The following is a 67,511-nucleotide window of genomic DNA, read 5'->3' on the forward strand; positions in this document are numbered from 1 at the left end:
TGGTGGCCCTCTGCTTTGGTTTTCCACCTGCCTGCTGTGTGCAACCACCCGTCAGTCATGGTCCATTTGCTTGGTGACTTCCCACCAGCAGTTTTTGGCCTGGGGCTCCTTAGCTCCTGTTTCGGTGCTCGAGCTTGGTTAGCAGCTGGGTTGGGTACGAGGCGTCATGTGTTGGGATGGCTGCTCCTCGGTTGGGTCGGCCAAAGCCAGCCGTGGGACGGGGCTTCGGGGATGCCTCTGCTCCCACCTTGCTGGGTGGCATCGCCGCTTTTCAGCCTTCCCAGCCCCGGGGGAGAATTCATCCTGCGGCCTGCGCAGATGTCTTCCCAGCACCCTGCTTTTCTCAGCTCCAGGGACGGAGCGGGGAGAAAACGCCCGGCTGTGATGGTGGTGAACATCTCACCCCCTTCCCTTCTGGCTCTGCGGAGGTGCCTCGGGGCCGGGGCCCTGGTCGCTCCCGCTCAGCGCAAACACGTCTGTGCAAAGTGCCGGGCGTTGCAGGAGTTGACGTGGGCGCGGGGGACCCGGAGGGCCCCGGCAGGTGGGATGACTTTGGGCGAGAAATACCAGGTGGAGCCGTTTTTCGTGGAGCATCGGGGAGCCTTCTCCTCCGGACCTGCATTGGGGCAGGGGACACGCGTTGCATTAAGGAGGGGAAAGCCCTGTCCCCGGGGCACCCTGCTCCCACCAGGGAGGAGGCAGTAGATGCTTCGTGCTGCTGAGAAGTTTTTTCCCCTAGGCAGCTGGGTTTCTTCTCCAGCATCCAAAGTCTGCTGGCCGATCCCGTTTGGAAGTGGTCAGAAGGGGGATGGTGGGAAGGAAATTCCCCAAAGCGAGGGCTAATCTGCATCTGGAATACAAATATGGTAGCGCTGAGCCTGTTGAGAAAAGGAAAAGAAAAAGGAGGAGAGAAAATGAAGGCTGCCTTCTCCGCCAGAGCGGTGAAACTTTTTATTCTGCGCTCCCCATCTCGGTGAGATGCTGCTTAGGGTCTTCTCCTCCTCCTCCTCCTCCCTTCCCTCGTGGCCGTGATGCCCCAACATGAGCGAGGTTCGGCGGGGCTCATGCCGCCCCGACGGGCACAGATGTTGGCCATTTATAAAGGAAAACCTCCAAATCGCCCCGGCTTCTCGTTTGGAAAACAAAAGGACCGGTCGCCTCCCGCCGGGCCGGTGAACCCGGGGCCGTGGTGGGGGGAGAGGAGGGCAGAGGCCGCTTTCAGGTGCTCCCGCGGTGGTGGGCTTGGCGGGAGGGTCGGGGCTGAGCCGCGGGAGGGCTCGAGCCAGGCTGGTCTGGAGCGGGCGAAGGAGAGCAAAGAGGTGGGTTTTGATACCCTGGGCCACATCCTGTGCTGGTGCGAGCTGGTGCTGGCTGGGAGGTGCTGGCAGAGGCAGCACAGCTTCGGCTGCGGACCTCGTAGAAATGCCTGAGACGGTTGCTGTATTAAGTGCTGCCGGGACCGGCCCCATCCTCCGAGTCGAGAGGGTGATGGTGCTTCTCAGGCCTTGGTACTTGGTAGCTTCTTCCCTCTAAGCTGATTTCGGCTGATTGCTGGGAAAAGGTCAAGATAGAGCACTCGCTTTCTAAATGCCTGGGAAACTCGAGTGGACCCTGTACGACATCAGTGCAGGGTTTCAGGCTGTGTTTTTGCGTGACGAAGCCTGCGGTTGCTGCAGGATTGCCTGGGAGGGCCGTGGGGCACGCAGAGGAAGAGGAGAGGTCCCCAGCCCGCACCTGCACAGCGGGAATTTGGATGAGCTTTGAGAGAGTCGGATCCTGCCCGGCAGCGAGGGGGCAGGAGCGGGAATTTCGGCTGGGATGCAGAGCCCTCGGAGGGCCCTCCCCAGGCACACGTGTCTGTGCATGGTGTGCGTGCGCGTGTGCACATGCTGTGTGTGTCCGTGCATGCGTGCCCGTCCGTGCATGCGTGCCTGTGCCCTCCTCGCCCCATAGGCAGCAGCAAAGGAGATCTGTCTTACCTCCCATCAAGGGAGGTGCTGGCCAGGGAAAGGCCCAGTTGATGTGCTCCTAAGGGAAGCAGCTAAAGAAAAGCATCCTAAAACTGGCCCCCCTTCCCCGGGGAGGTGCGAGTGCCCGAGGGTGCGGAGCAGCGTGGTGGAGAAACCCCCCGCTAAAGGATTTTTGGCCGAGCTCTGATTTCAGGCAGTGCCGCAAGGTCTAGTTGGCTCCTGCGTTTGCCGCGGCCGCAGGCTGGAGGCTTGTGCTTTAACGCTGCCGAAATTTAGGTCTGAGTTTTGCCTGTGTGTGTCTGATCACTGTGGCAGACGGCGACTTTTGATGCCACGGGGTCCAGCCTGTCTTGTTTTAATGGGGCTGGTAGCAGGGCTGGTTTCTGCCTGCCCCGAGGATGCTCGGGGACCTTTGCGTACGCAGCCCTGGCGCTGCGGGCAGGAGGGGACCGTCCTCGCTCGGCACGGCTCCGTTCGGCTTATTCGCTCTTCCCCTTTGAAACAGGCCATTTGATTTATACTTAACGTGGCTGATTCAGATTTTAGGGGCTGCTTCGGAGCCGTTTGAAGCCTTTCCCTTGATGCCGGCGGGCTTCAGCCCTGAACAAACGTCCTCTCTGCGGCCGGCGGAGCCGCCGCTCGGAATCTGGGTCAGGCTCGGGGGCTGCCGGAGCAGCCCCGTCCGCAGATCAAGCGCCGCGTCGTTCCCGCGTCTCGCAGGTGTCGCAAAGAGCGCCGAGACCGGCCGCGCCGGGCGGAGGCGAAGCGGCTCCCTCGCGCCTTCCCTCTGGCTTAGCGCGCCGGCGGGCTCAAAAGCCTTTTCCGATGAAAAGACCTGCAAACGGGAACGGAGCCCCCGATTTTCAGGTTTCAAAATCGTCGTCGGATGATTTGACCCGATTGCGGAGGAGCGGCCGCGGCCGGAGGAGCTTGCATTGCCGCAGCAGGCGCGTGCGCGGTGCTGCCCGTGGGATTTTCCCTGTTTTCCACGTGTGCGCACGCGCCCGGCTGGCGCTGGGCACCTTGGCGCATCCCAAGCCGACGTCCTGCCGCGCTCCTGCCCCGGCGCGGCGGACGGAGCCGAGGAGCCGAGCGCGCGTCCGCCCGCAGCCTCGAGAGCAGCGGGCCTGGGCGAAGCGCAGGCTGTTAGAGCTTGCACGCTGTGAATCACGAATTCATATTTTAAAGAATGTGATTTTTTTTTCCTCTCCACTTTTTTTTTTCTTTTTTTAAAGTGTTTTCCAGGTGTGTGCTGCACTGAGTTTGCAGCTCTATCAGGAACCGTTTGCGGGCCGCCGGCTGCGTCGTGCTGGGATGCAGGCGGTGCGCGTCCTGGCTCCCGCGCTTGCTCTTTCCCGGTGTCCGTCCTGGTTAGGGAAGCGGGGCGGCACTGCCCCGCTCCGGGGCGGACACCGGCACGTGCCGTGCGGGAAGGGGGATGCACTCGTGAGCTGCGTGCGGTCCAGAGGCGCCCGACGGAGCGACCGGCTTCTGGTGTCGGCCCTTCCCATCTCGAGCCGCCGAAGCGGCGGCAGCGGGATGCCGCGGGAAAAGAGGAAGCCCTGAGCCGGGCGCGGGGGGTGCAGCGTCGGCGGTGGGCGCTGGGCGCGCTCCGCTCCCCGGATCCGGGCGCTGCCCGCTCGGCACGCGGCCCCGGAGCGGAGGGGGCGCGGAGGTGGGAGGTGGCTCATCCTGGTCTCCCGGACGAGGATCTGCCCCCGCGGGCACCCCGGAGCTGCCGGCGGCTCCCGCCCTGTCCCCTCCCAGCCTGCCCGGGGGGCTGCTCCGGGCAAGGAGCCGCTTCCCAGCCAGAGGGGAGGATTTTGCATCTCCCTCTTCCCGAGCTCCCAGAAGTCTGAAGACGCCTTTCCTCCCCCGCGCCGCTTCCTTCCCGGGCTTGGCGGGGAACAGACTCCGCGGGAGCGTCGGGTGGGCGGCTCGGCGGTTTTTCTCCTCCACGTGATTTTTTTTTTTAATTTAATTATTTATTTATTTTGCCTATGACTCGCCAAAGACGTCGCGGGGAAGCGGCTCGCCACGGCGCGGCCGCCGGCGGTCCCGGCGCGGAGGCCTGGATGCGCCCTGGGCTCGTCCCCGCGACGGCCGTGCGGGCGCGCGCGGTGCGACCTTGCAGCCGCCCGCCGGGTTTGGGGGCTGCAAAACCCCGCGACGGCACGGCCGCCCCTCTGCAAAACGGGCCGGGCCGGTGCCGCCGCTCGCCGAGGCGGCGAACCGACGCGGATGCAAGAAAACGGGCTTCAGCTGGAGAGTGTGAAAATGCCCACGGATGGTGCTTCTCCCTCTTTTTCTTCTCCTCCTCCTCCTCTCTCCTCGTGAGCGGCGTAACTTCTGGATGAAAACCAGGCCTCTTTCCGCATAGAAATGGGATTTGCAGTAGGAAGCATCACCGCGCGGCTGCGTGGAAGGTGTTAAATACAGCGTTTTCAGGATGAGTTTTGCACGGACACGACTGAGCCTGGGAAAACTTGCAGCGTTTGAGCTCTTCCCTCCTATTTAGTAGGCACAGGGATGTTTTCTCCCCCCTCTGGTTTCTTTAAAGCCCAGAAGAAATCCTCAGCCCGCCCTAGGCTGGCGGGGTGCCCGGCTGCGTCCGGGGCCGCGTCCCGGGCACCTCGTGCCGCCGGCGCGCTCCTCGCCTCCTTCCCCGCTGGCATCTCCTCTGGCACTGGGCGCTTTGCCAGCGGATTTGGCACTCTGGCAGCCCCAGCCGTTGCCTTGTGACGTTAAAGCTTGTTTTTCCTTAAAAAAAAAAAAAAAAAAAAAAAAGGGGGGGGGGGGGTGGAAGTGGTTTAGCACAGTCCCAGATTCTGGCTTTCTGCAGCTCTTTCCTCGCCCCTTGGTCTTGCTTTTCCGTGATCTTGTTCGGTGTTTGCCTCCTTCCTCCCTGCTGCTTCTTCCTCCCTGGGTACATCCCGTCCGTCCGCAGCCTGCCGTGAAGGGGACGGGGCAGGAGGAAGCTTCCCCCTGCGGAGCCTTCCTCCGCCCCGGCCGCAGCCTCTCCAGGCCCGCGGGATGCTCCCAGCCCGGCTCCGGCCAGGATGCTTCCCGGTGCCCGGAGCGGGAGGAGCGCGGGGGAAGCGGCGCGGCGGAGGCAGGCAGGAGCCCTCCTCTTCCTCGGCGCCCGCGGGGCATCCCGTGGGGCGCAGGCTCCGCTCCGGCTGCAAGTGCTTCCTGCGAAACGCCGGCGATGGGAGGCGCTTTCTAATTATTATAACTCATTTTGGGGGGCGGGGGGTGCTGAAAATCCCCTTTATTTAAAACCATCTTCCCGCGTGGAAGCGCAGAGCGGATTTGGCAGCGGCCTTGGGCGTGTTGGGAAATGATACGGGGTTTTTTCCACTTTTTTTTTTCTCTCTCTCTAGGAGTTTGGATTATTCTTTTACTCCCTATGAATTTTTCCCCACCCTATTCATTATCATTTGTGTTAATTAGATTGTGATGGGAAATGGTCTCTATTCAAAAGGAAAACCTCCGAGATATGTTTTTACAAGTGTGTGCTTTTTGGCGTGGGGAGAGAGGGGGGAGCAAAGATGCTTGAAAGAAATCATTTTAAAAATAATTTCTTCATAAAGCTGTTTAAAAGAAAGCCCGGTTCCCCTTCCCCCAGCGTGGCCACCTCCCTCCGGCCCCCCCTAATTAAACGATTTGAATTTTCACGTTAACCGCTTGGTGCTTCCTCGGCGCCTCAGATGATTAGAAAGGGATATTCATTTATGCCTTTTAAACGCCGCCCCGATTAAAATCAGAGAGATTTTTTCCTTCATCAAAATCTAACATCCTTGAAAAATTAATTTGATGCCTCTTGTTATCAATTAATTGAATCTCGTTGGGAGAGAGGCTTGTACAGCGGGTGGTTAGAGCTGGCCCTTCTGTTCTTAGTTGCTTTCCCCCCCTCTTTCCCCTTCTGCTGCTGCTTCCAAACACTGTGACATTATAAAACTCTGCCTTTTTTTTTTATTATTTTACTCATCTCATAAAATAAAATAAATGAATAAAACTTGGTCTCTCTTCCCACCCTCCTCCCCCATTCCCTTGAGTTCCTCTTGTATGAAAGACCCTTTTTTCCCCCCCTTTCTTTCTGTCATCCCTCTTTCCTATAACTTAAGAGGCAGTGGGAGAGAAAGAAAAGTTAGTGCTTTAGCAATTTCTCGGCGTAGCAAGGCAGCCAGGGTCCGTCTTTCTTCCTTTCTTTAACTGGGGATATTGGATATTTCATTTGAATCTCCCTCTTTTCAATTAACAGTGCACAGCTCCTTCTCTTAAACGCGCTCTATTCTCCTCTTCTGTCTCTGCAGCCGGAGAAGCGATTTCCCTTTCTTTAATATTTCAGCTCTTCCCACGAGACGGGCTGCCTGCCTTTTTTTAATAGACTTTTTCTCCCTCTGTTAAACTTTTCCAATCTCCGTCCCCCCCCCCCCTTTTTTTCCTTCCCACCTCTTTAAACAAGAAAAAAAAAGTGGAAAAGTTATGAAACTTAAAGAACTGGGTCATTTGTGAGTTACTGAAATAATTTTAAAAAAATTAGGTGCTCGCTTCATTTCAGCTCTCCTTGAAATGAATCTGCCTGGTTGCTCTCTGCTCCGGCCTCGTCCCTGGTGTCTCCTGTATTTCTGGATTTCTCCTGAATTTGGGGCTGGAGGCGGGGTGATCCCTGCGGCTCCTCGCGCCTTCCCTGCGCCAAGCCCTCGGGGGGACGACGACGACCATCCCGGGCGCGTCGTGTTGCCTTCCCCTCCGCGAGCGACTTTCTGGGGGGAGTTTGGGGGTGGCTTTTGCGGCAGAATAAATCTGTGCGTGGCGCTTGGATAGATCTGTGCGCGGCGCTGAGCCGCGCGCCGGGGCCGGCAGCCAGGCGAGCCGCCCCCAGCCCTGCACCGCGGCGCGTTGTCGCGGTCCCCGGTTTCCCTCGGGCCGCCTTCGAGCCGGGGGTGCTGGGGCGGGAGGTGCCCGTGCTGCTCGCCGGCTCTGCCCGGCCTCCTCGCTTCTGTGCGCGCGTCCTGCTTCCCGGCGGGTCGCTGCGTTCGTGCCGTGCAGGCAGCGGGGTCGCGTCCTGCGAACCCTGATTTTTTTTTTTTTTTTTTTTTGGCAAGAGAAGGAGGCAGGCGGCTATTTTGGAGGATAAAAATCGGAGGCTGCCGAGGACCAGCGCGGGGATGGTGGGGCACCTTGCCTTGCCCCGAGCGTTGCTCATCTCGGCGCTTCTCCATCCCTCCTGGCTCCGGATCCGTGGCCGAGGGAGGAGCGCGGGTGCCGGACCCGAAAGGGGCCGCGGCGACGCGCAGCCCCCGGCTGCGGCCGTCCCCGTCCATCCCCGTCCGTCTGTCCGCCCCACCGAGAGACACGGGAGCCCCCGTGCCCCACGTCACTATTTAATTAGACGGCCCTGATTAACAAAACTTGGCGTTCGCCTTCCTCCTGCCCTCATCTTTCCTGGCTCCGAATCAATGGCTTTGATATGCTAATTAGGGAGTAATTTAATTTCAAAAGGCCGCAATTAACAAGGGTGTTGTGGACATGCTGTAGTTAAGCGGCGTAATCTAATTTGCATTAGTAACAAGCAGGGACTAATTAGAAGCTTAATTAGACACTTAGACGGCTCTCATGTTTACTTTCTTAATGAGATGGAGTGGGGCTCTTTTTTTAATCTTTTCAAGAGCGCAGCGGAGGGAAGCGGAGGATGGAGGCGCCCGGCGCGCGCCTGGCACCGGCCCCAGCGGCCGCCGCTCCGGGCATCCCGCCGCCACTCCGGGCACCCCGCGGCATCCGTGCCGCAAGGGTTTGTCCTCGGGGCTGGGCAGGGAGCAGGCGAATATTTAGCAATTCTTTTTTTTCCCCCCTCCGAGAGCACCCTTGCTCCGGTTCGGGGGCTGGCGGAGGTCCCGTGGGCTCCCGGAGGAGGGTCGTCCATGGGGTTTGCTGCGGTCGGAGCATCCTCACCGCTGCTCCGGAGCAAGCTCTGGAGAGCGAAGCCTCGCCGGCGCGTTTCGGAGGGAGGCAGGACCTGGCTGGCGTTGCCCGGGACCCGAGCGCGAGAACCGGCCGTTCCTGGGGGACGCGACAGCCGCCCGTCCGGATGCGCGCCCGGCTCGGCCGAAACGGGACGACCCGGCTTTTCGGGGTGGGGGGGAACCGCTGTGCCGCTGTTCCCGCGAGGGCTCGCCAAGCTCGTCCCCGGCGGAGCTGCCGGGACATCGCTCCCGGCCAGCGCTCCGGTCCGGCGGGAGGCTGGCGCGGGAGCCGCAGGTGGCAGAGGTCTGCCCGCCGGGGAGGAGGAGGAGCAGGGCCCGAAGAAGTAGCTGGGAGGAAGATGAAAGTGGGAGATGAAAGTGCCCGGAGGTGTGATCCCATTAAAGTGGTGCCTGGGCTTAGCCAATCCTTGGTTCCTTAAATCTCTTCTAATTTACTGTAATGCTTTAAATTCGTTTTAGCTCCCCTAGACTTTTATTTTAATCCCCTTTCCACATTTCCATGTGTTTGTGTGTTAATTAAAGGGTAAAAAGCCACTCTCTGAGCAATCCCGGCTGCAGCTTCTCCTCTTCAAGCTGGAGCCTTTTAAGATTAGCAAACCACTTCCTAAAGGCTTTGCAGCGCCGGACCGGGGCGGGCAGGTTGCTCAACTTTCCGCGGCTCGGAGCAGATCCGGTGCCCGCGATTGAGCTTCCCCAAACCTCATGCGTGCGCAGGACTGCTTAAGGCCTCGGGTTCTCCGCTTGCTCCGTTGGATTTACGGCAGTCGGCGCCTCTCCGCAGCCGTCGCGGGATTTGCTCCGCTCGTTTTGCTCGGGTAGGTTGCTGCAACGCGTCCGGGCATCCTGCCTGCTGCCCGTTTGTCCTGCTGTTCATCCTTGTCCCTTCTGGGCTGCGGTTTCTGGGTGCTTCCTATTGCACCTGGGGAAACCGAGGCAAGGGGCAGCGGGATGCAGGCCGACGCTGCCGGCACGGGGAGGAGGCGAGTGCGGCACCCAGGCCTGGTTCATCTCCGCGTCGGATCCTCCGGAGGCGACCGGCTTCGGCACCGCCGTTCCCGGGCTCGCGTGCATCCCGCCCGCGCCGTTCGCCGGGCTGCGCGGCGGCCGGCAGCAGCAAAGCCGCAGAGCCCCCGCGGGCCGTCCGCGTAGGGGTATTTTAAAAAACAGGAGAGGCAAAGCGTCCGTAACGCAAAGCCTCCGCGTTGCGCCGGCCGCCGGCGCTCCGGGCTGCGGGAAGGCGGAATGGCCGCGCCAGGACGGACGCCGGGACGGACGCCGGGACGGACGCCGGCGCGTGCAGCACGGCCGGCTGAGCCGCCCGCGCTCTCCCGGGGAAAGCGCCGCGCATCCATCAGCCCGTTAATTGCGCTAATTAGGGAGCGCGGAGGTGTTAATTGGGAAGCGCTGGTATCGCGCCCGCTCGGAGGGCGGCGGGAGGTTGGGAAACGCCGCCGAAAACGAACCGAGGAGTTGGCCTGGCGCGGGCGCTTCGCGGGTGAGCGGCGAGCCGGAGGATGCCGAGGAAACGTCACCGCTCAGATTAAGCAGTTGTTAATTAAAAGGCAACGGTAATTAACGTGCTCTCCTTGCCGTACAGTGCTGCTGAAGGCAGGGGGAGTCTCCTCCCGCCGTCCGCGGCTCGGCGATTCTCCGTCCCGCGCGGTCGAGCCGAGGAGCGAAGCGAAGGAGCGCTCGCGCGGCCGAGCGGTCTGCGTTCTGCCCTCGGAGAAACGGTACCGAGCAAGGCGGGCGCTCGGCGCCGTTGGAGCGGCGCCCTCCCCTTCTCGGCAAAACCAGGGCTTTGCGCCGGTCCCGGTGTTGCGTGCGGCGCCGGCGGGGAGAGCCGGCCGCCACCCTCCTCGCGACCCTCCCGTCCGCGGGCGGCTTCGGCGCGGACCCGACGGGCGCTCGATCCCGACTGACGTCGACGCTGTAACGTGGGAGACGCTAGCGAGCTGCTTTTTTTTCTTCTTCTTCTTCTTTCAAGGTTTTATAAAACTTTTATGCGCGTGGAAATATTTTCATTATTATTATTACGTTCTTTTATTGCCTCCCTTGCAGCGGCGGGAGCCCGAACGCGCCGGCATCCCCGTAGGCTTTGAAAACGGGAAGTCAAATTTACTAGACTTGGAGAGCGAACCGGACTGGCCCGCTGTCACCGGCGGGAGGAATTACCCAACTGGAGCCGCGCGCCGGGTCAGCTGCTCCAGCATCCTGTCCCTGGCCGGGGCCAGGCTCTGATGCTTTTTGGGGGAAGGTAAAGAAAACCCACGGTTACAGCTCGTCTACAAGAAGAGATTTCCTCCTAATTCCCAATAGTTAGCCTTCAATTTATGCCCCGAAGCCAGGAAAGTTTATATCCTTTCCAAAACTTTTTTTTTCTTTTTTTTTTTTTGCCTTTTTTTTTAATACTTCCTGTTGTAACTCTGGATATTCTTGTTCTCCGTATAAAAGTCAAATCCCCTTTTGAATCCTGCTGAGTTTTTGGCCGTGGTGATACCTTGTGACCCGTGGATGCAGACAGACCCCGCGGGGCCGCTCGCGTGGTGGATACGCGGGGCTGCCTGCCGCGATTTCCGACGGAAAACGAGAAAAGCAACTAAAAACTCTGCGTTTTTCTAAAAGCCTCTCGTCTGACGCCGCCGAGGGGCAGCAGATCGTGTTTTCGAGGGCGAAGCGGGGGCGAGGGTTTGGGGCAGCACGGGGCGGTGCTGCGGGGCGCGTGGCGGAGCCGGCGGCGAGCGGCTCTGCGCGGAGCCGGGGCCACCTTTCCTCCCGTTTCTCTCTCTTTTGGCTTTCTTTTTTTTTGTTGTTGTTGTTTCTAATGCGGCAGCTGTAGGCAAACACGCGCTTCCTTTTCTGGTAATCTGTGATCCCTTCTCGGAAGGCTGCTCCGCTCCCCGCGCGGCCCGCGCCGATCTCGCCCCGCTGCCCCGGCACCCCCGCTCGCGACTTCTGCATTTTAAGTAAAAATAAAACGCAGTAATCCTTTTAACCTTGAATTCTCCTGTAGCCACCAGCGTGTCACTGTGTGCGTGCGTGCGCGCGCGCCCGGGTGTGTTTTTGATAGTGCGAGGACTGCAGGAGGGAGCCAGCAACTCCACATGGGAATTAATGTCAGTCATATACCCTGCGGAAATGACTTTTGAAATGCATATAATCTCAAACATGCAAATGAGAAGCTTGCTTCACCCTGTTTAATATGAATGATCAGCTTCTGAATAGCTATTATTACACGCCACATTTCAGCAATTATGTTGTTCGCGGTTTGTCTTTCTATCTTTTTTTTTGGGGGGGGGGGAGAGAAGAAAGGGGAAGAAGCAGTATTTCTTCTCGCCGTCCCTCTGTCTTTTTCTCCTCTCCGGTTCCAAACTTGCTGACGGGCTCTGATCGGCGGTGGGCGAATGCTCTTCCCACTTCAGCCCCTCCGCGGCCTCCCCGCTCCCTTAGCAGCCGGGTGCTCCCGCGGGTGAAAACACAGCACGTCTCGGCCCAAAATCCCGCGGTATCGCGGCGTTCGTGGCCAGCGGCACGGAGAGGAGGCGGAAGAGCTTTGCCTCGGGTCCCCTGGAGGAAACGAAACCCGGCGTAAGCTCCGTTCCCGGTTATCCCTCCGGCGGCCAAGAGCGCCCGCGGCTGCAGAGTTGGGGCGTGCGTGCCCCGCGGCGACGAGGGGGCAGCGCCCCGCCGCTGCGGACCGCGACCCTCGCTTTTGCAGCTAGCAAGTTGCCCCCTGATAAAACCCAACTGAGGAAGGATGTTCCGTCCCATCTCTTTGAAACCGGTCGCTCCAGCCCTCCCGGCTCTCGTGCGGAGTTCGGTGGTGCTGCAGCACGGCCGCGTTTCCCAGCCCGTGGCCTGTTTGCACGCCTAAAGGTGCTGCCTTTGCTTCCCGGCGCCGGGACCCTCGGCAAAGCGTTGTGCTCTCGCCTGAGAGGGACCAGCGGTGCTTGTCACTGGATAAAACGAAGCCAGCGAGTGCAAAACTTTGCAGTGGACTCGTGCAAAGCTAAAGCGCGGGAGAAAGCGCAACGCGCGTCGCAGCGCTCGCTGCCTGCGCCGTGGGGTCGGCGATGCTCCCGGGCCGGTCCCTCCGGGGGCAGCGGCTGTCCGAGCAGCGGATGCCCGGGAGGAGGGCAGAGTTTTCCAGCTGCTGTTTCCCAAGAGCCGCCGTGCTCTGCTGCTGCGAGCTCTGCTCCCCGTCGTCATGCCGGTGACTCTCTGAGCCAGGCGCTGGTGCTCGCTTGCCGTTTCGCATCCCGGCTACGTGGTCCCGGTCTGTTTATTAGGAGCGATGAGGAACTTCCAGGCGGGATGCGTTTTCCTGCTGGAAGAGGCTGATCTGCCGGAAGTTGAAACGCTTTGTGGAAACGCGTCAACTTTGTTGAAATTTTCAAGTGAAATGTGTAGCGCGGGCTCCACGTGGTTCGCTCTCCGTCGTCTGAAAACTCGTCCGCTTTGCTGTCTCAGGCTTCTCGGGGGAAGGATTTTGGACGTTCTAGTTCTGTGCAAAAATCCACAATTTCTGTTTGTTTTTCCCTCTTTCCTCAGTCCAGGAAAGAGCTGAAAAAGATGGTAATTTCCCGCGTTTACTTTGCCCCGGTGCTGCATTTGCTGCAAGCTGCGGGTGCGTCCAGGATGCTGGTCCAGCTGCCCGCGCTTGCTGCAGCCTCCCGCGGCAGGTCGCGGAGCCCATTTTGGGGAGCAAAGCGGGCGTAGCTAAAGCCTCGTGCAGCAGCAGGTTCGAGATCCCGTCCTGGCATCTCCCCGCGCGGGAGCCGCTGCCGGGCTCCGGAGGGGGACACGGGCAGGGCGAGCGGAGGGGCTGCCGCGCTCATCTCAGCTTCGGCTCTCTCCTTCCCCTCGCTGCCGCAGGTCCCGCTAGCGAGTCATGATGGTTGAATCCGCCTCGGAGACGATACGGTCCACTCCCTCCAGCCAAAACGGGGTCAGCAGCCTCGCGAACCAGCCCGATGGCGGCGGGGGGCGGCGGCGGCGGGGGCGGCGGACGAGAAGGAGCGGCGAGCGGCGAGCCCAACGGCGAGATGAGCCCCGTGGAGCTCCTGCACTTCCAGCAGCAGCAGGTAGGAGAGACGCCGGCTTCCTCCCTTCACCCTCCTCCCCTTGCTCGCACGAGGCAGCCCGGGACCGGGCCTCCGAGCGGCCGGGTTTGCAGCCGAGGGGGCTCGGAAGACCCGCCGGCGGTCGAACCAGGAGCAGTCCTTTCGGCTGAACCCGCCTTCGGTCCTCCGGACGGGTGAACAGAGTCGGTCTCCCTCGCGCTGCGCCTCGATGCGCGGAGGAGCCACGCGCGCGGGCCGGCTCTGTGCTTGCACGCCCGTCCCTGCGCACGTGCGTACGTGCGCACACGCGTGCTGGCGCCCGCCCGGGGCCCCGGCCGCGCTCGCGTGTGGCTGTGCACGCGTGCCTGCAGGTTACCTTTCAAAACAAACTTTGGAGAAAACATAAATTTTCCTCCTCGGATACTAAATAAGGCAATGATCCCTGCCTCGGATGGAGATCGCCTCCCCGAGCCATAAATTCCAGCGTGAAAGCTGTAAAAAATTGCTGTGTCTGATACTTTAGTAGTGAGTGCTGTAAATCCATTACCTGAATAACAGCCGTTTCGCACGCAGTTAAGCCCCCGTTCCCCTGATCTGGAGGGTAATCATGCGTGTAATGCTTCTGCAAGTCACCCCTGCCGAAGGAGCCGCCGCTCGCCGCCGCCCCGCGTCCCGCTCGGCAGCGGGATGCGGCTGGGCGCCGGGACGCCCCGGCGCTTTCTCGGCGCGTGCCGCTGGGGCGGAAGCGGGGCTCTCGTCACCGAGAAGTCGGCGCTTTGCGGCGAGCGGAGCGGCCCCGAGCGCTCCCGCGGCGCGGGGAGGCCCGGGCAAGAGGAGCCCGGTAGGGCAGGGCCAGCCGCCACCGCCTCCTGCTCCCCAGATGCAGGGACGAGGTTTAATTCCACCCTTTCGTATTTCTTCTTCTTGACTCCCTGTGTAATTACTCTAGGAAACTCGCTGGCGCACAGAATTATTAAGGCAGAGGGTTTGGTAAACTTCCAAAAGCAAATGACATCTGCAATGATAGTACCTTGGGGAGGAAAGGGGAAAAAAGGAAAGAAAAAAGCATCATCTCAAGGACTATCAATCTTCATGCTTCGGGGAACAGGCTGAGCACCAGCTGGGGTCAAGAATAAATGTCCCCATCTAGAGAGTTTTGCGCAATTAGGTGCTTTATGGAGGCTTTACACCATCCCGAGAAGCATCCAGCCTTCACCCTGCAGGCAGGTTCCTGCACCGTCGGGCTGCTCCTGTCTGACAGTTCTCCTGTCCCGACTCTTGCTGCTGCTCCTCAGATGTTGGCTGTTGCTCCCTTTTTTTCTATTTAACGGCACAAAATCCCAAGAAACGCTAGGAAGCCCGGGGCTGTAAAGCCACCGCTAGATCTCCCTGCTGAAGTCCAAGTTGAAGAGCCACTGGTGGCTTCCAGGGGCGAGTGTGACCATTAGTGGCCAAGGTCTTCCCAGGCCTGTAGGTGCCTGTGTTCAATGGGCGTTTGTGGGAGCTAAACTCCCTTGGTAGGTTTGGACCAAAACACCTCAAAGTGCCCTGTGGCTCCCGCCGCTGGGCCGGGTTTCCGCCTGCAAGGTGGACGGACGGCAGGTCGCGGGGAAGGTCTCGCGCCATGAGGCTGGGCGCGGGAGTCGGGCTCGCTCCGGCGCTGCTCGGTGGTGGTGTCCCGCGGTGTCGGGCTGCGGGGGTTTCTCGGGTGAAAACGCGTCTCCAGGGACGCGGAGAGCTCGCTCCTGAGGACGGGAGACTTCTGGCAGCCCAGCCTGGGCGCGGACGTCCAGGATGGGAGCTCGAGGAGGAAACCGTTTCCTTGCCCGCTCAGGGACCCGGCTCCTCTCCGCCTTGCCCGGCCAACGCTGGGGTTAAATCCCTGGATTTCAGTGGTGGGGCCCGGCTCCGGGCTTGAATAGCGCGCGCTGCACATTGTGCCGGGGTTGCCGGAGGGGAGAGGTCGCCCGGGGGCACCGGAGGGTTGCCTAGCGGCCGGGATCCCCCACCGCGGTTGCTGTGGGAACGCCGGGAGACCTCCGGCGCCGTTCCCTGGCATCCTGCAAGGAGGCTCCGGAGGGGGGCTGCCGCCTTTGCGCGTTAATGAGCTTTTAACACGCGGGGTGGGGGGCTGGTCCCCGCGCCTCGCTCCTGCCCCGCTGGGGCTCTGCAGCTCCCCGCTGCACCGGGGCGCCCGGTTCCCCGTGAATTGGGTCTCTCCGTTTTTTTTTTTTTTTTTTTTTTTTTCTTTCCCCTGCCTGCACGCTTTGGAAAGGGTGCAAGCCCCGCGTTGCTCCTCTCCCTCCCCAAACTCCAAAGCCTTATCCCGGAGCCGGGGTTTTAAAGCCTCCCGGGAGCGCGGGCTTTGCCTGAAGGACGAAGCCCGAAGGTCCCTCCGCGCGCCGGGCCGGCACCGCCGGCACCGCTGCTCTTGGCACCCTCCCGGCGGGCGGCGCGAGCGGGGGGCGAGGACGGAGGTCCCCGGCGCCGAGGTTCGGGGAGATGCGGCGCACGGGCAGGGGGGCTTGGAGCGGGACGCCCCCGGGGCAGCGTGAGCAAAGCCTGCGTTCGGCTCAGTATGGCATGATTTCCCCTGGATTTGGGGTTTTTTTTCCTCCCGCCCCAGAACCCGAACCCATCCCGGCAGTAATGCCGGCCGGCAGCAGTCTGAGCACCAGCAGCGCGGCACCCGCGGGCTCCGGAGGCCTGGGGATCGCGGCAGCCCTGATTCCCAAGGGAATAGCCCCAAATCCGCAGCCTTGCCGGGGCTCCCGTGTCGTGCCTCTTGGGCAGACCTTGCTCCTCGGGGTGCTTCTCGCCCTAGCCGCTGCCTTCGCCCCGTCTCCAAGCCCGGAGGCTCGTACGGTAGCTCCTTCCAAATTGCAATCCTGTAGAAAAGGAGCCATCTGGAAAACCCATCCAACCAGGCGCTCTAACGTCGCGCTGTGTTTTTTTTATTATTATTATCCAAAAAAAAAAAAAAAAACTTGCAACGTATTGCAGACACATGTAAAATGAATGTTCAGTTATTAAACAAAAATAAGGCTTTTAAGGGAGGAGCAAATCCGACTTTTTCTCTATTTGAAGAAGGGTGTGGATGGGGGAGGAAGGGCACTTCCCTATGGTAGGAAAGATGCCATTCCATAAAACATGTGATTGCAGTTCAAATATATTGTGTAATACGCTATTATTAGAGTATTTAAGATAAAAATGCGACCAGAGCACTTAAGTGAAACTCATCTCTCTATTAGGTTCCGTGATTTATATTTCATATTTCACTGAGTGCGAATGCAGGGGAGGTTTTTTTTTTTTTTTTCCCCTTTTATTCTGTTTTCCCGGGGAGGAGGGAGCTTGTTCCTTGTGTTCTTCATTAGTGGAAATGGGTTTAACCCCTCGCCCGTGAGGCTTGAAGAGGCGAAGGTGGAGGAATAAAGTCCAGCAGCATTCGAGTGTGTGCAGCGAAAGGGAGACCGGCTGGGGCCGAGAGGGAATGAGGCACAGAGTTAGTTGTAAAAGAGCTCTCTCTTTTTTTTTTTTTTTTTTTTTTTTAACTTGCAAAGAATTGTGTCATTTTTGTTAATTTTGATCTCGGTGGAGCCATTTGGTTCTGGTTAAGCCGGCCTGGGCTGGGTGGAAGTGCTTTTCAATATGGCATCATTTACGGTTAATATCCATCTAAAAATATCTGCGAGCGTGTGTGTTGTTTTAATAGCTCTAATTCTGGAATGCGACGATGTCATTTTTATGAGGCTAGTGTAAAAAACTTTTTCTTTTGGTTAACTTTTTCTCCCTTCCCAACTCCACCACCAGAAACGGCTTTTTTGGGCAAAAGGAGTGGAGGGAAAGCAGACGATAGAAAATCTCTTTAGAGCTGCTGTCTGCCTCCTTCCCTACAAAATTCTTGGTTTCATATAAATTTTTATGATTTTCTTGCTTTGCTTTGCTTTGCTTTAACTCACTGGAGGCTAACCCCCCCCTCAAAGCTTTGCTCCCATCCAGGTGGAAATTCCCTCGGCTATTTTTGGGCAGCGGTTCCCGGCTGGGGCTGCCCGGGCGGCCGCGTTCCCTGGCACGGCACGGAGCTGCTGCGGGGATGCTTTTGGCTTCGGCTGCTGGAGCGTCTGGGCATCGCTGGTAATAATTAAAAAGCATGCTGTTTCAAAAATAAAATACCTTGTAGAATAAGGTACTTTAAAAATACTCTGGCCACGTTTTTCCATTGCGTTGCTTCATTTTTTGGGGGGAGGCTCATTACTCCTTTGGAAAGACCCACGGATGTCTCTGTCCTTGCCCAGAAACCTTTGAACTTTTTAACCTACTTCTTTCAAGTTGACCAGGTAATTCAAGGCCTTGGGAGGTTCAGTTCTGGCAAGTTTTAGGGGAGGGAAGAAAAGTGGCCTACCAAAAGCGAGAGGTTAACTTCGGGGCTGACGTGCGAGTCGGACTCCGTCTGCTCCGCTCTTGTGTTTGGTGTGTGCGAGCCGCTGTCTCCTCCGTCGGGGCTTCTCCCTCGCCTGGGCCTGATGTGCCCCGTTTCCCCCCCGGGAGAAAATGAGTTTTGTGATATTTGCTTGGGGCAGGCAGCCAAAAGCTGCTTAACCTGCCGTTCGGGGAGTCTCCGTCTCTCTGCGAAGCAAGTGTGGTCCCGGCGCGCGTCCCCTCCTCTTGGCTCGCTGAAGCATCTTGGCCGCGTACGAGGAGGCATCAGCTCCGGGGCGCCGGGAGAGGTCCCCCCGGCTGGGCTGCCGGGAGCTGGGGCTGAGGCCCACCAAACTCATCGCACCCGAGAGGAGAACCTTGCTGCCAGGTGGATGCGTTCCTTGGCTCGCCTGCTTGGCTCTGCCAGAGGATGTGGAATCCAGCCTGGAAGAACATGAGAGCCTTTTGGGGAAGAGCTTACGGATTAATCTCCAGGTATGTCGGGTGGAAACCCGGATAACGGGCTGTTTCCCCTCTGGGATCCGCACGCCCTGGCTGGGCGATGAGCCGCTTTCCTCCAAAAGACGGCTGAGGAGCCACCGGCTCCGACGCAGAGGGTCCGGGGTCGCCAGCGCAGCCTGGCCCGGCTCGTTGCCCGCGAGCCCGGCGCCCGGGAGCTGCTCCCGGCTCGGCCTTCCTGTCCTCTGGACCTCGTGTTCGGCCACACCTGGCATTCGTCCGAGGCGTGTTTTATTTGCTGCCCCCCAAATGCTTTTTAGCGTTTCTTGGTGCTCTGGTGTTTTTGCAGCCTAGCTGCCAAAAAACCAAAAACAAACGAAAAAAAAGTGCAGAAGTCAAGCAAGGAACGTACTTAGCGAGCGGCAGGTGAGGGAGCGGGAGGGGGGAATGCTGAAGTTCGGGGAGCCTTTTCCTCCACCGTGCTAAGAACTTGTCTAGGTCTAGGCATTTAAGTTTTTTGGTTGTCTTCAGAAATACTTGCTTAAAAGTCAGTGTATTTATAGAGTGTTTTCCCTCTGTCGCGGACCCTGTATCGTGCTGTAGCGCTGCCTAATTAGAGAAGTACTGTGAAACGCACCAGGACGCTGCTGAAACCTCGGCTATATTTTTCTGATTTAATTCTAGTGGTTAAAAGAAAGGTGGGGGGGGGATCTAAGTTAATTAAACGAGCGCAATCCTACTGCGAAGAGCAAGTTACAACGCAGCTGCTCCAGACGTGGAGTTACCAGGGCGGGGGACTCTGGGCTGTGCCCCGGCGGGTAGCGAACGCGCTCGTACGCGGCCGGGGGCAGAGTGGGAGTTACCGTCCTCTCCAAGCCCCCAGGGCTTCGGCTCCGGACGTAAGCGTCCCTTGCAGCCTTTTTTTTTTTTTTTTTTTAATGGGATAATTTGCTGATCAAAGGGAGCCATCGAGGAGCGTGATGAATTTGACACAACCCGTTCGTTCCTAATTACGGGTAACGTGCTAATGACTCTTGAATAACACCAAGCGGCAGGATACAAGTTTTTTTAAAAAAAAAAAAAAAAAAAATCGTCTCGCTCCGCTTCGGCGGCTGGGGCGGTGAAAGCGCGGCCGGCGTTAAGGGGGAGGCTTTCTTCCTCCCGCTGCCGGGCGGCTTCGGAAGCAAGGCGAGATTGCGGGCGATGCGCTGCGTGCTTCTCCCTCCGGAAAGGCTTCATCCCGCCGGCGTCTAGAGCTGCTCGAGATCTCCAGCCTTCCGGAGTGCGGCTAGGAAAAGCGGCTTTTTCCTCCAATTTCTGCCCAGCGAGTTTTGCCTCTGCTCTTCCGCCCAGCAGCCTCGAGCCAGGCTCGCGTCTCGTCCGACGCCTGTCCCGTCGCCTCCTGCCCCGCTGCCCGCGGCCGCTCCGGGGCTCTCGGCGGGGAGGCCCCCGCGTGCAATTGTAGGGCCGTGTCATTTTTTCCTGTAAATCTTGTAATTTCGTGCTTCAGAGCACAACAAAGTGAGCGAGGCAGCAGGGAGTGAATTAAATCCCTCTCCCCCCCCCCCCCAGCCTCCGTCCTCCCGCCGGGAGGCGGCGCGGGCCGGGCGCCGCGGTGCAGCCGTGCCGCCGGCCGCCCTCGCTCCCGCCGCCCGCTCCCGGGCCGCCCGGCCCCGGCCTGGCCCGCCGCCCTCCGCGCGCCGAGCCCAGCGCTGGCACGAGCCGCCTTGCGTCTCGCCGGAGTCGTTTGCCAGCTTGCCAAACTCGTGCAGCCTTTACCGGGACCGCGAAGCCTTGGAAAAACCCTGCAATTCACCGTGCGTCTCCCCGCCGCCGCCGCCGCCCGGGGAAGCGGCGCGGCCTTTGGCAGGCAGGAGAGCGGCTCTCGCCGCCGGCTGCCCCGCGGGTCGGCTCCCGGGGAGCGGTGGGGCTTGGAAGGAGAGCTGCCGGGAGCATCCTGCCTGGCGGCTGGAGCGAGCCCCGCGAAGCCGCCGACCCGACGGCAGCTCTCGAAACCCGCCCCGGCGCTGAGCGAAGCACCCCGAAAGCAGAGCCGAAACCTCGCCGCGGGAGCGACGCGACGGGAAGCGGCAGCTTTTCCCTGCCGCTACCGGAGGGGTTTCCCGTGGTGCAGACGGAGAAGCCGAACCCGGGCGGGCCCCCGTGCAAGGCACCGTGCGAACACGTGGAGAAACGGCGAGAGCTCGGGCAGCCGGCACGCGCGCGCGAGCTGCGCCCGGTGATCTGGCACCCGTCCTCCGGCGGGCGCCCGGCACCTGCTCGCGCGCGAGAAGAGGCGGCGGTGGCACGGCGCAGCCTGGGCTTGCCGCCTTGCTGCAATTCGTGTTTTCGTGTTTTGAGCGGTATTTAAAAAAAATCGGAGCTTTAGCTGCCGCGTGGCTTTGCGCTCGCGTTGCCCGCGCGCGTCCCCTCCTGCCGCGGATGGGGAAGCAGTGCGTCCGCGGGGAAGCGGGGCCCGCGGTGCGGCGGGTCGCGGCTCTGCCAGCCGGACGGGAGATGGGCGGGCGACTTCAGCCGGGCTCGCTGGGCGCAGCGGTTCCCGGCAGCCCGCGCTGCTCCTCGGGGGCTGCGTTGCGACGAGGTCGTGCAATTTGGGAGCAGCCCGCGCGGGGCCGCCTCGGCCGCAGGGCGCTTTCTTCCAGCTGCCTTCCCCGGGGTTTGCGTTGACAGCATGCAGCGCGGCGCTCGCGCGCGGCGGGCGCTGCTCCTTGGTTTGCTTTGCTTTCCTTCCCGCGGGCTGCGCGTCCAACAGGCCCCGTCAACTCATCGTCGGAGCGTAGCGTCGGGATCCCGTGCGGCTTTGGAATTCCTGGGCTTCTGGCTTTCGCGGGGCTGTTTGATGGTTCACGGACGCACTCAAAACACGCTTTGCTTCCTGCCTGCTCTGCGCTGCATTTGGGGCGCAGCTGCTGCGTTTGGGTCCCTCAATAGGAAATTAATTTTTTAATAAAGTAGGCAGGGCCGCATGCACCTTGCGGAGGGACGTGCCGTACGCTTGTATTTGCAGCAGAACCGCAGCCAGACCCTTCCCTGGCTGAAACCGGCGCTCGCAGCCACCGGCTTCGGCAGCAACTTTAAAGCTGCCTCTCGCTTCACGAGTGCATTTCTCATTCCCTGTCCACCTGCAAGAAGGGGGTCAGAGAGCTTCTACCCAAACAGAGCGGAGTTGCGGCGCAACTCGGAAATGCTTTGCTCCAAATTTGCCGCATAGGCTATTACTGAGCAGCTCCCCCATGGAGACGGTGCTAAATTGGACCTTCTGATTAAATAGTTGGTAATGAGTCGTCCTGGATGCTCCATTGAGTGACTGTTTAAGGGGGGACAAGGCCGCTCTCTGATTAGCAGAGGTTAAATAAATAGCGGAGCTGCGTGCGGATACGCGCCGGCAATGCTGCGTTCACCTGCAAACGTTGGCGAGGGGGTTCGCAAGGGAGGGCAGAGGCGGGAGAGCCCCGGCGCGCATCGGGAGCACGCACGGCGGCGGGAGAGCCCCGGCCGCTCCGCCGCGGAGCCACCCTGCTCCTCCGAGTTGCAAAGGCGGAAGATTTCCCGAGCGGCCCTTTCCCGCACCCCGGGAGCGGCGGGGCCGCGCGCCGCCGCCTGGAAGCCGGCGCGGTGATTTACGGCCGGGGTGTTGACAGCTCGGGGGAACCCACATGCTGTTTGCAGCACCGCCAAGCTGGGCTCTGACCCGCCGACCTCCCCCCCGCCGCTCCCCCCGCCTGTCTCCGCGTGGTAATAAAAACCTGTCTTGCAGGCAGGACTACAATGACTTTGTTGTTCAGAAAACCCCCCCCCCCCCAAAAAAAAAAAAAAAAGGAGGAGAGAGAATTTCTTTAAAAGCAAAAATAAGGAACGTATGAGGAAGCGGGCTGGGGAGCAGCAGCCGGGGCGCCGCAGGGTTGTTTCTGCTCCTGAACGAAGCCCCTCTCTGCACCGGGCTTGGGTGCGCGCCGCTGCCCGCAGCGCGTGCACCCCATCGCGCGTGCACTCCGCCGCATGTGTGCACCCCGCCATGCATGCAGCCCGCCGCGCGTGCACCCCATCGCACGTGCACCCCGCCGCACGTGCACCCCGCCGCATGTGTGCACCCCGCCGCGCGTGCACCGCGCAGCGCCCGCTCCCTGCCCGCCCGCTCCTGTTGCGCTCTCCTCGGCGTCTCTTTGCAGGTTTTGCTCGGCGCGCGGAGCTTTCCAGAAGCGCTCTTCTAACCGTTTGCGTCGTTTTTCACCTTTCTGCAAACAAATCGCGTGACTGCTACGTCCTTCAGGCAAGACCCTTAGCAAACTCGCGCGCGTTGAGGAAACTAATCACCCCTTCTAGGCAAACACTCGTAAAAGGCAGCAGGTTCCATCTTGGGTCACTTGTGAGCGTTGCTGAGCTCCGGCGCCGCCGCGGTGAGCTGTCAGCCGCGCGGGCCCGTTCGCAGGTCGTTAATTCAGGGTGGAAACCGCGCGCCGCGACCGAATCCCGGCTGGGGACTGTGACTCCGGGTGCTACGGCGCGGCAGGCAGCTGCGTAATTAAATACGTGCCGCGTCTTCGGACGCGCGGGTTCTCGGCTCCGGGAGGAGCCCCGAGCGCTGTGCGGCGGCGGCGGCTCGCCCGGAGCGCGGCACCGCGCGCGAGGAGGATTCGCGCCGGCAGCACGCTGCCGGAGGCCGCGTTCGCTGGGAGCGGTGCTTGCAAGGGGCTCGCCCGAGACGGAGGTGATACAGGTGGAGAAAGCGCCAAAAGCCTGAAAAACCGGGCCGCCGAGCGCTTTGGGGGGAGGTCGCGCGCGGGTCTTGGGCGCAGCGGGAGTCGCAGCGCCGGCCGGCCGGTGCTCGCCTGCCGCTCGGTCTCACCCGATGAACCCAAAGGGCTTCGGAGGAGCAGCCCGGCGGGCGACGCGGGGGGCCGGGGCCGGCTCCTCTGCCCCCTGCCCACCCTGCTGTGTCTCTCTTGCAGGCTCTCCAGGTGGCACGACAGTTCCTGCTGCAGCAGGCCACGGGGCTCAGCTCGCCCGGCGGCAACGACGCCAAGCAGCCGGCGGTGCAGGTGAGGCCGGGACGCTCGCCCTGCCCGGGCAGCCCGCGGCTGCAAGCCGACGCCGTCGCGGGGGGCCCCGGGCACGCGCGCAGACCCTCCTCTGGGACGGCCCCGGGCCCCCAGCGAGGGGACTCCCCCTCTCAACCTCCAGGAGCTTTTTTTTTTTTTGCGTCCCCAGCTAAATTCGCTTTAGCTTTCCTCCAGCAGGCTGCCAGGGAAGAGGCTGTTGGGCTCGGGGTGATGATTTGGGCAGGCGGTCCCCACTGTCCCCTCCTCGGCCGAGTGCGGCGTCCCGGGGAACGACGGTGCCGGGAGGCTCTGCCGCGACGCCCCAACGCTGCCAGTGCCCGTGCCGGTGCGGGATTTGCACCGTGCACCGGCGTTTCCTGCAGTGGACACGGGGCTCGGGTGGTGGGAGCGAGTATCCCGGGAGTCGTCCCGGGATGCTGGAGGGCTGCAAAGGGACCATCCCCGGGATGGAGCAAGGGTCCAGCTGTGGCTCAGCGTGGCGCTGGCTGCTGCGGGTGGTAAAATCACTGCCGGGAAGCCCGGCTCTGGGTGCAGCACACCCTACTCCCGTGGCAGGGTCCTTCCCTTTGCTCCCCAGCCACGCGCTTCCGCCGGAGGGAGGGGGGAGACGGGGTGGAAGAGGGAAAGAAGAGGGGCCTAAACCCAGAGAGCGCAGGAGCAAGGAGCGGAGGAAGCAAGAAGCAAAGCCCAAGCGAATGGGAAGTGACAATTTAAATAGCTGTGCGGAGGGGCTCTCCCTTCAGGCTAATTAAATTTATCGGAGAACAGCAGGTTACCTTATTAGAGCCACGTGGGCTTAATTAACAAAGGAAAGTAATTAGCACAAGCTCTCTCCGAACTGGAGGTCCTGCCTGCAGCAGGCGGCGAGGGAGCGGAGCCTGGCCGGGGCTGCTCCGCCGTTCGGTCCCGAGCCGCGGGATCGCGTCCGCCTTTGCAAGCAAAGGCGCTTTCTGTCCGCCGCCGGGTCCGTTGTTCCCCTCTGGCGGCTTTACGTCCCGCCTTGGGGGTGGGCGCAGAGCGTGGGGTGCCCCCTGCACCCGCGCGCTCCTGCGGCCGCCTCGGAGCGGGCCGTTGGGTGCTGGAGCGCCGGGAGCGCTCCTTCGGGACTCGGGGATGCTGCGCGGGGCCGCGGGCGGGCGCCCGCTGCGGCGCTTTTCCAATAGCGTTTTCAGGAAGGAAATGCAGTCACTGCATGGAAAAAATCTCTCGGAAGAACAAAGGCAGAAAGAGTGAAGTCAGATTCCGGTAATGGGCGTCCCGCTCGCCTTCGGCGCCGCGCGCCGCTGCCGCCGCGCGCTTTCCTGCTCCCCGTTTCTCTGCCCGGTTGCAAGCGCGCGGGTGCGTGCGCCGTGCTAGCCGCTGCGCCCCGCGTCCCTCCGCGCCTCCCCGCTCGCCCTCTTCCTGTCCGCCTGGCCGGCTCTTCCAGAGTTAACTCAAGCCTCCCCTGTCTCTCCTCCTCCTCCTCCTCCTCCCTTTTGTGTTGCGGAGGAACTTGTGAAAGTGGTAGACGTGAGTCAGAAATAGCTCATAACTCAGCTGCCTCCCCCGCCCCCCCCCCCCCCCCCGGCCGGCCTGCCCCTGGCCGGCAGCTGGAGCGGGATCCCGCCGAGGGGAGATAGGGGATTAAGCAGGCTCCTTTGAAAGGAAGTTTATCTAACGGCGGAGTGGTGTGGATGAGACTGGCCAGGACGGCTGCTGCGCCGCGGGGGGAGGAGGAGGAGGAGGAGGAGGAAGGCTGCATCCCCAGGCTCCTGGAGGCAGATCGCGGCCGGGGAAGGGGGACGAGCACGGCGCGCTCACGGGGAACGCGGCGTTGCCGAAACCCGGCAAACGCGGCCCTCGCAGCCTTGCCCTGCAGAGACGCAGGTGCGCGGCAGCCCGCCGGGGTCTGGCAGCGGCGGCTCTGGCCTGGCTGCAAAGGCAAAATTCAAGGATTTTTGTAGGAGCAAGAGCTTGCCGCCGGCGCGGAAAGCCGGCGGCCGAAGCGCGCGGGCCGGGTGCGCTTCTGCTTTCCCCTCCTGCTCGACTTCCCCGCCTGTGGCATCGCTGGGGTGTTTTGGGGGAGAAACTGTTCCCGTAGCCTCCTCCCGGTCCTTTGCTAGCCTGCTGCTTGCCTGCAGCCCCGGGCGAAGCTTGCGGGAGGACTGGGGTCCCGGCACGCTCCGAGCAGCCAGATGTCCCGTGTCAAAGCCCAGAAGCACTGCAAAGTCCCCGCTGTTCCTGGGGCCGTCAGCTCGTGACCGGCCCGAGCAGCACCCTGCTACCTCGCTGACGGGGACGGGACGTGTACGGGGCACCGCGCCAGCTGGAATATTAACGACGGTCGGCGACGGCGTGCTCCTAAAAAACAAACAGGGAGCTGCTGAGCGCGATAGCGATCTCGGCGTCGAGCGCGAACCCTCTCTCCCGCCGGACGCCTGGAGGTGTAGTTGCGTGTGATTAGCCTCGCAGCTGACACTCGAATTACAGCTGCGTTTTGGGGGGGGGGGGGGGGAAGCCCAAAACATTTTAAAATGGATTGGTTTCTTTGCAACTTTAAAGCAATTAGAAACTTGGCAGAGACGGACGAAACGCTGTATCGGAGGCTTTTCCGTGCAGATGGTTTGCACAGCGCTCGTCCCTGCCGATGAGCCTGGCACGGCCGGGAAGGGCTGATCCGGCCCCGATCCGTGTTTTCGGTGCCGGGCCGCTTTGGGAGGTGTTTGGGAGTTGGGTGGCCTCTCCCGGGGTCCGTCCCCCGCCGCGCTCGGTTTCGCGCCCGACCCGGGGCAAACGTTCCTCCTTCGCTTCGTCCCGTCGCGGTGAAGGCCGGGCGGTGGGTTCGGGGCCTCGGGGTGTTCCCACGCTGCAGGCCGGAGTGTGTAACCGTGGCTCTGCCCGGTGCGGCCCCGGCCTCCGGCACCCTGCCCGCTCCGGGATTCCCGGGAAAAGCAGCGAAAACGCGTTTTCTGTTGTTTCCATTTGGGAGCTAAACCTGTGGGTTAGATCGGAGCTGGTGATGTGTGGCGCCTCGGGCTTCGCGGGCAGCATCCCGGCCCCGGCGGAGCATCCCGCCGGCTCCCACGAGGAGCGCGCCGGCGGCGTCCCCGCGCTGCTCCGTGGAGCCGAGATACACCGGAGGGATAGCAAGAGAGTTTGGGAATCCTGTCTGCACCCTGGAGTGGCCGGCCGGCGTGTTCGCCCGGGAAGAGGGGATGGCGCGTTCCCTGGAATCTGGTTCCCGTTAAAAGGAAAAGCAAAAAAAGAAGAAGAAGAAAAAAAAACCCCAGCGTCACTCCGCAGCCCTGCTGCGTTACGCCCGGCCAAATCCTGTTCCGCTCAGCCGGCTTTGGCAGAGTCGCTCCGTGCTTACAGCGAGCGCCGAGTTTCCCCTTTAATACCCGGCTTGTTTTCACCCACCGCCTGCTTATCCGCCCCCTCCCCGACCGCTCCATTCTCTGGCACGGAGGGATTACAACCAAGACAGCCTGGAAAATCACCCCCTCGAGATTCGGTTCGCAAATCAGAGATACAGCGTCAAGGCTTTTTGTTCGACAGCCAAAGCTGTTAGTAAGCAGTTTTGCGGAGTGGCAGGAGGCCAAGCAGTGAGTCAAGCCCGGCTTTAACTCGCTATCTGGCAGATGCCAGCTCATGACACACGGCACGGGCCGTTCCTGGAGAGACGCAGCCCGCGGTCCCGGCCGCCGGCGACAGACCCGAGTCGGGGCCAAGGAGGATGCTGCAGAGTCGCTTTGCAGAGCGAGGGGGAAAGAAATATGTAAAAAAAAAAAAAATGCCAGCCGTCGTGGCAGCGGCGTATCCCCTTCCGCGGGTGTCCCCTCTCGCAGCGAGAGCTGCAGGTCCGCCGGGAGCCGCCGCCGTCTCCCCGGTGTCGGCTCGGCGTCTTAGCCCGTGCGCGCGCGCACGCGGGGGGAAAAGCCGTTTAACGCAGACAAAGGTTGTATGAAAATATAATTCCGCTTCTGTTAGCAGCCATCAAACTCTAAAAAGCGTCGCTTTTGTTTTCTTGTAACGTTGTGAAAACCTCGCGTCGGATCGAGAGCTGGGGCCCTCTCGACTAATCGCCTCTCCTTTGTGTTCTTAGATTATAGGGGCAATTAGCGTTGTCAAAACCCCTGGCAATTCTCTTTGCTCTTGACAGGGTGTCAGTCCGCTGGGCGCGAAATGGAAGGTGTTATAACTCTCCGGTAATTAGAGTGCCTCCGATTCGAAAACGCCGGCAAGCGCGTAGGAGCGGCCGCGCGTGGGGGATGCGGCCGAGCAATTAGGCGGGGGCTCTCGTGCCCCGCGCGCCGCCGGCGCGTGGGTCGGCGAAGGGAGATGCGCCGGGTGCTCGGCTCCCGGCGCGCGGAGCGTGCCGCGCCGGTGCCGCCGCGCGGGTTTGCGCCCGCGGGAGCCATCGCAGATGTTTCTGCCGCGTGCGCGCCCGCCAGGCGCAGCCGCCGGCACAGCCTGCCTCGCAAACGGCAACGTCCTCCTGGGACGTTTGCCCCGCCGCCGCCAAGCCTGTTGGAGCTGAAGGCCTCGGGTGCGAACGCGCCGCAATTAATAAATGCTTCTGACGAGGAGGCAGCTGTGCTGGCGCACGGCGGAGCGCGTTGGTGGTGCCGGCGAGGCCCCCCGCGCCACGGGCTCGCTCCCGCGCCGGGAGGCGCCCGTGGCTTCTCGGCTCGCTCAGCCAAAGCCGGGCTCTGCCCCCGGCCCGGCCGCCTCCGGCGCGGGACGTCTCCCTGGAAGCCCTGCGAGCGTGGGGGGTGCGGGCAGGCTCGGGAGGCTCCTGGTGACCGGCCGGGTTTTGGTTCTGGACCGGCCAAAGTCACCTGCTTTCCAAGGCGGAGGGAGCATCCGGGAAGGGCTGTTAGCGCGTTGCGGGGCTGGAGGCGCGGAAACGCTGCCGGGCTGACGCCGTGGCCTCCGCGGGGGCTCTCGGAGCCTGCGGGCCGGAGGGCGGCTCGGCCTCCCCTGCCCCACCTGGGCAGGACCCGTTTGCCAACCAGAGCCGGCCTGGGATCCGTCACCCGACACGTTCCCCGGCCCCCCCACAGGGCGATAGCCCGTGCCGGGGGTTGGCAGGTCTTCCTCGCCCTCCCTACCCGCGGCGAGGCGGTTGTGCGCGGTGCCGGTGTCCGCCGGAGAGGCAGCTCCGGTGGGTCTGCGGAGAGCCCGGTAACCTCTTCCTCCGCGCTCCGCTTTTCAAAGCGCTGGGGCGACGGGTCTCTCCCCGGCCGCCCGTGGCATTGCCCTCCCCTCGGCGGGTGCCGTGAGCCCGGGGTGCCCGGCGCCTGCGCTCCGGGCGCCTTTCCCCTTGCTTCTCCGGGGGCGAAGCGGGGCTGGTGGCTGGGAGCTGGCCGCCCGTGTGCCGCCGGCTCCTCTCTCTCCGTGGCTAGTCCCTACAGCGGAATTGCGTTTCAAGCGGAGCCGGACGGGGAAAGCGGTGGCTGGAGGGAGGAGACCCTGCGGGCAGCGAGCTCCCGGCCCGTGCGGGGGCAAAGGCGCCTTGTTTTCACCCCCGGGCGCAGGGGAGCTGCGCCGCAGGGCATCCCCGGCAGCTCGGTGTCGAGCCTTCCTCCGTCGTCCCGTTGCATCCCCGGTCGCGGTCCGCTTGCAGGGTGGCGGAGGGGTGCAAAGACCGACCTCCTCGCCTTTCCTGTGCCACGCTCCCGCCTCTTCTCCTGGCGCCCCGGGCCGGCGGGTGCGTGGCGGGTTTGGGACCCTAGCGCTGCGCCCGTGCGATGACGTGTCGCTCCGCTCCGCAGGTGCCCGTGTCCGTGGCCATGATGTCCCCGCAGATGATCACGCCGCAGCAGATGCAGCAGATCCTCTCTCCGCCCCAGCTCCAGGCCCTCCTGCAGCAGCAGCAGGCCATAATGCTGCAACAGGTAAAGCTGCCGCGGCGCCCGGGGCGTCTCCGCGCGTTGGCTCACCGGCGTCTGCCGGGAAACGTGCAATTTGCCTGGGGCAGGCTGGACCTTTTCCTCCCATTTCCTTGGGGACTGGGGATTCCCAGCCCGTCCAGCACCGAGGGATGCAAAGCGTTGCACATACTAACAGCACCGGCAGAGCCCGAGCTGCTGCCCTGGGTCGAGATCTCAAAGCAGAGCAGGCTCCGGCACGACGGCCGCTTTGGGACCGGCGCTTTTAGCGGGGAGAGCTGGGAGCCGGGGGCGTTCGGGCCGGGCTCGCGCTCCGGCGGGCCCTGAGCGGAGCCGGCAGCTCCCAGCCCGCCTGGCTCGCGGGGCAGGTGCCTGGGTGCGGATCCCGCCTTGGGCACCTGGCTTCGTTTCTCAGGGCTCAGCCCCGCTTTCCAGAAGGCTCTGTCAAGAGGAAGAGGAGCGGGGAGGGAGGGAAAAAAGGGAGGAGAGGGAAAAAAAACAAACCCTAAACTCCGAAGAAAAACAGACCTGCTTAGGTAAACACCTCCCGCCGGCGGGAGCGAGGGAAGGAGAAATCCCGCCAGCATCCTCCCCACCCTTCCTCCTGCCTCCAGTACCTGTTTACTCCAAACAGGCCGATAAGGACTCAAGGTTGGCCCCGGGGAAAGAACAAAGGGTAAACACCACCCTGGGTGGGTCCTCCGCCGAGCCGCTTTGGAGCCGGATGGAGAAACACGTTTGACTGCAAATTAAACAACCCAGGCCGGAATAGCTCGCATTCTCCACCAGAAGAAAACCAAACATCACACCTCTCACCCCTGACCCAATGTTCCCGCAGCCGCGTTCCGCTGAGTTGCAGGGACCCGGCTTTGATTGGCTTTCGGGTAAACACCGAGGCTTTCCAAACCTGTCCGCCGACCAAAAAAGCAAAGTTGCTGCTGTCAGCGCTGTCAGCCCCGAGCTGATAAAGGCTTCCCGGCATCCGCAGGGGCATTCCGGAGGAGCCGGCGGCTCCCCGCGCCCCGGGGAGGGAGGGAGGGAGGCCGCAGGGTTTCGCTGACCTCCCCGCGGCTCCGGCCCCCTCCCGCACGCGGCACATCCATCACTAACAGTTTACTTAGCGGCCGGGGCCGGGGCCAGGGCGGGAGCTGGCGTCGCCCCGGCAGGTCCCGGCGCTACCTCCGGCCGCCTTTGGGGGATCTCGGAGCCGCTTTTGGGTCGAGCTGCCCGCGGGGCTCGTTCGCCTCCCAAAGGCGGGATTACGTGCCGGGGCCGCCGGCTCCGCTGCTCCTGCAGCGCTCCCACCTCGACCTGCGGGGAGTTGCCGCTTCCTGGTGTTGCGTTGGTCCCACTTCATCCGACAAAACGTCCCGCGCAGCCCGAGAGCCCCCGGCGCCGGTCAGTGAGCTGGGGGGTCGGGAGCCGCCGCGGGGCCGGGCCGGGCAGGGGCTCCCCGGCCCTGCAGCTGGCCGCTGGCACGAGCTCCAGGGTCATTAAAATCCAACTGCAGGTTCTGGGCTGTTTGGTTTGGGTTTTCTTTTTTTTTTTTTTTTAATTTGCCATGGGGATCCTGAGCCCTTAGGCACCTCTAAGAGCACGCTCCCGAGTTTCTCTCTGCAACCATAAAGGCTTCAGGGAGATGTTTTTCCTCTCAACTCAAAGCCAAGTGTCTCCCGGGATCCTGGGGCTCCCGGAGCTGGCGTAACTCCTAGCACGAGGCTTGCAGCAAAGCCAGCGCTGGGCACGGGGTAACGTAAGGCAACGAGACCTGAGCCGGATATTTCCGCTGCTAACCTGGCCTGCTTTCTCCCTCCCAGTTGCAGGAATATTACAAGAAGCAACAGGAGCAGCTTCACCTGCAGCTATTGACACAACAGCAAGCCGGAAAGCAGCAACCCAAAGAGGTGAGCTCATCCTGCCGGGTTCTGGGCCCGGCCTGCGGGCTGCGATCAGATCTGGCTCGCGGTGAAAGCGGCACCAGTGCAAAACAAGGTGTGTGCGAGTCCCGGCATCCCGCGAGCCGGCGGGGAGCCAGCGGCGGCGGGGATTTGGGAGGGTGGGAAGAGAGGGGCACGCGGCGGGTGCCCAGCCGCCGGGAAGGCGTCCTCCCGCTGTGGGCAGTGGGACCTGCGCTCCGAGCTCCCAGCGCCGCAGCGTCGTGGGTGCATCCAGAAACCGCGCGCGGGGTGTGAGAAGCGGTGAAGTCGGTGGGCGCGAGATGGGCGCACCGGCAGGTCCCCGCGCGGCTACCTCCTCCGGGGAGAGGGGTCCCCGCTTCCGCCGAGCGCGGACGGCGCCGGGCTGCTCGGCCCCGTGCGTGCACACGCGGGCGGGATACGTGCAGGCGCTTGCAGGGTCAGAGCTTTGCAGCGGGTTCAGGAGGATGGAAAAGCCCCTTTGCCCTTGCTGCAGGCAGATAATCCTTAAGGAAAAGCCCTTTGGGGCAGAGAGGGGGATTCCCAAGTCCGCCCGACACGCAGCAGCAAAACGCTTGCCCGTGGCCTGGCGGCATGAAGCAGCTCCAGGTCAGCCCTGACCTGCAGCAGGGAAAGGGGCAGCAGTCGGGCATCACCCTTTGCTCCCTTTGGTTTTGCTATTTTTCTTTCTTTTTTTTTTTGTTGATATACTTGTGCCCATCCCTGCCGAAGGGGAGCGCTTGTCGCTGCAGGCGCGTTTCCTGAAACGCCTCTGCGAACGGCTCCCGGCTTCGGGCTCGTCCGGTGGTGTCGCCGCACTCAGCAATTGGCGTTCGTTTGGAGGAGGAAGGCGTTCGGGCGCGTGCTTCGCTTCGACCGCAGCCCCGTGCCCCGGAGCCAGCGCCCGCTCAGGCCTTCGACGGGCTTTGACCCGGGCTTTCGTTGCGGGACGTCGCCGTATTTACCCGGAGCGCCCGGGGTCGGGCTTTGTCGGAGCCATCTCCGGGAGCTGGAGGAGCCGCGTGTGCTCGAGCAGCCGGGGAGGCATAAATCTGAGCTTCCTCAAGGACTTCCCTCTTGGCTGCGGATATGGTGTGTTGCAGCGACTAACTCTGATATAATTAAGCTCTAACAAAGAGCTTTCTTAGCACGCTTCCAGTTTAAAAAGTGCGTATTAACTTTTAATGAAATGCTACAGAGGAAACAAGCGATTGATCCCCAAAGGAGGCTTTAATGGCTTGTCGGGGGAGGAAGGGAGATCCGTTAGTGGATGTTGATAAGCGGGTGCGCGGCCAGCTCCGGGGTTGCTGCAGCCCGGCCCGGAAACCCGCTCGCTCGTGGGGCTTTGCACGGCAGGCTTTGCGCGTGTCAGCGCGGGGCTTCCCGGAGAGCGGCTCCCGCAGCATTTCCCCTCCCGGAAACCACGTCGGGGGCAGCACCGGCATCTCCAGGCGGCCCCGGATCGCCCGGGGGTGAAGGGGAGCGAAGCGAGGGAGCCCCGTTGGAGGCTCGGCACCGGCGGGCTGCAAATGCGCGGCCAGCGCAGGCTGCGCCCACCTGCTCCGGGTGGCCCTGGGAAGCGGCATCGGTTTTCCCCCAGGAAATTACGGCGGCTGCTATTAATACAGCGTCCGCTGGCCAGCGGTACATGCCTGCTGGGAGCGGCGATGCCGTCGTTTCCCCCAGCAGAGCCGGGAATAACTGGAGCGTCTCGGATGCCGCCGCGGAGCTGTTCCCGGCCGGCGTCGGCTCCTCCTCGGGAACGCGCGGCGGTATTGAATTATGGGCCGCGGTGGCATTTGCAAACAGAGCCGCCGATTTCCAGGAGCAGCGTGGGAGCGATCGCGGGGGCACCGGCGGGATCAGCAGGTGGGCAGCGCCGCCGGGCCGGGAGCCCCGTGCCGAGCGGGAGCAGCGCTCAGGCCTCCGCGGAGCCGCTGGGGACCCCCTGGAGGGGAAGAGCATGAAAAGCGGGAGAGAGGAGGATGGAAACGTGTCGGGAGCGCCGGAGCGCGTCCTGTCCAAGAGGATGCCGGGATGGGTTTTGCATACATCCCAGCGAGGAGCCGCAGCCCGCCGGGTCCGGGGGTGGTTCCCACACCGGCACCAGGCTGCACCTTCCAGCCCTCCCTAAAGGATTTTTACTTTATTTTGCAAGGGCGAAACCGCAGCGAAGCAAAGGCCGGCCGAGCCGCCGCGTGCCGGCAGAGCGCGACGCTTCGTTGCCGGTGGGATCGCGCAGCGGGCGGCTGCGGCCCGTCCCGCCGGCCGTGATTTGCGCCCGGCTGCCCGTCCTCCTCCGGGGAAGCCGCCGGGAGCGGCGCGGGGGCCGGTGCGGGCTCTGCTCTCTTTGTGCTGGTGGAGAGGAGCCGCCGGGGCCTTTCCTCCTCCCCGAGGCGGCGGGGCCGGGGAGGGGGGCAGCGCGCGGGGCCCTGCCTGGCGAGCAGCCTCGGCGTCAGCTTAATGAACTGCTCCTGTCAGTCCGGAGTGTCACGCCGAAACTCCTCTTGATGTGCTCATAAATCAAAGTGACGGCGCCTCTTACCCCGGTAGCTGCACCCAGTCATCTGCGGCTAATGTAAACGGAGCGCAGACAAAATGCGTTAAGGGACCGAATCTCCCCCCCACCTTTTGCTGGGATCAAAGGGGGCCCGTGGGGCGGGGGTGCGAGGACCGAATCCGGGATCCGTCCCCTCCGGAGGAGCGCTCGCCGCGTCGCGGTCGGGAGAGGATCCGTAATTACTTTCTTGGCGTTTGAAGATTTTTATCCGCGCGCGGATAAGCTTCGTACTTCACCGCTTCTGCCCGCGCCCTCGGAGCGCCGAGGGGTCCGGAGAAGCTCGGGCTGGAGATGCCGGGAAGGAGCGGCGGGGCGCGATGGGGGGACGGCAGCCGGGCTCGGCTGAGCCGCGCGCCGCGGCTGGGACCTGCTCCCGCTGCCCCGGCGGGCTGTGTCCGCGTGCCGACGGGCCCTTCCGTCCGCTGCCGCACAGCCGTAGGTCTCTAGAGACCTGCAGAGCGCCTCCCCCCTCCGAAACGGTGGCCCGCGATTAGGACTCGCAGCCGGGGTGCATTTACACCCGCGGAGCGCAGCGCCGAGTGCCGGGTCCGGAGCTGAGCCCCCGCGGGGCCGGGGCCGGGGCCGTCCCGCCAGCCCCACGCGCTCCTGCACACGCCTGGTGCATCTCGTGGCTAAAGAGCGAGGGGAAGTGCGAGGCTTTCTTCTCCGAACGGAAATAGCTCTGACCAGTGCCTTTATTCTCCAGCGTCCGAGGTCCGAGCTTGGGCGAAGGCAGAGAGGCTCTGTCCCCGGCGGTGGCTGCCGTAGGGGCAGTTCTGCGGCGGCCGGGAGGCAGACAGGGTGGGGAGGAGGCAGAGCATCGCTCTGGGGCTGAGAAACCGGATCTGAACGTGCTCCGCGCGCTAGGGAAGAGCGAAAACGGTGCCTTAGGCTGCAGAGCGCAGCGATTTTGCAGGGTGGTGCCTGGAGCCTCTGTTCCTGCCCGGGGCTGAGGGAGGAGGGGGAGAGCGGGAGCACCGGGGGCATCCGCGGGAGGATCCCCCTGTGCCCGGGTGACCGCGTGCTCGCTGAGCACCAGGCCACGCTGCTTTCGGGTTGCAAGTCCACGTGCAAATCCCCGAATAAGCTGGGTTTGTCAAGGAGAGTCTTGTGTTGCCTGTTGAGCAGAGTCCGAGGCGGGCGCGGGTACGCTCGGTGGGAGCGGGCCAGCCGGGACCCCCACGCACGGCCCCCGCGCGCCAGGCCGGCAGCTCGGGGCCCGAATCCCCGCGATGCTGCCCCCAAACCGGGAGAAAAAGGGCCGTTCCCCTCCGCAAAGCTTTTGCGTTCCAATTCGGAGCGCAGACTTTGGAAACGCTTTTCCCGGGGCCAAGCAACGGGACTGCGGAGCGCCCGTCCCCGGGAGAGGTCTGTGCGCCACGGGAGCCCGCGATGCGGGGAAACGCGTGCGCGCGAGCGTGGCCGGTCCGCTCAGCAAAGGCAAGGGGCGGGGAGGGGGGGGGGATTCGCCTCTCCCGAGCGGGACCCAGCCTCGTTTCCTTCCCCAGGTTAACGAGAAAGCGGAATCGGAGAAAACGGGACGGTGGGAGCGCGGCTTCTCCCGGGCTTCGCCGGCTCCTCGCGACCTGCAGACCGCGTCCGAGCGAGCGGGAGCTTCGGGGGGTGGCGGAGACGGCCGCGGCGCTAATGAGAGCGGGCAGGCGCGGGGCGGCCCCCCCTCCGCGCCCGGCTCGCGTTAGCAGCTGCCTTTCCCCACCCCTAATTGAATTCTCTCCCCTTCGCTTAATTCTCACGGATTTCTCGGTGCCTCCCCGGAGATGGGTCCTGCCTAACGAGTTTAGGGCCGGTTATGCCGGCGGCTCCTGGGAAGGCTGGCGGAGCGGCCTGCCCGGGCGGGTGGGCGCTGGGGGGCAGCGGGACCCCCACCCCCCACCCCGTCCGAGGGCACCGGCCGTCCCCGGGCTGCGGAGAGGCCGGGCGCATCCCGGGGCGCGATTCCCATGCGACGTCCCCGTAGCGCCTGGCTGCGGACAAGGTCCTGGTCGCTCCAGGCAAGCTGGAGCTCGCTGTGCTCTGAGCAAGCACCCGGCTCCGCTCGCTCCTTCCCTTCCCTTTTTTCTATTTTTTCCTCCCCTCTTTTCCTCCCTCGTTTCCCCTCCTCTTCCGACAGATCAAAGCCTCCGTCTGGCGCGGCCGCGAGCGGAGCAGGCCCCGGACGGAGGCGCGCGACGCCGGACGCCCACTCCGCTCCGCCACGCCGGGCCCCTGCCCTCCCCGCACGGCTTCTGCTGCGGTGTTGCAAACAGTAACGTGCCCTGTTTTTTCCCTTCGCAGCAGCCGCTAGGGAATAAGCAGCTGGCCTTCCAGCAGCAGCTCCTGCAGATGCAGCAGCTCCAGCAGCAGCACCTGCTGAACCTCCAGCGGCAGGGGCTGGTGAGCCTCCAGCCGGGCCAGGGCACCGTCCCGCTGCAGAGCCTCCCGCAAGGTAAGGCACCGCGGTGCCGCGGGGCGGTGCGGGCTGCAGCCGCCCTCCGGAGCGGCGGCGGTGCTGCGAGGGGCTCCTAAAACAGCGAGCCTGGCGATTGCTCCTGGGGACGGGCTGGCTGCGTTTTCTTAAGGCGCAGTGGCTAAAGTTCGGGGGCCAGCGGGGCAAGGGGCTCCTCTCGCAGGGCAGGAGGGCCGCGGAGCCGGGCGCAGTGGCGCTCACCGCCGGGCGTTTTGCCTCCCTCGCCGCAGCCGTGTGCCCCTCGGACCTGCAGCAGCTCTGGAAGGAGGTCACCGCCAGCCAGCCCGTCGAAGACGGCATCAAGCAAGAGGGCCTCGACCTCACCACCAACACCTCCAACTCTACCTCGTTTTCGGCCGCCAAGGTCTCGCCTCCCATTTCTCATCACTCTCTGCCCAACGGACAGAGCGCCATGCACACGCCGCGAAGGGACAGGTAGAGCTGCGTCGGGCCCTGGCCCTTTTGCTTCCCCCCGCCCCGCCGGAGGAAGAGGTCCATCCCGTGGATCCGCTGGGAGCGGGGCTGGGAGCAGGGCTGGGAGCGGGCCGCAGCTGGCCGGGCTCCGGGCTGGCGGCTCTGAGCCCGCCACCGCCGCCGCGCTCCTCACCGGCCTCTTTCCCTGCTTTGCAGCTCTTCCCACGAAGACAACCCCGGCTCCCACCCCCTCTACGGCCACGGTGAGTGCAAGTGGCCCGGCTGCGAAACCCTCTGCGAGGACTTGGGACAGTTTGTCAAGTAAGCGCCCGGCGGGCTCGGGGGGACGGGAGCGCGCGGGCAGCGGCGGAGACAGATGGCAGCGCGGCAGCCCGCTGACACCGCTCGTGGGCTCCGGCGCTGACTGATTAACTCCGCTGTCTGCGAGCCCTCCGCTAGCGTCAGGGTCAAACAAATTGTTTTCACGCTTCGTCAGAGGTTTACTTAATTAGTTCATTTGCAATTAGATCTCTTTGTAGCCGGGATTTTTAGCAAAGACATCAGAAGGAGCTGACGGGCTTCCTTTTCTTTCCTGGCTTTCCCCCCTTGCTCTCCGCGTGTCTGCTCCGAGCGGCTGCTGGGGGGGGTCGGGGCCGCGACGCGCCGGGTGCCACGCGCTTCGGTCTGCCCGCGTCGAATCGGGCGGCAGCTGGCGCCCTCGGCAGCCTTCATCCTCGGCAGCCTTCATCCTCGGCAACCCTCATCCTCAGCAGAGGCGAAGGGCAGAGCCGGTTACGGCGGCCGCGGGTGCAGGACGCGCTCGGGCTATAGGAGTGGGTTTATCCCAAGGGAGAAGCCGTGCTGGAGCCATGGCTGGGCGTTGCACGCCCCGCTGGGGAGGAGGAGGAGGAGGAGGAGGAGGAGGAGGTGCCGAAGGGAGGGTTGCGAGGCCGGAGGAGCGATGCCTGGTGGCTATCAAACGCGCTAATGAGTCAGGCTGCTGCCGTCTCCTTTCTCTGCCTCTGACTCACTGGTGAGCTTGGGTGAGGCATCTCCTGGCGGGCACGTGTGCGTGGCACGGCGCAGACCGGCACGCCCGGGTTTGGAAAGCGGCGCTGCCCCGCGTGCAGACCTCGGTCCCCGCTTAAAACTCCCCCAGCGTTTCCCCGACACGCAGCTCCGGGCACCGGGCTTCGAGCAGAGGAGGGTGAAAACCGAACTTCCCCACGCCCGCCCTCGCCTGGAAGCGCTTGCGAAGCGTTTCTGCCCCCGCTCAGCGAGCGCTTGTGCCTCTCTGGGCGTGGGAGGGACGGTCAGAAACTTCCAGCTCCAAAACGCTTACCCAGCTGCGGCACGGACCTTGCTTTGCATCCCAGGGAGCAGCATCAAGCCGCCCCCAGGAATTGCAAAGCGGGCTGCGCAGCACGGTGCAGCCGTTTGGAAAACCTCGGAGGAGGAGGAGGAGGAGGAAGTCAGTTGAGCATAGATTTATAAAAGCCTGCGAGGGCCCGCGTGAGACATCTCTTTTCCCGCTTCAGCACGGCGTCGTGTCTCTCAGTATTTTTTTTTCCCTTGGAGAAGCGGCCGTGCCTTCGCCCCGCCAGGCACGGCGCGAGGAGCAAGCGCCTCGGTCCAGCCCCAGCGCCGCAGAGCCTGGGGATGGAGCCGCCGGGGCGGCTTGCGCGGAGGCAGGCTTGGCAGCCGGTCCCAGTTACCTAACTTGTTTTTGCAAGTCGGGGCTGGAAGTTTCTCACAAACAGGCCGGCTGCAGAGCCTCCTGGTGCCTTCCGCGTCCGGAATGAGGGTAGATGTTCTTCGGACAACTTCTGGGATGTCTCTGCAAAAACATCTCGGGCTTGGCCCTGCTTGGGAGCTGAGGGCATCCGGAGGCACCCGGACGGTTGCTCTTCCCACCTCACTCCGGTCCTGGGTTTCCGTGCTCGGCAGAGGCGTTGCCTTCACCCTCGAGGAGTTGGGCTGCACCCGGTGCCAGGCTGAGAACTTGCAAACAGCGCACGCGCGTGCTTCGGTGCCGGGGCCTCCCCCGGGCACGCTCACGCCGGCGGGGACACGTGCTGCCCCGTTGCTCTGCCAGGGTCCCCCTTCCCATCCCCGCCGCCGGCTCCAGCAGCGGAGGCGCCGCAGCCCAGGGCAGCGCCCGCTGCCCCGACGGCGCCTTGCGCCCAGCCCTGTGCTCAGGCTAAGGGCGGCAGGGAGGAGCCGCAGTCTGCCGGGAAATCGTTAGGACATGGTCGCCGGCGTTAGGGGTTTGCTCCTGCGGCTCCGCGGGGCAGCGAGACGGTCGAGCGCGGGGCAGGCGGGTCGGGGGCCCTGCACAAGAAGGTGCGACGGGTGCCGCTGGCTCTGCTGCGAGCTGAGTTGCATCCCCTGGCGCTCCGCTCTGCTCCGCTCTGCTCCGCTCTGGCCTGGAGCTTTTCCCTCCCGGAGAAGGAAGGGGCTTGTGTTTCTAAGGCGCCAGCATAGTAGGATGAGGAGCACCCCGGAAACGTCACCTCGCGCCTGCAGGATTTCCTTAGAGAGCGTAAATAAACCTCCGCGATGCTGCCTTCGTCGTGCAAACCTGCTGCTCTGGCGTGAAACCCTCTTTTCTCCTCCGCAGACACCTCAACACGGAGCACGCGCTCGATGACCGAAGCACGGCCCAGTGTCGGGTTCAGATGCAGGTGGTTCAGCAGCTGGAAATACAGGTGGGCGCAGCCAGGGCCTCGCGGGGCGCGCGGTTACGAAGCAGCATCCTGTCCGGCGCCGCGTGCCGTCGGCTCTGCTTGGGCTGCCCTCTCCTTGGGGTCGCGAGGACAGGGAGCGCTAGCAGGACGGACGGACGGACAGTGCTCTGGAAAGGGCTCGTTTTAAGCATCCTTCTCCGGTGGTGGCACTGCCAACCCTGCAGGGGGGTCAGGGGTTTAGAGACCTGCAGGACCCTCAGAAGTGCCGCGGCTCCAGCGCGAAGCCCTCCGTGGGCTGCCGCGGCGTGGCCGCCGCGGGCTGTCAGCTCCTCGGAAATCGGGGCGCCTGTTCGGGTGACTAAGCGCAGTCTTTGGAGTCTAACTTTAGGTTCCTATTTTTGGAAATCTCATTCTTTAAATAGCGCCTTTCCCACCGTCTCTGACTCCCCGAAGCACCTAGCGCAGTTTGATTAATCGGGGGGGAGGGAAACGGCGGAAAATGGAGGTTTTCACTGGAGCTTCGGAAGCCGTGGGAGCCCACGGGGGTGCCGGCGGGAGCCCCTCCACGGAGGAGAGGGTCGCCCGGGGGGCTGCGGGCGCTGAGCCCCCTCCGGGGCCTCGCCGGCGGCGCCGCTTGCGCGGGGGGCCGGAGGCGTTTTGGGCCTCCCTCCCGGGCGTCTCCGCCGCCCTTTCCTGGCAGCCCCCGGCTCTGCTCCGGCAGCAGCACGGAGGAGGGTCCGCGCCGCCGGCGGGGAGTTAAAATAAGCCGGGATGCAGCCGGAGGGGGGGTGCGCAGCGCAGCCGCCGGCCCCCGCTCGCGGCCAGCGGCGGAGGTGGGCTGCAAAGCCGCCGGAGTCAAACCGTGTGATTGCAGCCCGTTCCCGAGCACTCGCTAACGCGAAAGGTTGAAAGCAATTACTGGAGCTTAAAGAGGGAGGGAGGGAAAGAGGTGGGGGGAGGAAAAAAAAAAAAAAAAATGAAGGGCTAGCAGAAAGCCTTGTGCGCGCGGAGGAGAACCTGCCACCAGAGCTACCAATTATAAAGTTTTCACCGCGGAGCTCCCGCTGTGCCGGCGGAGAGCGTCTGCATCACGAGGGGAGACCTGTCAGCTCTAATGAGCGCCGCGACGGCGCGGAAAGCATCGCCGCTGCTCCAAACTTCCAGCAAACTCGGCGCCGGCTCCTGCCTTTAACTCCTTGCTGGCCGTGCCGGCGGCGAGCCGGGGAGCGGGCGCGGCGGGAAGGGGGGGCGACGGGAAGGGAGCTGGTGTCAGCTCCCATCGCCCGCGCCCAGCTCAGAATCTCCCCTGGTGCCACAGCGAATATTTCACCCGTCTCCGCGCTCGCGGTGGGGGGGGGATAGATAAGCGCGTGGGGTGGGGATGCAATTAAAGTGATGTCGCGCGTCCCGGTGGATGGGCGGGCGGACGGACGGATGGACGGACGGTGGGTCCCCCCACACCCCCCCACCCCGGGGCGCCTGCGCGGGTGCCTCCTGGCAGCGCCCGAGCGCCTCTCTCCCGCTTCCTCCCTCCCGCAGCTGGCGAAGGAGAGCGAGCGCCTGCAAGCCATGATGGCCCACCTGCACATGAGGCCCTCGGAGCCGAAGCCTTTCAGCCAGCCCGTAAGCGCCCACGTGCGTTCGCCTCGCTGCGCTCGCGCGGCTCCTCCCCGCCCGGCGCCGGCCCCCGGCGCCCGCTCCCAACCGCTCTCGCCCTCTCCCTGCAGCTGAACCTGGTCTCCAGTGCCACCCTCTCCAAGAGCACTTCGGATACGTTCCCAGACAGCTTACCTCATCCCCCCACCTCCGCCACCGCTCCCATCACCCCGCTGCGGCAGGGCCCCTCTGTCATCAGCTCTTCCACTTTACACAACGTGGGGCCCATCCGCAGGAGAAACTCGGAGAAGTTCTGCACCCCGATATCTTCAGGTGAGCTCGGGCATGCGGCCGAGCGCGTCCTCCTCCGCCTTCGCCCCGGTGCCGGCTCCTCGAGCTCTCGCCTTCGTCTCCCGCCCCTCTTCCCCCCCTCTGCAGAACTTGCACAGAATCACGAGTTTTACAAAAACGCGGATGTCCGGCCGCCCTTCACGTACGCCTCGCTCATCCGGCAGGTGAGTTGTTCCCCCTGCTCCGGGGGTCGGTTCGTGGCCCTGCCGCGGGGCACCTGGGGCGGCGGGAGGCGAGAGCAGCCCCGGGGAGCCCCGGTGCCGGCTGAACCAGCGCCGCTGCGTCCTCCGCCGCCCTGAAAAGCCGCAGTGGAGCCGGCAAGCTTGGGCTTCCCAAGTAATCCGCTTTTTCCCTCCTGCCTCCCCCCCGCTCTGATTTCCCAGGCCATCCTCGAGACCCCAGACAGGCAGCTAACGTTGAATGAAATCTATAACTGGTTCACGCGGATGTTCGCCTACTTCAGGAGGAACACGGCCACCTGGAAGGTAACGGCCGCTCTGCTCGGGGCTGCCGGCGAGCGCGGCGGGGAGCGGGGCTGGCCGCGCGCCCGGCTCGGCCCCCGCTCTCCGCCGGGGCTGCCGGCGTGGGAGACGCTCCAGTTTCCCGAGTGACTGCGCTAAAGGACCGGCTTCGTTCAGGTGTTTCACCTTCCTCGTAAGAGACTTTGCGTCTCCTGGGGTTGGTACTTGCAGCTGGTGCCACCTGGCTTTGGTTTTCCCGCGCTGTGCCTGGGCCGGACCCGGGTGCCCGACGCGCTCTGCTTTGGCGGAGCCGCCGAGTCGGTGAGCTGCCGGCCCGTCGCCGTGCAACGTGCAACTCCGGGCAGAGCTCTTGGGGGCGCTGGAGATGATTTTACAGATAAATCCAAACATTTTGCTCCCGAGGTGCCTCTCTGGACTTGGGGGAGGTTTGGTCTCGCAGGGGGCTGCTTGGGAAGCTCGGTGCGGTGGGATGCAGCCCGGCCCGCAAAGGCTGTGCGGTGGAAACCGGCACCTCTCTGCAGTCAGGAGCTGGGCTTGGAGCAGAGCCTGCGCATCTCGGCTCCAGGAGAAGGGTGAAGGGAGAAGTGAGACACTCAAAATAGAAAATAAGGTTAATGATAACCTGGGGGCTGGTGTCACTGCACACAGCAAATTGGAGATGGCTCTGCCAAGCTGTAAAGTGCTGGGGCTGGGTCTTGGGAGCAGCCGTAGCTGGCACTAGGCCACGGATGCTCATCTGGGAAGAGGGGAAGGAGAGAGAAAGGTGGTGAGTGAGGGTGCAGGATACCTCGGGGTATTCGTCGTTCATCTTTCATCCGTGAAGAGCCTCGTTTCCCCCTTCACCCGCTGTCTGCCCCGCGCAGCCTGGCAGACGCCCGCTGCCGGGTGCCGCCGCGGCACGCGGAGCAGCACAGCTCCGGCTTTCCCTGCGCCTTGTTGGCACCGGCAAGAGGGACGAGTCTGCACCACGGAGGGGCCGGGGAGGTCAGGGAGCCCCTCGGGGCTTTCCAGGTCCTTTTGGCTGTTCGTTAGAGTCCTGGCTGGGTGATGGAGAGTGAAGCTGCTGTTTAACACCTCCCGCAGGGTGTTGGGAATATTTCTGTTGCTGAGGATCATTTGGTAACTGCTCTGGACAGATGCACATGAGTTGTCCAGCTTTCTAGGACAGGACAGGAGAGGTTTCTGTTCTCACTTATTTAGCAATTACCAAATCCAAGGGAACTAAAAAAACCCCACATCTCAGATGAAAGGGATAGTTGTGGAAAGAGGAGTTATTGCCCCGACCAGGAAGGATATTTTTATTGTTTCCTGCTGTATGCGTTTGCTGAGGCACAGCTTCCTTCGGCTCGGGATAACGGGAAGCAAGGTGATAAAACAGAAACTGCAAGTTTAAAACTTAAAAAAAAAAAAACACCTAGATTAAACAAGATGCAATAGGGACTCTGGTGTGTTTTGCAGGATTTAGGAAGGAATTGTTTATTCCAGAGCCCAGCATTGCTTGTAGAGCCCTGAGCCGACCGGAGCAGCAGTTTGGCTCTCTCTAGCAAACTCTGGCTTCGGAGCCCGAGCGCCGCGGGCCCCGGCGTCCCCGCCGCCGCGAGATGCCCTCGCTCCGTCCTGTCCCATCGCAGGGACGGCGCGAGCGGCGAGGGAGTCGCGGGCGGCTCTGGGGCCTCGGCGCGGCCCTGCGTCGGTCTGGAGTCCCCCTCACGGCACGCGGGCAGTATTGCAAGCCGGCGGCGCGCCGCGCCGAGCCGGGAGCGTCGCCTGTCCCGGGGCGCCCGGGCCGCTTTCGCAGAGCAGGGAGCCCTGTCCCCACTCTGTGCCTCAGTTTCCCCATCTGCAGAATGATGTAATGACTGCTGAAAAAGGCCTTTTCCCCTTCCTTTTTGTGAGCTGAAAGGAATAAATATTTGGGGGTTTCTTTTCTTCTTTGTGGCTAAGCCGCGTCCCATAGCACTGAGATTGCAAAGTGAAGTGTTGACGCGGCAGAGCGGGGCTTCCCCCGTCCCTTTGATCTCCCTTTTTGTTTTTTCCTGTTCAAAAGGGTTGGGAGGAGATTAAGAAGAGTGGGTGGTGGTGATTCCCCTTCAGCTTTCTGTTCTCAAGGGCAGGGTTTTTTTGAAGGTGGGGGGTGAGATGTAGCAAAAAAAATAATGCGTTTCTGCTCCGGTTTCTCTGCCCTCTCGTCCGTCGGCTGCCCTGGGGCGCGAGGCCGCGGCGATCCCCGGCGCGGCGGGCAGGGGGAGTGGGGCCGGGGGCGTAAAGCAAATATCATTAGAAAAGACAAAGATGAGAAGCAAACAGAGCAGCCACGTCTGGCGCTAAACAAATACTCTGTCGAAATACAAAAGCCGCATTAAATCGAGGCAGGAGGCCGCCCCAGAGCCGAGCGGGACGGCTCCTCGGTCGGGGTGTCTCGCCCCACGGCTCCGCTCCGCGTCCGGGGAGGAGCGCGGGCTCTCGGGGCCGGCACCGCCGCGCGGGGCGTCGGATCAAACCTCCCGCGCGCGGGGACGCTCCGGAGGGTTAGCCGCCCCCGAGGCTGCCGGTGGGGCAGGGGCTGCGGGGAGAGGAGCGCAGCTGGGTTGGTTTCTCTACCCGGTGCCCGCTCCCGTAGGGCTCTCCCGAGCGCCGGGCTGTGCACGTCGTCGGGCTTCGTGTCGTCTCCGCTTCTGCCTTTTGCAAACACCCACCGAAAGCTCCGACGCGGTGCGATGGCACGGGGGCAGCTGGAGGGGGGGGACGCCTTTACGGCGAGCTGTGTTTGGAAGAGGAGCCCCCTGCGAGCGCGGGAAGAGCACGCGGGGCAGGATCCGTCCCGGCGGAGCGAGGGAGTCCCGTGTTTGCTAGCCGGAGGCCGGGGGTTCGAGGGCAGCAGCGGGATCCCGGGCCGGGCTGGACGCGAGCGCCCCGCGGGGGCTCGGGCAGGCGGCGGGCGCGGGGGGCTTGCAGCGCGGTGGTGCAAGGGCAGAGCGAGGGTGGGGGAGCTTTGGGCTCGCCGGCGCTTCGCCGAAGGAGGGAGAGAAGAGGCAGAGACAGGCTTGGGGCAAGGCACCCGCCAGCAAGGAGCTGGGACACCCGAGTTCGCGCCTCGGCGTTGTCACCGGCTTGAAGGCAAACCAGTTTCTGGGTTCACCTTTGGATTTGCAGCTCCTCGGGACATTTATCCGGCCGGCACATCTCCATGCAAGCACGAGGCACGGCGCCCAGGCCTTCCCCTCCTTCCTTGCGTGCTTTGCAGCGGCGAGACGCTTGGGGAGGCAGGAACGGCTCATGTGGCACGTTAAAAACCCAGCGGTGAGAGAGGCTGGGACCTTGGGCACCCAGCGGCACGTCAAGGGCATCGCCCGGGTCGGCTCCCGGCCCGCGCGTTGCCCGTGCAACCTGCTGGCACTCGCGGCTCCTCGTGCACCGTGGCTAAAAATCAGTTCAAACAGCCTTGACTTTGCTTGAAGCTTTTTGCACAAGGAAGGGAGAAGTCGCGGGGGCCTTTCGTCGTGCAGCGCCTGGCACGACGTGGCGGGCGCAGGGGGCCCGGCCGTGCTGGAGGATGGACGGAGGAACGGGGGAAAGGGCCGAGCTTTGTTTGGTTTTGCCCCTAAATTAAAAAAAAAAAGAAGAAGAAGATAAGGAAAGGAAGGGGGCAGTCCAATTTGATGAGTTTCCGGGAACTTTAGCACTTCCCCGCGCGGGGCAGGGCGGGGGGGCTCAGTCCTTGCGTCTCCTTTCTGCCTTGTTGTGTTGCCCAGCTCCTTTGTTTATACAGCCCCCGTTCGACCTTTTAAATTGCTGTTAATGTTTTAGCGTAACGAATTAGTCTCTCATCACGAATCAGGACTCGAAATAAAAAAAAAAAAAAACTGTAAAAAAAAAAACCCTCCGAGGCCAACTTCCTGAAATTGGGGTCATTCTCATTTGCAAGGCAGAGAATCTGAGAACCTTAATGCAAGGAAATTTATTCAAAGGCAGAGCCCCGGCGTGATTAGGCCCTTTGTAATTATAGCTCGGAGAGATTCCACTCCAGCCTCCTGCCTCCCTCATGGATTAGCAAGTGAGTCGGAAAAATACACAGGATTTAATTAGAGGCAAATTAAAATTGGTAATGAAATAGGGGCAGTAGCAAATGGCAGGGAGTTGGAAGGGGAGAAGGGAGCCGGCATCTCTCGGGGCTGCGCCGTCTGCCTACGTGTGCGTCTCTTTATTTTACATTTAGAAATGTAAAGATGGGCGACGTCAAGAAGGAAGGGAGGGAAAGGACCCAAAAGGGAGGGGGGGAGGCAGGAAGAAGGGAGGAAAGGGTAGCCGGCTTTGCCCGGCGCCTCCGAGCCGATCCCGCGCGGCTGCTCGCCTTGGAGCCGGGCTGCTGCTGGGGACGGCGTCGAGCGGGGGGCGCGAGGGGCGCCGGGGGCCGGGGCCGGGGCCGGGGCCGCGCCGCTGCAGCCGCCCGCTCTGCCCGCAGAACGCCGTGCGCCACAACCTGAGCCTGCACAAGTGCTTCGTGCGCGTGGAGAACGTCAAGGGCGCCGTCTGGACCGTCGACGAGCACGAGTACCAAAAGCGAAGGCCACCAAAGATGACCGGGTAGGTCCTCCTCTCCTCTCCCGCGTGGAGCAAAGCCACCTCCGCGCGGCCCCCGGCTGCTCCCGGGAGCCCGGCTCCGGCCGAGCGTGGCCCCCGGCAGCCGGGAGGCCGCCTCTGCCGTGCCGGTGGCCCAGGCACCTGCGGGCCCCTGCCCGGTGCTCTCCTGTCCTCGAGGGTTCCCCGACGCTCCTCGCTCTCGTGCGCCTCGCTCTCGGCGGGGCAGGGCCCGAGCCGGGGAAGGGAGAGGTGGGGAAGCGGCTCCGTCTGCTCCTGCGTCCGCGCGCGCGGTGCCGTGGGGAGGGGGCCCTGCCAGCGCCGCCCGCCCTTGGCCGCGTCGCGTCGCAGCCAGCCCTTGTTCACGTCTTCCCGCTTTCTCTCTTCCGCAGGAGCCCGACTTTAGTCAAGAACATGATTTCGGGACTCGGTTACGGAGCACTTAATGCCAGTTACCAGGTAGGGACCGTCGGGCGGCTCGGGGCAGCCGGGTGCCCCCCGGCGCGGCTCTCCGCGGGCGCCCCGCGAGCCGTAACCTCCGTGCGCCGCAGGCCGCCCTCGCGGAGAGCAGCTTCCCCCTGCTGAACAGCCCCACCATGATCAACACGAGCTCCGCCAGCGGCATGCTGCACGTGGGCCACGACGACGTGAGCAGCACCGTGGAGCAGGTGAACAGCAACGGCAGCAGCAGCCCGCGGCTTTCCCCGCAGCAGTACAGGTGAGCCGCGGCCGGGGGGGCGAGCTCGGCCCGGCCGCGGGGGTCCGCGGAGCTGCGCGTTGCCTCGGGGCGGGGGGCCGGGGCGTCGCTGGGACCCCGGCGCCCAAGCGGAGAGGTTTGCCGGGTGGCGGGTGCAGCGCCGCGAGGCCGAAGGCTTTCCGTCGCGGTGCCTCGGCGGAGCCTCTCCTCGGGCTTTAAAGCCTCCTCTCCCGGCAGCCACCCAGTGCACGTGAAGGAAGAGCCGGCCGAGGCCGAAGACGACAGCAGGCCCGTCTCGCTCATGGCCCCCGCCAACCAGAATGTGACGATTCCCGACGACAGGGACCTGGAGGAGGAGCTGCCGGTGGAAGACTTGTCCTAAGGACCCTTCCTCCTCCCCGAGGGGCAAGCGCTTCCCGCCCTCCCCAGCCGGAGACGAGCGGCAGCTCCCGCCTCCTCCGGGCCACCTTCGGCGTTAACCCCTTTCTCAAAGGCACTTCCACAGAGCAGAAGGGTTTCCTTGGTGCGACCTGTTGCCGGTGGCACGTCCCTCCTCTTCCCCACTGCCCCGTGCCGCGTCCCCGTCCCGGTGACTGACGGATTCCTGCAACAGGGGACGCGCAGAGATACGAAAGCCCAAGAGCTGAACTTTTTCTCCCCCTCCTCCCTCGGTTAGTGACTGGCGGACGAGGATGGTAGGTTGTTTCTGTCCGAAGTTGTCCCTCCTCCCTTCCCGGCGCCCCCGGATCCGGTGCGTAAGGAAGGCACCTCCGTCCGCGGAGCCGTGGCTGGGCTCCGCTCTGCTCGGGAAGACGCAGCTCCGGGGTCTCCCCCGCGCCGCCGTGGACGCCACCGGCCTGGGCGTCCTCGGAGGGGAGGCGACGGCAGGACCCCCCCGCCGCGCGTCCCCTGCCCGAGGGGGCTTTGCACTAGGAGGAACCTCGAAGCCTTCCAGCCCACTGCCTCCCTCCAGCCGGATGGCACCTTCGGGGGAAGAAACACCAGAAACGGGGACGAGACCTCCGCGGTGGCGTGGGAGATGGCCGTGCGCCCCGGTCCTTCGTTCCGTGGCCGGGAACCGGGGGCGGCCGCGCCGTCGCCGTCGGCTCTCCGTGCCGAGTCGCTGAACCACTCGGAGGGCGGAAGACGTAACCGGTGCTCGCCGTCGTCCCCGAGCCCCGCGGTCCCGGCCGGGCGCCCGGCGGCGTCGAGGCGGTGACGGCTGGGCGGGACGGACGCGAGCTCTTTCCTGCCCCGCGGTGCGCGGCGAACCGCCGGGAAGGCAGCACAGGGCCCGGGCCCGGGCGCCGGCCCGAGACGCGTCTTCCAGTGCAGGGACGGGCTCCGGCGCCCGCTTCTTCCTCCTCCTCCTCCTCCTCCTCCTCCTCTGCTGCCGTCCCCGAAGCCGTGGGGAGTTCTCAGCGGGCGAAGGCCGAGCGCGGCGGGCACGTGCGGTGAGCCGTCCGCGCTCGGGTCCCCCGGCGCCGCCGTGCCGAGCGGGGGGACGGCGCCGGCGGGCGGCCGCAGCGTCCCCGGCGAGCGGCGCCCGCGCTCCCCGCTCCCTCCTTTTCCTTTTCCGTGCGCGCCTGCGTCCACATGGGAAGATACCAAAAGATTTCTAGAGCCAGACGGTCCGTAGTTCAGGTGAACAGATGGTATTCGTGCCAAAAAGAAACGTTAATAATAACGAGAACGACACAACCAAACACCCCTCTTCTCCCTGCTCTTTTCTTCGCTCGCTGGCGGTTTCGGCGCCCGTTTCCTCCGGTGCGGGCTCCTGCCGGCAGGGCTCCCGCGGCCCCGCGCCCGGGCACCGGCGGTGCACGGGGCCCCGGGTTTTGATGCCTGCTGGCCGGGAGCATTTCGGTAGGGTCGGACCCTCTCCTTCCTCCACCGCGGGGGTCCCACGGAGGCGGCGCGGGATGCGCCCGGGCTGGCGCTCCCCGGGGTGTCCCGGCGGGCACCGGGCGCTGCCGGGGGGGACCCGCTCCGCGTAGCGTGGAGGTGGAGACGCCGCCGGTGTGGAGCCCCGCTGCAGGCTCTCCCGTCGCTGCGCCCGCTCCCTGCGTGTCCTGGGGGAAGGCCGCGCCGTTCCCCCCGCCCCGGTTAAAGCGTCGGCGGCGAGGGCTGGAGGCTGCGTGTGCGGAGCCTCTCCGGGGCTCTGCGTTTCGCGTCGCCGCTTCCAGACGCGCGGCGAGCGAGCGGCCGGAGAGGGCGAGATGCTCCGGGAGCCCCTTCCCGCGCCCCGAAACGTCCCCGTGGCCGCAGCCCGGCGGCTGGCGAAGGCGGGTTGCCCCCGGCCGCGGCAGCTGGGGCGGCTCGCCGGGCTCCCGGCACGGGCCCTTTCCGGCCCCAAAAAGCCGCCGGCGCGCCGCGAGCAGCCGGCGAAGGGCGCAGACGCTGCCGGCGCCCACTGCGCCGGTGCTTTCCCGCGGCGGCCGGCGCCACGCCGGGGCCTTCGCTAGGTGTCTCCACTGGACCCGCGTTTCTCCGCAGCCTGCTCCAGCGCTTCCCTCGCTCGCCGGATGCAGGAGACGCCGGGCGACGAGGTTCGCTTCGCCGGCCGGCCTCCTCTCTGCGTTTTGGGGCTGTTTCCCGCGATCCCCGTACTTTCTCGCGCCGGGGGTGGGGAGGGTCAAATGCCACCCTGCCGCCGCCGTCCGCAGCCTGCTCCAAAATTGGCTTTACCATTGACCAAAGATCCTTTTAGGCCAGAGGCGTAAACGAAACCTCATTTAGATCTGCGCGTCTGCGACTGCTTTGCTCTGCGCAGCTCCCCCGACGCCCCCGTCGCTGCCAGCCGAAGAGCGTGCGAGGCAGGAGCCGGCGGGTATTTCCCCCGCTTGCCCCGTTTCCTTTTTTTTTTCTTTCCAGCCTCTTGATATATTTCTTTTAAATTATTGTTTTAAACAAGTTTACAGCTGCCGTTTGTACGTGTTCATGAAGGTAGGCCGGAGTCGTGCATTGCTGCTTTGCTGCCCTACGTGGCCGAAGGTACGCGGGGAAGCGGGGAGGGACGGAGGGGGCGGACGCGGGTGCCGCCGTCCCCGTGGGCTTTCCAGCTCGCGTCCCCCTCGCCCCGATCCGTCGCTGCTCTGCCTCCCTAATTTCGCCCCTAGCAGCTGCATTGCCTGCATCAACCTGCATCTTTTTTTCCATCCTCCCCGGAACCTTTTGCAGAGGATGTGACAAGAGTTGAGCTTTCAAGAAAGGCTTTTTCCCCCCGTCCTGTGTTTTTTTTTTTTTTTCTTGCTTCATCCCTAGCAATGCTCCCTCCCGTCCCCCTTCCCCTTTGCCACGAGCAGAGGGTCCCGGCAGCTCGGGGGTCTGGCAGTGCCGCGTTTCGGGGGGATGCAGGGCACCCTGGGGCTCTGCACCCCGCTGCTCCCGAGAGCAAAGGAGGGTGAAAAGCCTCCAGGTCCCAGTGCGGCTCCGCCGGCAGCTGCCTGACTTTCCCCGGCACTCCGTTAAGGAGGGAGGAGAAGTCACCCATTACGGGCCCAGGAGCCGGGCGTCAGCCTTTTGTTACCACTTGCCCAAACCTTAAACGAATTCCGCGCGTCTGTCCGCCCGCAGCCCGTCCGGCTTCTCGCGCGTCCCTGCGGCGCGGGCGCCCGGCCCCGCGTGCCGTCGGAGCAGGGTGCGCGGAGCCGGGCGGGATCCCGGGCGAGTTTTCTCCCTCCGCAGCCGTTTCCCAGCAGCAGCTTTCCTTTCTTGGGGCGCGTTTGCCGTGGTTTGCGGGCTCCCTCGGGCCGCGCGCGGCGTTGCCGGTCTTTCCCTTTTGCAACCGGGGCCGCTTGCGAGCGAGGAGGAGGAAAGCCCCGTGCGAGCGGTTCCTTTCGCCTCTCCTTCCCCCTGCCGCCTGAGTTCAGTTTTCAGCGGCGGCACAGCCGCTCCGCTGCGTGGCACCCGGCCGGGCGGGCGCAGCGCGGCGGGGACGCGGGGGACGCTCGGCGGCGGCGCCGGCGGTTGCTCCTTAGGCTTTTGCAAAGGTGCAAACCCTCTCCCCCCGCCCAAACTCTGCCGGCCCCCGGCTCGCCGGGACGGTGCTGAGCCCCGTCCCGCACCCCGCGGCGGCCCTTGGAGCAGCCCGGCGAAGGCGTTGGGCGGCTGCCAGCCTTCGGGGCGAGCTCTGCTCCTCTGCCCGGTGCCCCTAAGCGAGCGCCGCGGCTTGTCCGGCGTTGAAACAAGGCTGCGCGCAGGCAGCCGCGGACCCACCGAGGACGGCCTGGCACCTTCCCCTCCTGCCCTTCCCCTCCCACACGTTGCTAGCCTTCATCCCGGCTCGGAAGAGCGCACTCTCTATATATATTATATATAAATAAATAAATATATAAATATAAAGGAGGGTTTTCTTGTTTTGTTTTGTTTTTTTTTGTTTTCTTTTGACATGTGCCCAGGTTTGGATAGTTGCTTGGCTCCAAGCTGCCCCGTCGCTCCTCCTCCTCCTCCTCCGCGGCCGTCCCGGCTATTTCCCGTGCAACGCGCCCGGCTTGATGCTCGGGGCGGGGGGATGCAGGGGCCGGGGCCCCATCGCCCGCCGCTTCGGGGCGCAGCCCGGCCCCGCCGCCGGCTTCGCGGAGAGGGCAGGGGGAAGGGCCAAGCGCAGCGCGCGGCAGAGTTGTACGTCTGTATATATTGCGATATATATATACCGGTTTTGAAGCGGCAACCGCGAGTCGATCCTTCGGGACCGTCCGGCTTCGCTCCCCGGCGCTTTTTGCTCGCGCGGCGTCAGGCGGGCGGGGGCACGTCCCAAAAAGCGTAGGGCACCGCTCCGTAAGCGGAGGCGTTTTTCTGGTATCTCTCATCGACGTCCTGAAGGAATCGCTCAGTTTTCCATGTTTTCCTGTTCTGGGGGTTCATTCCCCACCCCCACCCTTTCCCGATGACGAGGAGGAGGTTTCTTTGCAGACTGGCTCGTGTCGGTGGTGGCCGGGGGCCGGTGCCGAGCGGGAGCGGGGCAGGGCTGCCCGGGAGGGAGCAGCGGCTGGAAGGGAGTTGGATTAAACCAAAGGGTTTCTTTGCTTTGTTTACACGACTGTCCAGTGTCGCCGCTTCAGAGAAAATTCCTGTATCTAGGTTTTTGTCCTGGAAGTTAGAGAGGGGCCAGATTAGGGGGAGGGGGCACCCCCTGAGCCCCCTGCCACCCCGGCCCCGGGTCCAAGGGCTCCCGCGGCGGTGCCGGTGGGCTCCAGCCCCGGCCCCTCCCGGGGTGAAGCGGGGGCAGATGCTTGCCGCCACTTTTTTTCTTTTTATTTCTCCCTTTTCTTTTCCCCCCTCTCGTTTTGTTTCCACCCTGCTCCGCGGTGGCGGTCGGGGCGGGAAGCGGACGACGGGCACGGGAGAGCGAGGAGGGCTGGAGGGGGCGGCCGGCGCGGGGCCCGGCCCTCGCGCTGTGTAAAGGAAATAGCGTTGCTGTGTATTTGTACTCTGAACTTCCGTGTGTCTGCTTTGGCAGACGGTAAACCCTTGTACAGTAGATCTAGCTGCATGTAATCTGTATGGACAATGGCATTATAAAATGCAATAAAATAAATTACCTATCATGCTGCTCTGCTGACTGTTTTCTTACCATTATTCGTAATTTTTGCGTTTTCATGGCCATGCAGGCCAGCAGCCACCGTGCAAGGAGCTGCGCGGTCCTGAGTGCAAGGAGCTGCACGGTCCCAGGGGCCAGGAACCTCGCAGCCCCGGGTGCAAGGAGCTGCACGGTCCCAAGTGCAAGGAGCTGCACGGTCCCAGGGGCCAGGAACCTCGCAGCCCTGGGTGCAAGGAGCTGCACGGTCCTGGGTGCAAGGAGTGTCCATACCGAAGCAGGTGGAACACAGGAATGTTTTAGCAGGGGCACGGAGCCTGTCTGGGCTCCCTGGGCAGCAGTGGCTGAGAAACCTTCACTGCCCTCCCCAGGACACAGTCAGAATAAGCTTGAAAGTAAGACTGAAAAATAACCCCCTTCTTGACACTTAATTATTAAAATTCCTTATTAGACCTCCAGTTTGGTCTCTGCGATGGTTGTGCTGGTTCCTGGGCAGAGCCGTGCCAGCATCTCGCAGGAACCTGGCGGTGCCCGTGTGCAGGCTGGTTCTGGCAGCCTGCCAGGGATGGGACAGGACGGGATGAGATGGGATGAGGCAGGACGGGATGGGATTGGATAGATGGGAAAAGTGTCCCTGGGAAGCCATAGTGGCAGCTCAGGCAGGAGCATCCCTCCTCCTCTTCCTCACCCCACATGCCAGATAGCTCCTGCTCATCCTGCTGGTGTGGGGAAGGCTTTTCCAGACTCCGAAGGTGAGCTGCTGGAGATGGTTATTGAAAGCACTTTGCCATAGATCTGTCTGTATCAAAAGCAATAATATTGAATTAGTAAGATGGCTTTTGCCACTGCCCTTGGGGAATTTTTCTCCTATCCTAGTCATCTTTTTTTCCTTCTTTTTCTTAAGACTAGTTCTGCAACGAAGCACCTTCCTCAGCATGAGAACGTGTCTAATAAACGAATGTGCTTGTTCTTTCGAGGCCTCTCAATCCCGCAGTAACGGCAGAGGCCCCTTGCCGCCCGCCTCGACGGGGATTTCGGCACTTCCCTCGGGGGAATCGACCCGGCGGAGAAACGAGCCTTGCCAGCAGCGAGGTTTCCCCGAAGACCCGCTGCGCGTCTCCTGCCCGCACGGCGCGGCTCCGCGTCCCAGCCGGAGCGGCCCGCGGGGGACGGGGACGGGCAGCGGGCTCGGCCGCCGGGAGCACGGAGCAGGGCGGCGCGCGGCCCCCTTGCAGCCCCGCGGCTTCGCAGCCCCACGGACCGGCTCGCTCCCATCTGCGTGCAGCCCCGGCCAATATTAACGCACTGTTATATCCCCCCTTCCCTCCGTGGCTCCGTCTCAGCCAAACTGCCTTAATCTTTTTTCCAGTGGCCCTTTTCCAGGGCTCTCGGAGCTGCAGCCAGCTCCGCGGTGCGCTGCCGAACCCGCCTCGGCCGGCGCGGGGCCGGGAGCCCCCGCGGGAGCCGCGGGCTCCGGCGAGGGCCCTGCGGAGAGGCCCGCGCGCCCGCCCGGGCTCTGCCGGCTCCCGCGGCCCGCGGCGTGCGCAGGCTCGGCCGCACGGCGCGGCGGGAGCGGGCGGCCGTGATTGGTTTAACACTTGGAGAAAGAGCTTTTAACTGTTAAACCGTGAACTTTTTTCCTTCCCCCCCTTTTCTTTCTTTTTTTTTCTTTTTTTTTTTTTTTTTTTTTTTCGCTGTGGACATGAAAGCTTTCTTGGTTTGATTGCTAAACCAGTATGGAGTTGAGCAAAGACTGGGACGTCTCCCCCCATCCTCCTCCTGGCCAGCTCCATCCCTCTGCTCTGGTCTCGCCTGGGTCTGAAGCGACTCCGGGCACTAACGAAACGGCAGCGGGAGGTGCCGAGCCCTCTCCTTCCTGCCTAGGTGCTCGTCGTTCCTCCTGGATGCTCACAAGGCCACATCCCAGTGGATGCCATGTCCCAGTGGATGCCATGTCCCAGTGGATGCAGTGTCCTGGTGGATGCCGTGTCCCAGTGGATGCTGTGTCCCGGTGGATGCAGCATCCTGGTGGATGCTGTGTCCTGGTGGATGCCACATCCCAGTGAATGCCGTGTCCCGGTGGATGCCGCGCTCCCCTCCGGCTGGGTTGAGGCTTTGCAGCAAAGCCGCAGGATTTCCGGGGGGGAGTCGCTGCCTGGAGCGGCAGCCCCCGGCTGGCGAGGGCACGAGCTCCTGCGAGCCCCCAGCGCTTGCCTTATCCGGACTGCTGAAGGCCCCTCCAGGTTGCCACCGCGCCAGATCTGCTCTCCCGCCGCGTTTCCCCGGGGTCGCGTGATTAAAAGCCGCTATCGAGATGGACGCGAGCTGCCGTCAAGGATGCTTCCTTCTTTGCTCGAACATCACGCTTATTTTTCGGGCGCACCGTGGCTCCCCGTGAGCTCACACGCGGACGGGGGGGGACAATTCCTCGCGGATCGCAGCGCGGGAGGACGCTCCTCCTCCGAGCGCGTGGGCGGGCGGGCGAGCGCGCAGCCTGGGCACCGGCCGGCGTCGGGGCGTGCAGCGCGCCGGGCTGCAGGCTGAAGCGCTGATACGGTTAAAAAGACCGCAAAAAGGAGGGAGCATTGGGGGGGGGGGGGTTATCGAGCGCTAAGGAATTGCAAACAGCGTGGAGGGAAGGGCTGTGGCCGAAGGGTTGCGGCTCTGAGCTTTGCTCTCCTCCCTGTCCCGCCGGTGCCTCGGAGGGCCGCCGGCCGACTCGGCCCCGCAGGAGAGGGCCCCGGCGCGGCGAGTCCCGGCGCGGAGCCGCCGGCAGACGCTAACAGCGCGGCGCTTTGCTCCGGGCTGGGCTCGCTCCTTGGCGCCGGCGGCAGCCCGTGGGCTCGCGCGCTCCTCGGGGAAGCGCGGGCGCCCGCCCGGTCCTTGCCGTCACCGCTGGTGGACACGGCGGACGCGATTTACCGTCAGCGTAGACCGGGGACACGACTGGAAAAATAACTACGGCTTTAGTAGCCAGGAAGGAGAAGCCTACTAGCGGGTGTAGGGTGAGATGGGTGCGTGCGAGCGCCTCCTTTCACCACCCCACCCTCTCCAAAACCTGCAGCTCTTGCAAAGCTGTAAAGAAACCTATGAAGTTACGGCGGGCCCGGAGCTGCCGCTGCAGCTCCCGAGCCTGCCCAGCACCGCCGGGCGCCCGAGCCCGAGCGCAGCCGGGGCCGGGGGGAGCAATGCCCCGGGCCGACCGCGGTGGCTGCATGCTCGGCCGTCACCGACCGGACGAGCATCCCTGCGCCTCGGCTTCCCCTCGCAAAAGGCCGCTGGCTCCGGCCAGCGCCGGGCGCTGCGGGGCTTCTGCCTCCGCCTCGGACGGGTAATGGAGACTGCGCAGCGAGCCCCCGGGGAGGGGAGGGGGGAAGTCTTTAATTTTTCCGTCTTCAAAAGATGAATGTTCATGGGGCTTTTTTTTTTTTAAAAAAAATATCCATTTCCTTCTTTTTTATATTATTTACAGAAATAGCTCATGACTCATCAAAATCTTTTAGTAGAAAATATAAAACAGTGGGGTCATTCAGTGAGAACCCAGCAAGCGCGCTCCCCTCCTCCCTCCCCGCGCAGACGGCGCTGAGAAGCTTATTTTGCTTAGCGATTTGTGTGTGCGTGTGTGTATGTGTGTGTGTGTGTGTGTGTGCGTGTGTGCGCGCCCAGCGACCGGTAATTACGCGAGCCAGAGCAGGGGGTTATGGCTGGGGCCCTAAGCAAACACGGCTCCGTCTGCACAGCCCGGCGCCCGGCCCCGCTCTCGGCCGGTTAACCGCGTGGGGCCGCCGGGGGCTCTGCCTTGGTGTTGTTTTCGGATCGCATTCGCTCCCGTGTTTGTTTATTTTTTCTTTTTCCCCTTTCGAAACGGCCCGGAGTTCACCGAGAGACGCCGGGCGAGTTGCAAAAACCCCGCTTTGAACCGCGAAGTCGAGGCTTAGGGCTAAATCCTCGCCGGAGCCGGGGCCAGGCGGGGGGGGGGAGGTTTCCAGCTGGCGTAAATCTCTGCTCCCCTCTCCCACTCTGCCCCCCCAGCCCCACCCCAGCCTGGACCCCTTGATTTCGACGCGGCACCGGGGCGTTTCGGGGTGGGAAAGCGCTCCTGGGCGAGGGGTGCATGGGCCGGGCTGGCGACGGAAACGCGCCCGGGAGCCGGGGCTGCTCGGCTCGGCTTCCTTCGGCCCCGGGCTCCCGGCGCGACGCCGGCGCGGTCGTTCATGCCGGAGCCTGTGAACGCGGCTCAGTGACGTTACACACCTACCGAACGGCCTTGTTTTCCAAGAGACATCATCTCCCGGAGCGAGCCAAGGCGCACCGCGGTCCCCGGGACATTTTCGCTGCAGAATTAACTTTTATTCCGCGCGTTGCGCCCAGACCTCCCCCACGCACCCCGGAGCCCTGAGGAACATGATCGCTGCAATTTTTAGGGGGACAACAGTAAAATGTATCCGGGGAATAAAAATACTTGTTAGGGGGGAAAAGACCGCCTGCATAGCCGTAAGCGGCCGCGCAGCACGGGAGGCGAGTGGCTCTTGGGCAACAGCGACGTGAAGCCGTGGCAATATTTACCAGGGCCACATCCTGCCCAGGCCCCCGGCGAAAGGACGCCGGCAGTGGAGGAAAGGAGGGCGGGAGCTTGTTTTGCAAGCGTGAGCTGTTTGCTTCCCCTCGCACGGGTTGCAAAAACGGCCCCGGGAAGCGGCTGGAAGCGGCTCACCCGGTGGGGGATTAGCGCGGGAAGGCAGAAATCCTGCCGAGGTCCAGCGCCAGGACGCGCCGAACGAACGTGGGCGGTCGCCAGCCCGCAGTCACACGGCGGCGGTGGCGGCTCCTGGCGCGGCCCCGCCGCTCGCCCGCGCCCCCGGAGACGCTTCCCTTCGGCGAAGGCGGGAGCGGGCGGAGGATCGCGCTGGCGCCCGGAGGCGGCCGTGACTCAGTTTCCCCTGTGCTCGTTTCGGTCGAGGGCCGTGTCGTCGAGGCGAGCCGGCGGCACGGGGGGAAGGTGCTGCTCCCCGGTGAGCATCCCGGCAGGGAAGCTGGAGCACATCCAGCCGGGTGCTCCGCGCTCGGACGCGGCTTCGACGAACCCTCGCTGGCCGGGCCCTTCCGACAGCCGCGGCCAGCCGGGACGAGCGCGGCGAAGGAGATCATCCCGCGGGCGCTGCCGAGCACGGCCGCCGGGTTAGATCCAGACGGAGCCTCGCAGCGGCGTCACTCCCGCGCGACGCGGCACGCACGCGGCCCCGCTCGCACGCCGTGCAATGCCGGATGGTCAGAGAGCAGCGAAACGCAGTGGCGTTAAAAAACGGCCTTCGGGACACCCCCCCCCCGCAATGTCCTGTGCACGGGGCTGGGGACCCCGCAGGGACACGGAGCGGGAGCGACGGCGGCGAACCCCAGCGTGGCCCCCGCGCGCTGCTGGTGCCGTCGGCACCTCCTGTCCGCGCGCCCCAAAGCATCGCCCCCAGGCACCAAACTCCGTGCTTCATTTGTTCACCCGTTAGGGAAACTGAGGCTCGGGAAGGGTGGGCAAGGCTCTCCCGGGGATGCACGGGGGGGCTCAGGAAACCCCCTGGGCCCTGCCCGCGGGGCGGGAGCGGGGCGCCGAGCCCCGCCGAGCCCCGCCGAGCCCCCCGGGCCCCGCCGAGCCCCCCGGGCCCCCGGGCCGCGGCGCCGCTTCCCCGCCCCGCTCGCCTCCGTCCCCCCGGGGGAACTTTTCCGCCCCCTCCTCGGCTCGCTCCCTCCCTCCCGCCGCCGCAGAGCGGCTCCGCGCGGATTTTGCTGGTTGTTTGTTTGTTCTCGCAGTTGTTGGGTTTTTTAAAAAAAAAAAAAAAGAGGGGGAAAAAAAAAAGAAGAAGAAAGAGAGAAAGGGAGCGGCGGGGGGGGGGGAGGCAAAACCCCGCGCACCCGGGCGGCTTGTTGGAGGGCGCAGGAGCCGTGAGCGGCTCGGCTCGGCTCGGCTCGGCTCGGAGGAGCGGGGCGGCCCGACGGGGCGGCGGGCGGGGGCCCGGGCGGCCCGGGGCGGGGGCGGCGGGCGATGCGCGGGGGGCGGCGCGCGCCGGGCGCGGAGGCGGCGCCGCGGCCCCGCGGAGCCCAGGTGCGCGGGGCCGGGGCGGCGGGGCCGCGCCGAGCCGGGCCGCGCCGAGCCCGCTCTCGCCGCCGCAGCCCCCGCGCCCCTCTCCGATGTCCCAGGCCAGCAGCCACCGGCCGAGCCGCCCGGAGCCCCGCCGCGCCGAGCCGCCCCCGCCGCCAGGTACGCGGGGAGGCCGGGGGGGGGGGAGGAGTGTGCGCGCACGTCGGGGCAAGGGGGTGCGCGGCGGGAATGCACGGCCGGGGTGCGTGTGCGCGGCCGGGGCGCCTGTGCGCGGCTCCCTATGTGCGGGAGTGCACGGCCGGCGTGTGTGTGCACGGCCGGGGCGCGTGTGCGCGGCCGGGGCGCCTGTGCGCGGCTCCCTATGTGCGGGAGTGCACGGCCGGCGTGTGTGTGCACGGCCGGGGCGCGTGTGCGCGGCTCCCTATCTGCGGGAATGCACGGCCGGGGTGTGTGTGCGCGGCCGGGGTGTGTGTGCACGGCTGTGTGTGGGGGGGAATGCACGGCCGGGGCATATGTGCGCAGCCAGGGAGTGTGTGCACGGCTGTGTGTGTGGGGGAATGCACGGCCGGGGCATATGTGCGCAGCCAGGGAGTGTGTGCACGGCTCTGTGTGTGCGGGAATGCACGGCCAGGGCGTTTGTGCGCGGCCGGGGAGCCTGTGCGCGGCACCCTATGTGCGGGAATGCACGGCCGGGGTGTGTGTGCAAGGCTGGGGGGGGGGGGGGATGCACGGCCGGGGCGTATGTGCGCAGCCAGGGAGTGTGTGCACGGCTCTGTGTGGGGGGGAATGCACGGCCGGGGCGTGTGTGCGCGGCTCTGCGCGTGTGTGTGTGCGCGTCTGCACGTCTAGGGGCAAGGGGGTGCGTGGCTGGGGGGTTGTACGTGGCTGGAGTTGTGTTTGGGCGTATGGCTGTGTGTGCCTGGCTGGGGGTGAGTGTGTGTGGCTGGGTGTGTACGTGTCCATGGCTGGGTGTGTGCATGCAGTGCATGCACGGCCGTGCGTGTGTGTGCATGGCTCTGTGTGTGCGCGTGCTGTGGGGGGTGTGCCTGTGTGCGTGCCCAGGAATGCTTGAGTGAGTGTGCGTGCATGCGTGGCCGTGTGTTGTGCACGGCTCAGTGTGTGCGTGTGTTGTGCACAGGCGGGGAGTGTGTGCGTGCCTGGCGTTGGCGGTGCACACGCCGCGCTCCGTGTGCACACGGCTGAGGCAGCCTGCCCCGGGGGGAGTTCGCAGCACAAACTTTACAGCAGTTTCTGTAACTTTGCCAAGCGCACAGGACAGTCACGGCTCTGCTGGGACCGCGGCCGCCACGCTCACACAGGCCGGATAAAACAGTCTGGGGGGGCTCAGAACACTGCGAGGGGGCTGGCGTCTAGCGTGGGGTGCAGACCCCACGAGGGGCTGGGGCGGTGGGGCCCTTCCCCACCCCACAGCATGGAGCAGGCTCAGCGGCCCCCTCGGATGGGGGGGGGGACAGCATCCACGAGAAGTGAATGGAAAAGTTTTCTGGGGTCCTTGTCTTCTTCCCCCGGCCAAGTGGAGTGCTGTGACACCAGCCAGGTCGGCTCCAGTGGTGGCAGCCTGCAAGCCCTCTGCGGAGGGTGGCTCACGTGTGCATGCGTGTGTGCACGCCTGTGCATGTATGCAAGGCTCTTGGTTGAGCCCCAGGAGCTCTGCAGCCCGCTGAGCGGGGATTCTCCACCAGCCGGGTCTGCAGCACAAGGAATTTTGCTGTTGTCTCGTGGCAGTCAATTCCCATCAAGTTTCATATGTGGGAATGACATTAAAGCCCAATGGTGGGAGAAAAATGCCTGGGCAGGAAGCCGAGAGCAAGAGGCAAAACCCCCTGTTGTGCCTGCTGCCAGACCAGACACAAAAGGGGCCAAATTCACCCCGGGACGAGCTCGCTGCTGAACTGATTCAGCTGCTTTGCAAGAGGCTCCTTGGCAGCAGGCTGAGCTAAGCAGCAGTGGTGCTGTGCAAACGCTGGGCATCTTAACGCACAGAAAACGAGCGTAGTGCAGCTGGAGCTCTCCCGTGTTGGCTTTGGCCTGGAGCATGGCTGGGCCCAAGTTTTGGAGAATACATCCTCTTGTTCTCTTCCCCCTGCTTTTCCAGCTGGATGCGGCAGGCTCCGCTTCCCGGGCTGAGCTCTTACGCCGCTTTGTGCTGCTGAGCTGCTGCCGCGGGCCGGGGCCGGAGCAGCTGGAGGAGCTGCGTGCCGCTCGCTCTCCCTGGGGTGTCCGCAGTTCGCTCGCCCCTCCAGGTGGAAAATGCCGAGCTGCTGATGCAGGGGCCTAATGCAGAAAGTTTTTTTTGCACGGGAAATTTGTGCACTAACTAACTAGCGCGTTTTGTTTTAAAAAGCAGTTTAGAAATTTATTAAGCGCGGAGGGGAAACGGCCTCGTGACTTTTCCTTGTTGCCAGCTGGCCGCCCGAGCAGAGGTGCGTAGATAAAGCGCCCCGAGCGCGCTGATGTCCCGAGCGGGAGCAGCCAGGACCCCGGCCGAAGCCGCCACGTCCCTGCAGCGAGGCCCGGCCGCGGGGGGCTGCTGCCTTCCCGCCGGCTCCCATGCCGGCCGCCGCTCTCCAGGGCTCGTGTCTCCTGGTGCAGCCCGGCCCCACGGCGGCGGGAACAGTGCGCCCTGAAATTAAAAGCACATGGGAATCGGAGGCCCCTTTGGAAGAGGAGCAGGGTAGCGGGCCTCCGTCTGCCGGGGGGGTTTGCTTGCTCCAGTGCTCGCTCCGCTCTTGCTGGTGTGGGAATCGTGTGCCAGGGTGGTCGCCGCAGGGACCTTGCTCTGCCCCGGCCGCCTGGGCCTTTCGGAGAGGCTGAGCCTCCGCTGGACCCCAGCGTGCCGTGCCGTGCCGAGCCGAGCCGAGCCGGCAGGCACCGGGGGGTCTCCGGCACAGCCTCCAATTCTGCCGCTCCTGGGGCTGAATTTTTGTGCAGAGAGGAAATCCCTGCCCCGTCTCGTCCAATGAAAGGGCTCCCAAGAGCAGCTTTCGGGCTGTGTGTCGCGAGCTTTGCGTTCGTGCTCGCGGCGCTTTTCGCTTTTTTTTTTTCCCCTTGCTGAGGGATGAATGGACACGGTCCGTTTTGTATTCCGTGCTTGCTTGGCCTCGTGACATCTCCATGCAAAAGCATTATCTCCTGGGCAACTTCCAGGGACTCTGTCACGCATAGCTCAGCCTGGGAATTTTTCCTTGAATCCCTTTCAGATGCTGTTGTGAACTAGTCCGGGATAATTCAGTAACGCGGAGCCGGTAAAAAGGGGAACGGAGGTGTTTGGTGACGGAGTGCTTTGGCTGAAGTTAGCGTGCCGCTGGCGGAGCCGGGCTCGCCTTGCCGGGCTCGCTCCCGCGTCCGGGCTGAGACGAAGGCCGGGATCGCGGCGTTTCTCCTGCGCCGGCTCTGGCGATCGGCCTCGTGCCGTCGCAGTCCAAAGCCTTGAAATAGCCGCAGGTGGCTTCTGGCGGGGCCTCGGAGAAAACAGGCAGTTGTTTGCCTACGTGTCGTGTTTGGGCCGTAGTTATTTTCTGGAAAAATTGAAAGGAAACAGGAGAAAGCAGAAAACCCTTTGGTTTGTGGGATGCCTTGTTTTCATTGCATCCTTCCTCCTCAGGGAGGAAGAGGAGGGGGAACGGAGCTGGCACGAGAGGGGTTTTCGTTACAGGGAGCAAACTGTCCTAAAGACCTCGGGAGCAAATAGTCTCCAGGAAGGGAGGTTTTCCGTCGAGTTTTGCTCTCCCCGTTCCTGCCCCGTCCTGCCGAGCTGGGGCCGTGCGGGCGCAGCCGGCGGCTCCGCTTGGCCGCGTTGCAGCCGCCAGCCCTGGGGAGCTCCTCTTCCCCCTTTCCCGTGGGACACCCGGGCCCCGGGCCGATGCCGTGCAGAAGCTCGGGTTTGCCGAGGTAAGGCGGCGTAACTGGAGCTTGAGTCTGCGTCCTGCCCTGGAAGCTGAAAGAAATAAGGTCAGCCCTCCCAAAAACCAAAATAACAGCGTCTTTGCACTGCTTTGAGTGAGCCTGGTTGCAGATCGGCATGCAGGCAGTCTAGAAGTGCAAAGGAAATGCAAAAAAGCCCATAAAGAAACAACCCTTCTACTTTCTTACCCCAGATTTAATAGGAAAACTTTGGATGCCAAAAGATTCATTTCCTTTTTTTCTTTCTTCCTCAGTTTCTCGGCTGCTTGTGAAAACGTTGCATTTATTTTTATATTTTTTCTCTACTTTTTTTCTTTAAACAAAGAAAACCTTAAAAAATAAGACGCAGATTTTTGGCTTTTTCTTTTTTTTTATATGTTTCAGATTTTGTGCAGAACAACGCAGGCCCTTCGGGGCTCTGCTTTTCGCCACCCGAGCGTCCCATTCCCGCTCCAGCTTCTAATTGAATTTCCTCGGAAAGTGCCTGCCTAGAGTCTATTAGTTGCAGAAACCCTAACTGTCCTCTTGGCGTTTTCTGTAGTTTCTCTAATTTTTCCCAGAACTGCGCCTCGCTCACAGCGCAGCCCCTTCCCGGAGGTGAACCCACGAAGCCACCCTGCCCCGGGGCTCCCGGGCTCGGCTCGGGAGCGGAGCGGCTCCAGATTAAGCCTCGTGGGTGCCTGGCTTTGCGCCGGCCATTTGCAACCGCTCCGCTACCCGCAGGGGTGGAAACGAGCTGGTGGACCCGCTCCGTGCCGTGGCCACCTTGCCTGGCTCTGGATAGGCAACCTGGCTGGAGAGGGACCTTCTCCCTCCTCTCCTCCTCAGCTCGGAGCAGGGCTTGGTCGTGCGCGGGTGGCTCCGGGCGGCCGATCCAGCTGATTTCCCGGCGGGGCAGGCTGTGCCGCCCCGGGCGGGAAGGTGTTCACCCAGTTTGGCCGCTTTCGGCTCCCCGGGCTGGGCTCCTGATGTAAGGAGGCAGCAGATTTGCATCGAAAGGAAGCGGGTCGGCTCGGTGACTCGCGAGCGATTACTCACTCCACCCTCATGGCTTCATCCTTGGACGGCCTCGCAGTCCTTAGTTCAGCGAGTAGGCATGCTGCTACCCAGCGAGCCGTGCCCTGACCTTTCCAGAAGAGCTCATTTTCACATCACCCCATCCCAGTTTAGGAAGAACTGCGCTCTGGGCCCAAGCTCTGGGTATCTGAGCTAAGAAAAAATCCCAAGCCTGTGAGTAGCCTTCCTCAGCAGGAAGGGTTGAGCACCAGGGCTGCAAAGTTCTGGGCTCCGTCACCTTGGACAAGTCCCCTTTGCGTGCCTCAGCTTCCCCCCTAGGACGAGCGGCGAGAAGGCTCTGCTTCGCAGTGGCTTAGAGCTGTGGTTGTGCTCATGTCACATATATCAAGGCCAGGTAACGTGTGATGGGCACCGGCTTAAAACCGTGAGCTGACTAGATCTCAGGATGAAGGGTGCCATATAAGTGCAAATTATTATTCTTGTTAATAATGATGTCCACCAGCTCACATTTATCTACTCCTCAATTAACTTTTTTTTAAGGACCCTTAGCAGGTTAGAAAGACACAAATTTTCCCTGGCAGAACCTGTGCTGGTTTGACCCTGTAAGGTTAGGCAATTACTGTACTGGCATGGTTCTTAATTAGACTCTCCATAATTTTCCCTAGCACGGTGGTGTGGCTTGTTGCTCTGTAATTCCCAGAATCTCCTTGGATCTGATAGACATCACAGCAGCAGCTTTTCAAGCTTCAAGGATAATTGCATGACCTTAAGGATACTTTGCATGTTGGAGGACAGCCTCCCATAGCCTTCTTCCACACCAGTCTCCTCCCGGCCTGAGCGTTTTATGTCTCTATGGCTCGCAAGGTGTGTTAGGCTGCTCCAGAGAGGCACGAACGCAGGAGGGTGGTCCTTGAAGTCAACGAAAGTTGACTCAACCCCAGGTGGGCTCTTTGGGCCTTTGTTCTTATCTGGCATGCCAGTCAACTCGTGACCCCACGATGTGTTTGGGATGCTATACATTGCTCCATAATTTTCTCCAGGCAGTCATCAGGCCCTATCTCCCACAGGTGGGTTGGCCTAGCAGCTAGGGTGCAGAAAGCTAGGTCTTACTGGTTCTGCTAGATCTATTTTGTGTCCTGGGGCAAATCACATTGTCCCATGTCGTACAGTTTGGGCTCAGTGCGTTTGGCATAGAGCTTGCTTCTTCCCTTGCATTTGTAGCACGTGAGGAACCTGAACACCACCTTAGTACACGTATGTTAACCATATTCTTGCTGCATAAGAAAGTTCCTGCAGTGGCGGAGCTGCATTCTTCTCTCGTGCTCTTAAACACGACAAAACTTCCTGGCTCCACGAGGAACCGGCAGCTTTAAGGGTGCAAGGGAAAGCAGTGATTTTCCTCCTACTCTTTCCAGCAGGCTCAAGGCTCCTGCCATGGGGTTTGGCTTTACTGCCGAGACCTGTTGGTGGGTTTCTGTTACCACTATGTAGACCATGGGGCTCGCTAGGTCTTGGACAGCAATTAGCACCAGCCCAGCAGGAATCTCTTCATGGATTTTGCTTCCAGGGAGCTAATTTAGCATAAAGCAAACAGCTGCTTTTTTGTAGTAAAGGTGCATCCACGTAGACCATGGTGAAATCACGCTGCCGTGCTGGAGCTGGGAGTAGAGGCAGTGTCATCTGAGCAGTGATCTTCTTTCTTATCGTCCCTGCAGTCCCTTCTCGGCGGTTATCCAAGCAGGCTGATGCCTGAGCCCTCGCTCAGCCCCGTGCGTGGCTTGGCAGCTGTGGTTTGATGCTTTTCCTCACTTTTGGAGGCGTCAGGTTATTCCCCGCCACCCCTGGCATCCTTGCTGGGAGCCCTCGGGTCGGAGCAGCTCTTCCATGAGGGCTTTGGGGGCGACTTGCACCTCCTTCGTGGGGGCCGTGTGGGTTGGTGAGGCTCCTCCAGGACATCGGTGCCACAGCAGCGGGGTCTGCAGCGAGGCCCAGGCACAGTCGGTGCCCAAACCTTCCTCGGAGTTGGGATTTTGTTGCGGGAGGAGGTGTTTGTCCCAGCTCCAGGGCACTTTCAGCCAGGGTCAAATGTTGCTGCCTCCGTCATGAGCCTGGCCGTAAGCGAAGGGGCAGAAATAGCGCGTTGGATGGGACCTGCTCTTCCTCCCTGCAGCCGGGGAACCACGGCCAAGAACTCGTTACGGTTGCCCGTGCCTGGCGTTTTTGTACCTCCTCCTGAACCAGGTGCCGTGAACCTTCCGTGGACCCCGGAGAACGGCCTGCATAGACACTGGTTCTGTTTGACCGTCCCTAAATCCCTCTCTGCCTACCCACCCGATCGCTATAAATAACAAATAATAACAACTCCGAAGCTGGCAAGATATTTGGGGTTTTGTGGGTTATTTTTTTTGCTTTGTTTTGCTTTTTGTGTTTAGGAAGTCACTTTTCATAGAAACCAGTGTTTTTGACCAGATTCCTCATTGTCCCAGAACTGAAATGTTTTACAAAGCATGGCCCAGGTGAGCAGGGAGACGCTGGGGTAAGCGCTTTCCGCGGGATGGCGGAGCGGCCGAGCCTGGGAAGCAGAACCGTTTGACACGTCCAGGACTCTGGTCTTGCTCTTCCTTCCCCTCCCTCCTGCTCTTTTCCTTTCTCCGAATATCACTGAATCCGAAATGCTTTGGTGCATTAATTTCAGACTGAATGTAAATAAGCTGGTTGGATTTCTCCCAGTTCAGCAAACTTTCAACCCAGAATTTTGATTTTCTCCGGTCTGGCTCGTGGGATTGGAAGCATTTGCTTCAGCACTGTCTCTTCGGCACTTGAAACCACTGAATCAAGCTCTAAAATATCCCTTGAATAAATCAGGCAACCACCTGATTGGGCCGGGCCGCGCACGGGGGAGAACGGACAGAGATTACGCACTCGTTTTATCTGCGCAGAGCAGGTTAGAAAGCTCCCAAACTAAATATTGCTGCAAGGTGCCGTGTTGTTAATGGCAAACGCCTCGCTAGACTGTCTTTGTTTGCGTCTCCGTCCGACGTTATCTCTTCCCTAACCAGCCATTCCTGAGGGATTAAAGGGAGAGAAGGGGGGAGGCAAGAGGCTCCCCTGAGCTGCTGCAGGTCGGCAGGAGACGCAGCCCGCGGGGTGAGATTGGGATGCTCGGCGGCTCCGGGAGAGCTTGGATGTGGATCCAGATGTGCCAAGACCCTTCTCCCTCCCTGCTGGACCGGGAAGACCTCATCCAAACACGCAGCCTGGTGCAGGAACGGGATTTGCTTTGGAGCTCGGTGGCCCAAACGCGTCGTAGCTCCGGCACGTTGTGCTCTGGTGCGGTCACCGGGACGCGCCGTGTCCTTGAGGTGTCCGTCCATCGCCGGGTGCGAGGTTGCTTGCTTTTTCCTCTGTAGCCAAAGGTACCGCGGGGCCGGAGGAGGATCAGAAGACTGATCAGAAGTCCAGACCTGGAAGGGTTTGACCCATCTCTAGTTCTGCAGCTTTCCAGACCCTCCCTTGGGGAGCAGCTAGGGAGCGGGACCTGGGACGTGCACGCAAGGCGCCTGTGGCCACCCGGGCTTGTGCCCGGTCCCAGGGACGCGCCTGGTGAGCTGAGTTCATGCTGACTGCGGTTTATCCCCTGTTTACGCTTGCTGCGAGATTCTGCCCCGTCCGACCGGCTGCTGACGCCGTGCGATTCCCTTGTTTGTCCAGCGCCGGGCAGATGGGTCGGCTCGATCCTGCAAGCTCCCCGTGACTCAAGCGCGCCTCCCACCCGCGACACGCGGGCTTTCCTCCCGCTCGGGACAGCGTTTGGTCACGGCTCCGGTGGATGCCGGCGGTACGGTCGGAGCCGTTCCCGAAGCCGGTCCTCCTCGGAAGAGCCCGGCCGTGCCCGGCGATACGTTCATCTTCTGCATTTTGCTCCGCAGGAGAGTTGCAAGCTACGTGGTTATAGCACGTGGGCGTTTATAGCTTATTTTACGTCTCTCTCTCACCAGCTCTTTCTGCTTCTGCCCCTCTTGTTTGGCCATTTGATAGACTTTGCAGCCCAGTGATTTCTGCAGGCTTTTCTAAATAGCCCTTTTTGACTTCGTAATTGGGGAGAACGGGCAGAAGACCCGACCAGCGAGCATCTCCCAAGCTCGGCGGGTGACAGGAGCTCCACGGCTTTCCTCGTCTCCGCGACCCTAGGGCAGCGCTGTGATGTTCTGAGGCCTGACATGCCTTTTCTTTTTTTTTTTTTTTTTTTAAATACTTCGTTATCTCTCTCCTCGTAAATGAAATGGCCGTGTCAGCTTCCCCAGGCAGCGTCGCCGTTGGTTTCTCCCGCGTATTTT

At 63.0% G+C, this 67,511-nt stretch overlaps 2 protein-coding genes across 2 annotated transcripts in view; both read left to right on the top strand.

The window, feature by feature from the left end:
- The first annotated feature begins 12,837 nt into the window (after positions 1 to 12,837).
- FOXP4 (forkhead box P4) lies at positions 12,838 to 48,099 on the top strand. The gene is given in 17 exon segments (XM_062595326.1): positions 12,838 to 12,937; positions 12,939 to 13,044; positions 22,872 to 22,961; positions 28,739 to 28,861; positions 30,673 to 30,759; positions 35,627 to 35,777; positions 36,029 to 36,233; positions 36,429 to 36,533; positions 38,833 to 38,920; positions 40,439 to 40,522; positions 40,627 to 40,828; positions 40,934 to 41,010; positions 41,230 to 41,331; positions 45,791 to 45,912; positions 46,299 to 46,365; positions 46,458 to 46,624; positions 46,841 to 48,099. Coding segments are annotated over 17 exon segments (2,007 nt in total). The 5' UTR covers positions 12,838 to 12,851; the 3' UTR covers positions 46,986 to 48,099.
- A 10,207-nt stretch (positions 48,100 to 58,306) lies between these two features.
- The window catches only part of MDFI (MyoD family inhibitor), a 16,700-nt gene continuing 7,495 nt past the window's right edge, over positions 58,307 to 67,511 (top strand). The window contains exon 1 of the mRNA XM_062595049.1: positions 58,307 to 58,392. Within this exon, the coding sequence (XP_062451033.1) occupies positions 58,323 to 58,392 (70 nt within the window). The 5' untranslated portion in view covers positions 58,307 to 58,322. The remainder of the gene's footprint in view (positions 58,393 to 67,511) is intronic.

The sequence above is a fragment of the Rhea pennata genome, chromosome 25, assembly GCF_028389875.1.
Source record: "Rhea pennata isolate bPtePen1 chromosome 25, bPtePen1.pri, whole genome shotgun sequence".
Classification (NCBI taxonomy): Eukaryota; Metazoa; Chordata; class Aves; order Rheiformes; family Rheidae; genus Rhea; species Rhea pennata.